This window comes from Thalia democratica, chromosome 3 (genome assembly GCF_965202585.1).
Source record: "Thalia democratica chromosome 3, ktThaDemo2.hap1.1, whole genome shotgun sequence".
NCBI lineage: Eukaryota > Metazoa > Chordata > Thaliacea > Salpida > Salpidae > Thalia > Thalia democratica.
In genome coordinates, this window is record NC_139167.1 from 58,439,994 (window position 1) to 58,512,082 (window position 72,089).

A 72,089-nucleotide genomic window follows, 5' to 3' on the forward strand; every position below is an offset into this window, starting at 1 on the left:
CAATACCTGCTTGAGCGATTTTGTTTTTGGCAAGTTATAAAGGCAAGAGCCTTATTCAGAAGTTCAGTAACTTATACAACCGTGGTTTGTGGAAAATTATGTTGGTACACTGAGCAGATGTCTTGCTGTCTCATCTGATAATATTTAGAGTCTGTTTTCTGATAAGAGATCTCCAGCATACTTACTGCGCTCTTTATCGTCACGGATATACTTGAAATTCTGCTCTGATCAGAGGTTGAGAGCTTGCAAATATTTCGTAAACATGGCAGTAATCTAGCTAGAGAAAGTTTCGAGTGTTAATTTTTGATGTAAGAAAGCGTTTCAAGCAGCTCAAAGTGTATCTATGGATATTTTGCAGATTGAAACATTCTGCCAACTAATTGAAACGTGCAAAAATTTAGTTTGAACTATTTTAATTCCACACTTTTACTGATTACTAGATTTGATTTTTTTTTAACAACTAAAAGACAAAGAAACTTTTAGATTAAATAGCTGACGTAAAAAGTCAAAACGTTATTTTTCTAAGTTATACAGTAACTTTACTTAACGTTACATAAGAAAAATTTTAAATCCTAAATTTTTAATTTTCAGAATCTAAAGTAATTTAATTAAAAGATTAAGCTTGATAAAACATTTGACCATTTCTAACTTGTGATTAAGAACAGTTTTATATATAGTAAAATTAAACTGAACGATTTTTAGTAAGCTTTAAGTTGCGCACTAAATAATTTTTTTCTTGCTAAAAAATTTGTACAAGCACCTGTTTTTATAAAACATTACAAATGAAATTTATAACTTAGTAAATGTTTTTCAACTGAAATATTCCGTGTAGAAAAATAATTGCGAAAATAATGTTTTTGAAAACGTGTAGTTGAATTTAATTTTTAACTTTGTTTTTTGCAGGTATGTCATTACAGTCTATTAGTAAATAAGTTGTATTGATATGAACTTTATCAGACAGTATTATTTTCCTACTCAACACGATTTGGTTTTTATACAAATGTAAATGATTTGTTTTAAATAATTAGATATAGCTAACGCTAAAAAAGAATATTTATTGCATAATTAGTTAGAACTAAACTACGGAACTATATGTACCATTGAATTTAGAACGTTCAAACAGCGCAACTTTAAAAATCATTGTACAGGTCATTAGATTTCTATGTTATCGGTAACTAAAGCTTAAGTTTCGTAGTTTTTTTTGTAATTTTATCACAACTTTTGCAAACAAAAACAAATTCTAGACATAAATTCAGAAATAGGAAAGTATCGATCATTTCTTACCCGTTTATTCACATGGCTCTAAAAAAGTTTAGTACAAATAGTTAAACATTTTTTAATTAAATTGTTTTGTTAAAGTATTTAAATAAAAACTTGTTTTAAGTTTTACAGCTATTATAAAAAAAAACGATGTCATTATTAATACATGATAGCTGTATTGTTTAATAAATTTATCAATACGGTTTCTAAATCCATATATATAAGTTTAATCGGTTGCTACTTAATAACAATTTGTAAAAAAAAATCTGTTTATAGTTGTTTGTTGTTGTGATGATTAAAACTTTGAAGTAAAAATAATGCAAATTATTGTAACTATTTGAAAAGATGAAGCTACAAAGGTAAATAAACTAATCAAAATATATCAATCAACTGTAAATAAAAAAATCACCAACATTTTTTTAAACTCTTTAATTTGTGAAAACTCAAGATCGTTAATAAAAGAGCAAGTAAAAAAATTCTGTATAATCGAAGAATATTTTTTTTTGAGTGAAGAGATTTAAATTTAAATATAAAATGTTTAGTAATCAAATGTTCCAATACGACTTCTAAGAGGATATCCTCTTTGTTTTGAGCTTTTTTGGGGTTCGGTCAGACACTCGTAAAACGACTTGTTTTCGTTGGAAACGTAGAAACTTTTTTCTAAATTAGTGATTACGTCCGAAAAGCTCTTCATTGGATCAACCGGGTCCAAAAAATTCTCAAGATTACTATAAAAATAAAAAATAAAATCTTCCACTTCATTTTCTATTTCAAATTCATAAAAGTCTTCCATTGCTTTTTCTTTTTTTCTGTAAACATCGATACGAAAATTAGCATTAGAAACGCATTTAAAAACCGTAAAAAATGTTATTTCAAATGCTATTTAGCTTATTTACCTATTGTTAAAGAGAAGCTTTTTAGTAAAGTTGCTTTCCACAGAGGACATGTTCATGATTGGTCCATACTCTTCCTCAAATTCCCTTCTTGAATGATTTGCAACCAGATAGTTTGTATCAGTCAAAATCTGTTTAGTAACAATTTTACGTTTTAAGTACTTTTGTTAACACGAGTTGTTGTCGTTGTTCAAAAAATTTTTGAAGAAATACTTTATCAAACACTAAGAAAAACTAGCACAATGATACTAACTTAGCTTTATTGAGCATGACACAAATATTAAACTTAATATTGTAAGTTCGTAGGTAGTAAATGTAATAAAAAGGTAAAAATGATTAGAGAAAAAATAAAATAAAAAACCCAATGTATATAAAAAAAAACCTTAAATTAAAAAAAAAATTTAATATCCAAAATTATGCATGACGAAGAAATCCCTAGGGCACTTCATACAAAGCTTAATTAATATTGTTTATGGTTTTATTAAACTATTAATTTAATAAACAACTAAAATTTTTGTGAGTACTGTAGTAGTCTCAATCGTTTCAAACTAACTTCATAAGAAAAAAATTTATTAATTTTTCCAAATACTTATTGCAAATTGTTAAATAAACATCAAGAATAAAAAGTTATCTACCTGTAAAAAGTCCTTTTTAAACCGATGGGTTTTGGAAAGTTTAGACAATGCAGCGAAAGTGTATGAAGGGATTAAATCACCATCTACGTTGTCAACAAAATGGCCAAAATCTGTTTTATTTTGATTTAATTATATGTCTATAAATAAATGTACAATTTAATTAGCCATAAGTTCTTGTAAAAAAGTTAGTTTGACTTTAGAACTAAAAGAAAAGAAGTAAAACTAAAGTTTAACCTTCAACAGTAACATTAAAATATACAAAGTCCTCGTTCAAGGATAGCTTTTTGCCAGCTTGTTTTAAATCAAAATCGTTTCTTGAGTTTTCATCGAGACTTTTATCAGTTTTTCTTTTTTTGTTCTTCGGTTGACTGACGTCTAATTTTTTGTAATCATTTCTCAATGCTTTGTTTCGGTTTTTTTTGCTTTCACAAGAAATTTCGTCTCCGTACATCCATACTGGTCCCATGCAACTCTAATAATTGAAAACAAAGTTGTAAGCTTTTATTTGAAAACAAACACTCTTAATTTTTTCTAACAAAAGAAATAACTTAAAAGATCGACTTATTACTTAAAAAACTCAAAAAATTGATAAATTTCAATCAATTAAACTGTTATCAACCACTTTTAAAGAGGTTCAAGTAACAATAAACATTTCAATTAGTATGCAAATTTTGAATATTTTTCGTATCATTTTATTGTATTTATTTTGTGTAAAATTTTTCCTCAACCATTTATTTATTTAGTAATACTCAAAAAATTATAAAAATGTCTTTTTTGCTCTCAACACTAAATGTAAGTTGCTTATAAAATCCTTTATCAAAATAAAATCATTAAGTCGACTTACATATCTTAATATGATCTTGGGTTTTCCACGCAAAACGGAACAATTAGAAACGCTCAAATATTCACAGAACGTCTCAATATATATAACGTCATCTTTAGTAGCTATCATTCCGCCTTCATTACCGTGGCTGATAATTGCGCACACTATGCAGTCTTGATCGTGACCATGTCTTTGCATTTCATCTGTAACTGTGAAAAGTTTTATTACATTTTTGACATTCAAAGCCATTCCAAAAATGTTTCAAGAGAGATATGAGTTAAAACTTTTTATAATTTTTTCAATTTTTTTGTGTATTATTAATTAAAAACAGTTCTGTTATTTTAAAGCTGAAACTTTGATTAGCTTAGAAACAAAGCTGCTAAAATACACTTACCATACACCAGAGCTTGTCGCGTTTCTCGTTCAGTCAGATTTTCAAACATGATGATTTCTTCGTTTTTGAAGCCCATTAGAAGTGCAAGTTTTTCGAGATTCTCAGCTTCCTTATTCATGTCATCGTCTTTTAGTGGAAAGTGTCTGGCGTCTGTTTGCTAAAAATTAAAGGAAAAAGTATTTTAAGTAGCTCATCAGCTAAATAGCTATTATACTAAATAAATTTTGTTTTTAGAACGTTTTTTTAAATAATGCTGTCGTATTTTTTATTATCTAAAACTATCAAAAATCAGATTTTCTGGAATTTAAATACAAATAAGATTCGTTAAAAAGCATTTTTAGGTTAAGAAGAATATTTAAAATTTGAAGAACATAAATACGTCATAATTCGTTAAGTTTTCATTAAGTTACAACGTTTAATACAATTTTTTTAATGAACAAAATTTATCATATACAGTATACTATCGCTTAAGTACGCACTTTTTTTGGTACGCATCACGCCTTAAGTACGCACTTACCCAGAAAGACAAAGTAAAGGATGTTATACTAGAACTTCAAGAAATTCCAGTTTTTTTGCCTAAATTTTCAATCATCAAGTTTTTCCAGATTATTTTATATTTCCAGGTAGAATGGCCAACCTGCTGAGTTAGCCTGATACTTTCACAACTTAAACTAGGGTGAGTAATCCTGAGTAGGCCAAGTGGCCTGAGATTGTGACAGTCCTGTTATTAAATGTTAACAAACTAAATACTTATGTAGTGGTTGCAGAAAAGTAAAAAGAATAATGATATTTGAGCTGTAATGCTATAAAATAAATAAATCTAGATGACAAAGTTAAAAAAACCTACATATACAAAATAGTTAAGTCATAATTTAATTTAAATGTACATACATTGATGTTTTGAAAATGTTTGGTAAACACTAAGTAGTTTGGTACTTTCCCTCTAACAAAACAAAAAGTAGCTTAATATTGTTTTTTAATCATTGACTGACATTGACTTTCTATATTAAATGTATGTATTAATTATGTAGAAGCTTTTTATAGAAAAAAAAATCATTTTAAAATCTATTAAAAAATTTGCAAATTAGAATTATGTTTTAAATGTTATTTAAAATAAATGACTTGTTTATTTGGCTTAATTATTTGGTGGCTAGTTGTAAAAAAAGAAAACAAACAACTAAATTTCATATTATACTATATCGTCAAAAAGTACGCACTACCGTGCTAAGTACGCACTTTTTAGTCGGGTTCAATTTGCGTACTTAAGCGGTAGTGTACTGTATTTAATAGCATGACTAAATGCGCTAATATAGGTCAGTAAGTTATAAAAATCGTATGAGTTTAAAATTTTGTTTAAAAACTAATTCATTTCCGTCAGCATTCCTTTAAAAGTTACTACTTTTATATAAGTTTTTAGTTTAGTATAATACCTAAAAATACAAGAGTTTTGAAAAGTAGTCATCTTATTTTTGTAAAGAAAATTTAGAACTTTCATAGTAATAGACACCAATGTTAAAAAAACCTTTATAAATAAAACACTTTAGATAAAAAAGTTATAAAACAGTTTGGTTATAAATTGAAGTTCAATTTTTTAAGTATTTAAGGTGTCTTAGTACATTTTACACTAATCCTAAAACAATTCTCTACCAAAAATTATCAACCATATATTTTATTGAAGTACATTTTGAGATTGTTATATCTTGTTAACTATACTTTTCTCCACCAACAGTTTATCACTTTCTAAAGAATACATTAAGAGTACTGAAAACTAAAAAGTCAAAACAATGACGAAACTTAATGTTCACACTTACATTATAAATGAAAATGACAAACATTCCTCTTTTTCCATGATCCATATTATAGTAAAGTTCTTTGAACATTTCCTTGTTTGCTTTTTTATTCTAACAACAGTTTGTATTTGTAATATTAAATAACATTTTACTTATTTTTTACTAATTGATAAAGAGCATACTTATTATATTAATATACATACTTTAACTTGAACAGTGACTTACAATAAATAAATTAAACTGAAATATTTGTCTGGTATTTTTGGTATAACATTTATCTAGTTAATTACTTTTGTTTAACTTGAGCTTGTCTCACGGCATACGACAATCCAGGCTTCTACCTTTTAGACTTTTGCCTATGTATTTGTTAATTATTTTTTTTATTAAGTTTTTTATTTACTTTGGATTTTTATAATTAAAAAAATATATTTCTGATAAAAAAATTACTACTCGCGCTTCGTTTTTTACAACTAAACAGCAAATAATTTTATTACTCAATACAAACATTTTTTATTTTGTTTTAAAACTTAAAAAAAAAGTTATTATGAATAAAATAGTATAGCGTTTAAAAGCTGAACTCTAGGAGAAAGTTGTTATCAAGCCTCTCTTTAATCAGCTAACCTGCTATTGATAATTTAAACTGCTCAAAAAATATAGATTAAAAAATTTTTTTACATATTTGATCAAAACATTTAAGGTAAATAAAAAATTAGTGATAAAATAGTGATAAAAATACAATCAAAAGACTAATAGTTTTTTAAAACTAGCTAGATAAAACTCATTATAAAAACAAGTTAACAAACTTTTCTTGTGCTTCAATAAAATATATACATTTTAAGTACAAGTAAAACCAAAGTGAAAATAAAATGTATTTTATTTTTCTTAGAAAACTTTATCTCGTTTTTTAGTTCATTCAACTATTTTTTATGCTAAAAAAACTTTGAACTATCAACCAAACTATATATTTCAAAATCCTGAACTTTCTACAGTTTATATTATGTTGTATTAATACACTTGTTTTCTTTTTAACTTTTCAATAACTTTTATCTTAAACCAAAAAAGTGCTAATTTTGATTATTTTTAGACTTGAAGTTTAATTTTATTTTTTGTAATCTCTGCTAGAAAATTGCAATAAATACACAAAAAGAAATAAAAAATTGATTTTAAAATAAAACAATTTAACTTAATCACTCGCTTAACAAAATTAACTTTTTGGAATTATTAATTTCATTACTGTTATATTTGACAATGAAAAATAAATCTAAGTATCGGTTGTTGTAGTAAGTAATTAAATGTACTTATATCCAGTTGAGATTAGGATTAAAAGTTTGTTGTATGTGTAGAATGACACTAATAACAATTAGCAACAAACTTAAAACACTAATTTGTTTATAACAGATTCTGTTAATTTTACATTAAAATATTAAATTACTTAGTATAATCACTATTTTATAATTAAAGAATAAATTAGATAATTTAAATGATTTTTTACATTTCTTAAGCAAGTATAGTGTCTTAGTCTTTGTTTTACAGTAAAAAAAATTAATTTACTTTCAAAAACTTAAAAAAACTTTAAGTAAAAAAATTAAACAAAATAAGTTATCGCTTTTAAAATCCAAAGTCTACCTTTACATTGTCAGTTTTCTGAATAAAACAAAATAACCTTATAAAGCTATAGCTTTTAACAAAATAATATAAAACAAATATTTAGACATTAGTTATCCTATCTAAACAATTTTTTTTGAACTAATTTTTTTAACTGTTCTATAATAAAAAGCTATCATGGACGGAAAAGTAAAAAACAAGAAGAAACGTGTATATGCTTACTAACAATAAGATATAAGATAACTTAAAAGTATTTAAAAATTATTTTATTATATTCAGGTTTTGCCGTGACGTTTACCATAATTGAACCAAATATTCAAGCTTTGTTGATTAAAATAAATAAAACTATACATAAATATCTAAATACAGAATTTATCAAAATAAAACATCAAAAAATTTAACAATTGTATTTAAAAGTAAAAATAGTTTTAATAAAGCGAAGAAACACTATATGCTTAAGTGATAAGACAAAGTTTATAGTATGTTTGAAATATCAGCAAACTTTTGGCTCGATGCATCGTTACGATAATTTTTCATGGCAATAAAAACTACTTTAAGCATTTATTACAAACGAAAAAAATATGAAAAAAAAGACTAAATTTGCAACTACTACTAGATTAATAGGCAAACACGTATTTACAAATGCAATATAGAGAGAAACGTCATCGTTTAGTTTATTAGTTCAACATTTAAATACATACTGGTATACAAGAAATACGTTATATTGTGTTATTGTTAAACATGAATGTTTAAACTATTGTATCAAAAATTATTTTTAAACAATTAAAAATGAATAAAGTTAAAACAAATTTCAGATTCTAACAATTAGTATTAACAACAAAAATTATAGCTTAAAATATGGTTTAAACTTTTTGTAACATAAAAAAGCTTTTATTTACAATACCTCTAAATGTGTTCAAAGTTTTGAAAGTCTAATTTCGAAAAGTTTTAAGTTTAATAAAACGAAGTTAGATATTAGACAATATAACTTTCTTAAAGATTTTCTTTACTTTTGAAATCAATTTGATTTTTTAAAATTAACTAAAAAGTTAGGCTTAGATTGAACAACAATAAAGTAGTTGAGCACGAAAATATTGAACGTTGCTTATAAACTGCATATCTATTCCGGTAGACAACTATATTTTAAAAAACAGAACTTTTGGTTATAAAGCTTGTCACTTAGTTACAAGAAATACTTACATAAGCTAATAAGTCTTACGTCAATAATCTAGTTTACTAATTATAACATTTACACTTTATTAAGATTATAAATGCTACAATGTTACAAATGCTACAATGTTTTTATTTTTCTTAAATAAGTAAAAACAAAAAAAAAATATACAACTTAATTAGTTTATAAAAACTCGCACTAACGTAAGTTGAAGGGTAAAAAATATTTTTTAAACTTCTTAAAATTGCAAATGACCGAAAAGTGGTTTTCATAAGAGTTGTCACTAAAAGTATATTTTTAAATATAGTAATGCTATGTATTAATTTAAAGACAAAACAAATATATACAATCTTCAAAACAATTGTTAAAAATTTTCAATCTTTAAAAAATAATTTCAGTGTATAAATATACTTACTGTACTACTATGACATTAAAAATGTTGTTTATGTTTTAAAACTTTATTCTGAAATGCATTAAGATAGTTTAATATACTATTTTTTTACTTTCAACTAATAAAACTATAATTTTAATAATTTCTAGCGTTAGTAATTTGTATTAAAAACAGAAAAAGTGTATTAAATTTAGTTGTGTTCAGAAGAGTAAGCAGAAACTAGTTGTCAAAAGTACAGTTATATACTATATAATATGAAAAGTGTATTGATAATGCAGTGAAAGTTTCGAAATGGCTCTATTTTTTATGCAAATTATAATAAAATATATTGTTTTTAAGCCGTTTTCAGATAATTTTCCTTATAGCTTTATTTTTTTGACAGCTTTAGTTTTAACATAGTACAGTAACCTCTCGCTTATTTACGCACATTGTGTCCACAGAAAAAATGCGTAAAGATACGAGAGATCGTAAAGATACGAGAGGTATCAAATATACTTACTATAATGACTGTTTTTTAAACTTCTAGTTAAAAGCAGACTGGGGACTTTCCTACTTTTAACAATTTGTTCACTTTATTTATGATTATGAAAACAAAAAAATAAAACTATACATCTATAAAAAAGAGATTTAAATTTAAATAAATAGTTTTACTAATTTTAGTAACATATATATTTTATCTATATCTTTATTTATATTTGACTTGTTTAATATTTAACATTTATATTATATTGTACTTAGAAATTCAACTTATAATTAAGCATTTGTTTACAATTAAGAAATGGTGTGATTTCTATATTAAAATTTGTTTCTATAGTCTTTTACAAAAGTCAACAAAAAACATCGGCGAAAGTCTGCAAAGCAGAAGCCTGGACTTTCGTTTGCCGTGAGAGTCCTAACAAGGACGAAACCGGTCTCAGTCTACCGAAACTTGTGGTCTGATGATCAAATTGGCATGATCAACCCTTTTATTAAACTTTTACAAAAGTATGCATTTGGTGCTGTAATGGTTTTTTTCTTTTGAATACAAAATATTTAATAAAAATTGTTTATGTAACTAAAACTTTTTTTAATTTGACCTTTGCCCACATAAGGAAAACTTAAATTTAATCTCTTATTGTTAACAAAATTTTCTGATATACTGAGGTATAACTTAATGTTCATCAATTAGTCAGTGAACATAAATTTAAAAAGTCTAAAGATATAGAGAGGTGAGTTAGCATATAAAAACATATTTCAAATAAAAAATATACTATAAACCTAATTTGTACAATAAAAAAAAAATATTTTTTTAATTTTTAAGAATTCTAAAATGCGTAACTAAACGATAGTGCGTAACGTCACGAGTGCGTAAAGATGCGAGAGGTTACTGTAATAAGACTATAGGTTATTAGAACGTATTTAACTTACTTTAATGAGACGATCACTACTAGTGAGTATAACAAAACAGTCATTTATTTTCTATTAAATTGTTTTAAAGCAGTTAAAGTCTTTTACTACTTTTAAAATATTTTTTAAGTGCTAAAAAATATGCATTACTAAAAACACAAAAATAATTGATGAAAAGACTAAATATTGTTAATCAACTCTTTAACTTTATGTAATCACTTGTTATATTATTTTGATATTTCCTGCGTAATAATAAAAGTTGCAAATTAAAGAGTTTAGTTAAGTTTTACTGTTTTATGCTTAGCTACTTTAAATAATGTGCTGTAAAAGCATATTTAACATAGTAACCAGTTCACTGTTCTTACTTAAAATTTTAAAAAATTGGTTTTAAACACAATTTACTGTTAAACTAGGTTATAAGCCTTTGTTTGATGTTAGTAAGTTATTAAAGAATATATATATAACATTGATACTTTATTAATTATTTATATCAGACAAAAGTATTTGGCCATCTTCGTTTTGTATAAAGACGCAAACATTCTAACAGTTATAGTGTAGAGTGAGAGTGGAAAACTGATATAATTATGGAATGAAACTTATAAAAAGTTCTTTACAGGTTCTACTTTGTTAAACAACTGGCAGCCTAATTAAAAAACAGTAGATTAAACATTTTCTAAGCAAAGCTTTAATAAAAGTTATGGGTAAGTAAGCAAACAGAAGGCACAATTCATAACATCTATAATGTTTATTAACAACTAAAAAAAGCGAAGCTAGTTTAGTCTCAAGCTCAATTTAATAGAACTATAATGAAGCTTCTGGGATCAATATCACTTCTATTGTGAGAGGATTCTTAACAACTGTATGATCTTCGATAATGGTTCAACTACATGAATCAATCCTAATTTCTGAAAGAACCATTCCAACCCATGCCCGAAATAAAAAAGGGCGAAAATGATGAAGAATGTTGCAACACTGCGCATGTTAAACAATCTGTTGGAATTATTTGGGAGTACCATGACGAGTTCGTATGCTTTAATTATCTGAAATAAGTTTTAATCATAAGTTTAGTTGCAATAAACGTAATTAAACAAAATTAATTCAAGTAAGTACTGTACTCAAAAACATTTGTGTCAGATAAGGAGGTTACTGCCACATTTTCAATGATATAAAGGATGGTATTTTTCTTTTAGTACACTTTTTAAATTTACAGTGGTCTGCCACAATTTTTTTTCCTGTTTTTCTTGTCGTAGTAAAAACTCGAATGCTGATTATACTTCTAAACTAAAAACAAATAAAAAAATTTTGGAGAATTTAACAAGAAATAATGTAAAAACTTATTACAATAAACTTCAATACCTGTAATAGTATAAAACTTTATGTATAATTATAACGTAAATTAAAAAAAAAATGTTATGAAAAGTTAAAAAAAAAAACAGCATGAGATTTTGAATGTCCCTAAGTTAACTCCTGGAATCTAAAAACTTCAAAAAAAACTTAAGTATTTTTTTTACTTATGTTTTTAAAACCTTGTGTACAAAGCTAAAACTTATGTTCTAAACATGCATTTCAAATATCATACTTCATTAGTTTTTCAAACAACCAAAGGATTACTTAAATTTGTAAATATATAAGGCATAAAATTGATATCTATGATTTAAAATATATAAAAAATTCTAATATTCTTAAAGTCTTTAAATATAAAATTTACGGAAGTTCTAAAAAGTTATTTAAAGTAAAACAACCAGCTAAGATTTTGAAAAGTCCCTAAGTTAACTTAGTATAATCAAAAAACTGCAAAAAAAAGTTAAATATATATTTTTTTTATTTTAAAATCTTTGAGTACAGAAATCAAACTTATATCCCACATATGCATTTCAACTATCATACTTCTTTAGTTTTTCAATAAACTAAAGGATCACTTAAATTGGTAATTTAGTAGTTTATTATTTATCTCAAACATTAGTTTTTGCAGAGTATTTAAAAAATAAGAAATATTTCATAAAAAACTAATTCTTAGCAGAAACACATATACAAATTAAATATATAATTGTAAAAACGTTTGTAACAATCTATGAATAAAAAAAATAATATTTAAACAGTTTTATTATTTAAAGTTATCAAATTATACACTAATACAAATAAGACGTAAATAAGTAACCATAAACCAGGTATAAAATAAGTACACCTGAGTTAATTTAAAGTTTTAGCCTTTGTTGTGTTTATTAAAAGTTAAGGTATTTGTAAAGCTTATGAATTAATGCCTATACTAAATATCATTGAAACTACAATGTATAAAATGGCTTGTATATTAAAATTAGAGCAAGTCTGTTAATTAGCAGGGTATTTATTAAGTTAGCGAGGTTCTAGTTGTTTTAAGATTATTAAAAAAAATTGTTATAATCTAACGAAAAAGATTTTTTACAAACTTCACTTTTAATAAATCTACAAATTTCTTTTAAATTAAACCTAAAATTGAGAAGTAGTAGAAAAAAATGAAAACAAACTTTTACTGTATAGTATGAAATGATATTACATTGTTTTTACTCATGTTTTTATTATATTTTACCAGAAATTTACAAAATTGTAGTTGTTTTCAAAATTTTATATGTAGCAAAAGTTTAAAATCAAGAGCAACGTAGTAATTTTGCGTAGTTTACTATAAATTTGCTGATTGAAAGTTCTAAACAGAGACTTTACTGAATTTGTTGCTAGATTAGCTGTGAGCAAACTGAAATAACTGCTCGTGCATGACATCTGCAATGTCAAAAAAAAAGTTCATTCATCATTCAGAACTATTTATTTCTTAAATTATAGATCATCTTCTTCTTAGCAATCAAGTGTCTATATTCGAAAGCATAACGTTTAAAATTGTTTTAGCAAGTTATCTTTAAAACTAAGCTATTAAGTGCATACTGATTTTTAAGAATATATATAAACATTATTTCTATACAGACATATTTATACTTTAACATAAAACTTTTTATCTATTAACGCGGCACAAATAGTTTATCATATATCGTTCAGTGGATTTTATATCTTGAAAATTTACTTGTTGAACTTGCCACGTTGTAAGTGAAGCAATACATTTGAACGACTGTTATCAAAATATATTAAAATTACAAATGTTGTGAGAAAAGTTTTCATTTAATATGTTTAAAGTTTAATAACTGATAAAATAAGCTAAGCCTCTCCGTATAAAACAAACAATGATGAAACCTTATTTTGTGTAAGCAATACATAATACATTGATTTTAACACAGATCAAAAATATTAATTATTATGTGAGGTTTATGTTTTAAAAATATTTTCACAGATATCTTATTTATTTTTCGTTTGTACAAACTGATTAAAAGCTACAAGTGAATCAAAAAGCCAATTAGATTAACTTCTACTACCAAACAAACTATATTTATACTTATAAACAAAATTCACATACTTCTCATATCAATTTCTATACAAGTACAGTACACTACCGCTTAAGTACGCAAATTGAACCCGACCAAAAATTGCGTACTTAGCACGATACTGCGTACTTTTTGATGACACAGTGTAATATGAAATTTAGTTGTTTGTTTTCCTTTTTACAACTATCCACCAAATAATTAAGCCAAATAAACAAGTCTTTTTATTTTAAATAACATTAATACATAATTCTAATTTGCAAAATGATTTATTTTAACTATAAAAAGCTTCTACATAATTAATACATACATTTAATATAAAAAGTCAATGTCAGTCTTGTATAACATCCTTTACTTTGTCTTTCTGGATAAGTGCGTACTTAAGGCGTGATGCGTACCAAAAAAAGTGCGTACTTAAGCGGTAGTATACTGTACTTCTTTTAAGCAACCTATAGTATAGGTCCTACACAAAAGCACTTTTATAGACTTACATTAAAATCTTGCGGAAAAACAAAAACAAAATTAGTGTGTAATTAAACAAAGTTATATCTAAGCATATATAATTACTATAATCATTGTGTGCACCAAAACTTTTACTTAGATTTCCTAAAGTATGAGACAAAAAGTTAAAACGGACTTATGTACTACATAATTGAGCTGTCATTCAAAATATTCCAGCATCAAATTACGCCATAACAGTCAGTGACGAACCTTTAAGTGCGGCTTTTCAAAGTAACATTAAACTTTTTATACATCTGCAGTGTCAATATACTACGCAAACTTGTTTTAAATTTCCATAATTACTTTATTCAAAATCTTATAATTTATACTACTTTAGTATTTGTACTTTGAGGATTTTTCTCTAGTAAGAAATTTTTCATAGTAACCTTAATTTATAATCAATACAGCTTTAAATTTTTTATCTTATTTGTATAGATACATTGTTAAAATCTATAAAAAATAAAAATTCAGAAAATTTCTGCAGCAAAACATGTAATTTACTAATTATATAACTTTGTATTCATTAAATACTTGTTTACCAAGTTGAACTTTTTTAATAAACCACCTAATTTTAACTTAACTACAAAACAGTTATTCAAATTTTTAATGTCAGTTAAATTTTAATGTTTAAACTCATTTTGAATCTTTTGTATTTTTTTTATTGAGATGAGAAGTAAACTACCGACCACTAACTTAGATTATTTTTTGGTAATAAAACATTAAGCTTGCATTTGTTTTGTAACGACAAAATAATGATCAATTTTCAATGATGTAAACTACTATTTTCACAACAGTTTCAAAATAGAAACCTAGGTAACAATTTTATTATAAGTTCAACTTAATAGAAAAGAAAATACAGTTTTTATGTCATTATAACTATATAATAAATTATCGTAGCTACAACAATATTGCATACATATTTTTAAAAAGTAATATTTTTGTAATATTGGTTTTCATAAACGCTTTTAAATAAACATGCCAATTTCACACATAAAATTGCTTTGAAGTTAGTTATTATTGTTATTCTTGTAAAATAAAAAACAACTGTTTACATAAAATTCAAAGGGTTTGTGAAAATTGTTGCTGTGTTTGAAATTTTTGTCATTAATACAAATTAGAAGTACTTAAAATAAACAGTCTTACTAAGTTAGTTATGTTTGAATTTTACACGAACAACCTGAAAAGATTAAGAGTATACAAAAAATGTGTAAAGAATTGTGGTTTATGATATACATTATTTGAAAATACATTTTTTCAATTATGTTTTTATGTAAAATATAGTAGAGATCATAAGTAAAAAATACTTGAAGTTTATATTAAGATGAAACCTTCAAGTAAATTTTAAACTATTTAAGTAAGGGTAGTTTTACTAGTCATACGATTAAAACATATGTAATCAGGAAAATTATACAACGAAAACACATTAACAACAAACAACTTAAGGATGTAAATAAACTATAGTTTTCATCTTATTTATTTTAATTTAAATAGATATAAATTATAAAATTTATAAAATTACGTAAATAAAGCTTATTAGCTAGAAAAAGTTTTTCTACAAAACTACATAAAACTATTCGGTTAACATTATAGTTTGTATTGAGACTTTTAATTTATTCTTATTTAAAATATGTTATAAATGTAATAAAAAAGTTTTTAATATGTACCTTATTACAGTACTAAGTTATGTGTTATATATGATGAAGAAAATATAACTAAAAAAATATAAATTAAAAAAATAATAATAATCAAATTTGTCATTATGTTTGAAAAAATTTAACGATAATTTTTTTGTTGCAAATCGAACTATATAAATATCATAAATACTTTTTTTAAAAAGTTCTTCTTAGACTTTAAAGAATATAGAACTTAGTTAGACAAAATTAAATCAAAAGACTAATAGTAACTTTTATTAAAGAATAAGCTAGTTTTTAAAAGTTTTATTTAATCATCATTTAACATTGACAACAAATTAGACCTTCATTTAACCAAGAGACAGTGACATTTTTAATTAAGATCTTGGCAATCGCTAAATTTTTATAAAGTGTTTGACCTGATATTTGTTACGTAATAAATAAAACCTATAAATAAAAAGAACAAAGAAAAGCTTGTTCTACTAAAACTAAATCTCATTCAGATGTCACTTTAGTTTAAGAACTATTTTTAAAGAGAACTAAAAATAACAAAAAACATTTACAGTGCGTACAAGTAAATAGAGGTAATTTCTAATTTCTAGAAAATTACCCTAATACCTAAATACCCATTAGAAAATTTGTTTACTGTTATCTATACTTTTTACACAGTATCAAGATTATAAAAAACGTATTAGTCTTTCAAAGTTTATTAACACCTGTTGTAAGCTAACAGTTTTTATAATGGTTTATGATATCGTAACCATGAATATCTTCTAATTCGATAGATAAGTTCATTTTCAATATAATGTATAACGTGTTATGATGAAATTAATTTTAAAAGTAGTTGGTATAATACTTAAAATCTAGTGCTGTGTCTGGAACATTATTTGAAAATTATAAGTTTTTGAAGCAAATTATTGCTATGAAATCGATATTAGTATAAGTGCAAAAAAATAAACTAGAATATTCAGATCGCTTCGAATGGAAAAACAAAACTTATAAGCATTTGAAATTTAATGTTAAACTAGTTTTTTAATTGTTGAACTGATTTTGTATAAACTTCAATATTTTTGCTTTTTTATTCCTTAAATATACATACATTAGTAATAGAATTAGTTATTATATATAACAATAATTTTAAGTTCTATTTAGGTTCTTTTTTTGCACATGTTTAAGCAAAAAAAAACTAGTTAGAAACATTAAACTACATAACAATTCATTATTTAAATAAAGGAGTGTATAAACTGACATTTAGGATTTTTAATTAAGTATCAACAAGTTTAAGATAAGTAATTTTTTTTATCAAGTTGAAAAATTACTTTTTGTTGAACTCAATAGTACGCAGTTGAACAAACTAACTTTTTTAAAAGATTTGATTTGATTTATTTTGCTGTTTGTAAATCAAACAAAATTGGATAGGTTCCAACTTCTTACTTTGAGAAACAAATAACTTGCTGTTTTTTTCGAAAACTTCCAACATGTTATTTTGAGAAACAAGTAATTTGCAGTTAAGCAAAACATCAAATAAATTATCAGAAAATGAAACATTTTAAAACCTCAGTGGCGCCTTTTTCTTTTCCAATGTCAAAAATTTCTTGATTTTTTATTGAATTAAAGAAAGATCGGGAATGTTTAGTATACTTTTATTTTTCAGATAAAACTTAAAGGCAACATTAATATATTTTTAGTTTTTACTTTGTTGTTTTACATGTAACTGTAACATACTTTTGAGTTGCTACTGTTTAGTTTTGTTTTAAACTTGTTTTCCTGTTTAAAACGTTTGTGTATAATCTGTATTTTTTTTTTCTTATATTAAAATTACTAACTGGCAGTTGTGCGGATTGAAGTAAACTGTTATTTTTTTGTCTTGTGTGTCTTCACAAATTGAGCGTTCAATTTCAAGTAGAAAATAGACAGTAAAATACTCAAGAAAGTAATAACTTAAAGCTATTCACAATTTCACAAAAAAAACGTAATCTAAGTGGGTGTCTTCAAAAACAAAATTATTACCTCATAAACACTCAAACTTTACACTGAGATTTAAGCCCTTAACACTTTTCAGCTGTTTCTAAGACATGCGTATTTGGGCTTTAATACAGTTTTAGCTACTGTTTTGCAATTCGCTTAAGCCTTTTTATCCACTTGTAATCTTTTTATTTATAAACAGGCTGTAATACCCCTGCTATTTGTATTCAACAGCTGTTTTAGCTTATACTTAAAAGTTTAGTTTTAGTTATGAACTTGATTTAGTAAGATAATCTGGCTTCTTGATACTAAAATTAGTCTAGGTGTTTAAACATGATCTTTCTAATCTCTGATTACAAAAAGTAATTTTAAATGCCGCATTTCAACCAGAAACTCACTTTGATTATGTATATCTAATGTGTTTATTTTAATGGTACTAAAAATACTACTTATAAACAAAACCAATTAATCTTACCCTATGTAAGCTTTTTGACAAAGTTTCATACCATTAAAATGTTTACTTAATTTACATTGCTGTTTACCGGAAAAAAAAATAAATTAGCTGTTTTTAAAAAACTGTTTTTGTACGCAGCTACTTTAATGACTTACGGTGTTTCACTTCTTTTTGTTTTAATAAAAAACAACACTTATGTAAAACAACTAAAGCTAAACTTATACTTAATATATTGTTTGATAAATATATGTATCATGCATTTTTAAAATAATATAATATCTTAATTTTGGTAACCTATCACATATTTGTTTAAAGTTTGTAGTAGCTTTATGCAACTTATTCACGGCACAAAGTGTTTTTTTGAAAGCTTAATAGTTATGGATTAAATAATAAATGTAAGAGAATTAACTTTGGTTTTACCAGGTAAAGCATAACTTTTATATATACAATATATTTTTATTAATAATAATACGAAAACTATACCTAACGCTCCTAAAAATTCTTAAAGTTAATATGATAGCTTTATGGTACTACTTAAGTGAAAATGATTAAACTGACTTTTAAAAATGCAAAACGAAAGCAACAAGATGTAAACAGTTTTTTTAGTGCATAAGCTTTAAAGGTACCGTTTGTGAATTATTAATAAAGAAGTGTAAAAGTAACAATATTATATCTATTACTTTAGACAAAAAAAAAAAACTTTGAACAATTACCTAGTTATACTTATCTAGCTTTCACAGTCTAGTATAAAAATATTTTTGTGATGTTTTTAGCTCGTATTTTTTTTTATGCTTTGTAGTTGTCACAGCTATAAAACAAAAAAAAAAACTTAAGGGTTTTTTGTCAAGCGATCTTAACTTATATGGTTGTCACGCGGCTGAAAACGTGGTCGTTAGAGTACTAAAAATAATTTAAAACTAAGATAAAAAGTAGATTAAAGTTATTAATTACCAAAGTATTTTAATATAAGAAGTTAAAAAGTAATAACATTTTAGAAGATATTATTAGATATATCTCAAAGTACTTTATAAACGCATAGTTATTTAAAGACTTTAGTATTTTCAAATCAATGAAGTATTCACGCAACAAAAATGTCCTTTAAACTATGCTAAAGATTTTTTTTTGTATTGATTTGATTTGATTAGTTTGTATTGAATAAACTTAAATGATTCAGTCTAAATGTTTTAAAAAAAAAAAAATTGTATAAATTTTATAAATATATAACTAAGTCAGTCTTAGTATCAATAAATCGATTTTGTTAAAACTTAAAAAGATCTTAACAATAAAGGTCTAGGACTAGTGGTTAATATTAATGATAGTTCATACAAAACAGTATGTAAAATTAAACTAATATGTGTTAAATAATGAATGAATTGTCTTTTTTTTTTGTTACATATTGTGTTGTAAAGGAAAATAAAAAAGTTTTTATAAAGGTCTCATCACTTTACATAAGATTTTTGATACGAAAACGAGTCATAAATTTTAAACACTTCTTTTTTATGATTTTTTTTGTTTTTAAGTTATAGCTTCTTTTACCAATACAGAAGGGAAAGATATGGCCTACTAAGCAAAAATATCGTTCTCTACTTTAAAAATGAACAATTTTATATGAAACAATTTTAAATGAAAAAGAAACAAGTTTTTCAATTAAAGGATAGAAATATCGAAGCAGAATGTAATGAATTTTTATACTATTTCTTCATGGGTAAAAGAGTTAAGATTAATAAAAGTTAAAATCGTAATTTGTTTTTAGAAATTTAATAAATGTTATAAAAAACAAAATGAGACAGAAATATTAATGTGAATACGCAATTCAACTAAAAAAAAATTAGTATATTTGTTGTAAAAAAAAGTTGATACAAAGGCATACATTAACTGTTTATAAACTGAACTTTTAGTCAAAAAAGCGTTTTAAAACAACTATTGTTTTCATTCACTTAAGTTTTTAAATAAAAGACTCATAATATTTTTTCAGTTAATCATAGGTTCACGAAAATCGTAATGATATCTAAACAATCTTAAAAGAAACCTAGAAAAATGTTTATAAGAACATAGTATGAAGGACAAACAAAACTAAACAGTAGTTTCATAAAAATACAAAGTTTTTAGCGTTTAACTTCAATCAACGTTAGAAAACATTGCAGATGTCAAATTTTAGACAACTAACAGTAATGTGGGTAAACAAAATATCAGAAAAATTACTTTTGTTAATATAACTTCAGGTATATGACTTTGAACAGAAAAAAGAAACTGCTAATTCTTAGGATTTTGAAGTAGAATTCAGAACTTGTTTTGGTTTTTACTTTTTTCTAATCCTGTTTATGTTTGAGTGAGTATTTTTTTAAAGTTTAAATTAAAGATGTGTTTATGAAAATAAAAATAGTTTAGTTATTAGTATACCAAATCTTTAGGTAATTAATGGTTAAAATTTTGTTTAACGTTTTAGTTTTATATTTTTTTGTTTTAGTTTCAGTTTCATTCAATATAGGCGGTTGTTTCAATTATTAATATAATTTACGTTAAACATCTCAAGCTTTGTTTATAAATAAAACTTAAGTTAACTACATTTTAAATATTATAAGCGTTTTTTTTTTAGTTTTAAAGTTTTAGTTTTTTAGTTTGATGAAATTTTTTGAATGATTCCATTCAGATTTAACTGCATTCTTTTTTTTTTAATTTATAGCACTTGATTAACAGACAAGGCCTTAGCTAGAAGCAAAAACTTAATTTTTTATAAGTATAATATTGATTAGGAATAGAAAATCTAAATTAAAGAGGTTCAAATTCTAAAAGTAAGTTAATGCAATTATTTTTGGTATTATTTGCAATTATACGCTTAAAACTCAGTCGTTAAAAAAATCGTCAAAATAATTTATGTAATTTTAAATTTAAACGCTAATAATTAAAAATAAAGTATAAATCGAATATCAAACCGTGACAGGAAACGTTTATTTCCTTTATAGATATAAAACTAACCTAAAAAATTTGTCGTAACAAATTTGTGCAGATGTCTTTTTTGACCACAGTTTTTGGGATGTTGCCATAACAACAAAGCTACTAGTCAATCTTTAAAAACTGTCAACTGAGTAACATCTATGATAGGAACTGACGTAATTACAGGTGTAAAAATTGATATGTTTTGATGTTGCCATTAAAATATGCAACAATTGTGTTTGGTGACAAAATAAACAAAAAAAAAGTTGCAGCTGTAAGTTTGCTTGTAACGGTTTATCAGAAAACTACGAAAAAACACTTAATTATTTTAACAAACTTTGAATGATAATATCGCGGTGTTGACTTCTAAACTTTTATCAACATTTTCATTAAAGGAAATATACTTTTTTAATTTAAAGTACTATTTTCCCGATATTTTCTATAAAAAACATTAAATAGTTTGCTTAAAGTTTTGATATTAAACTATTTTTGTACATAGTCGTCTAATGTTATCTTTTCAGTCACGTTTAAAAATTGAGATCAGAAAAATTGTTACATTTTTGCATCTGTATCAAGCTTATATATTTTTTGTATCATTTATGGCATTTTTTTTTAATAATGCTATTAAATTATTGTTCAGTTAGGGAGTTAAAAATTTAAACAAGCTACTTATATTTATGTCTATTAGATAATTGTGAAAAAAAGAATTTACTCGAGGTTTAGAAAACAAACTACTTATGTAGCTCAGCAAAATAAAAAAAACAAGTAAGTATTTACCTTTAGAGTTTTGGTTTATTATAATGCTTTTTTGCACAAAACTATATAAAAATAAAAAGAAAATCAAATTCTCAAAAAAAACATTGTTAAATATTTTATCAATTTTTTTATTGTCCTTTCATTACGGTGTAAATTTTTAGTAGTTAACGTTTAATTTGTTTAAAACATTTTAATAAAAAATAGTACTGATGCGGTTTTTAAAACTTTTTTAAGAAGCTTAGGATAAAGTCAAATATTTCTTTTAACTTAACTTAACATAAATTTAAATTTTTCTTTATCTTTTAAGTATTTACAATTGGAAGCATGCAAAATTGTACAAAAGTTGATGATAAATCTAAAACTTTACCTTAATATGATGTTATGAATGCAATTTTATTAGAAACATCTTGATTTTTCGACCTTTTACATTCGTCATTAGTCTTTATACATTCAACAAAACAAAAATATCATGTTTGAGCGGTTTTTTAGAGTTTAGGAATTTAATTAAAAAGACAAGATTTTGTTTTTTCAATTTTTTTGATTACCGCATTAAAGTAGTATATTTTAATTTAACTATTGGTTTCGTTTTTTCAAAAATAACTTTTATTTAGTTATTTATTATTATTAAGTTTTATTTTTTAGGTAAGAACTTAAGCACGAGTAACAACAGATAAAATAATTTCATTTAGTAATAATCCAACGGTAACACGTCAGTAATTTGGAGCAATTTGTATTAATCTGCATGACAACTTGAAACAATCGGTTGCCACGACAACTCACTTTTTTGTCGTTAAGTAACATCGATTGAGCGTAGAAAAATATTTTCTGCTAAATTTTGGACCGATTACAAAAGTTTTGCACTATTTAGTGGTGATTTGGTATTTTTCTTTGTTCATAAAGACTTTGATGTATCTTTATCAAAAGTTACTTTGTTTTACTCTTTTTTTCACGGAAAATTTAGCCAGACTTAAAAATTTTTGCGTGTTAGAGACTGAAAATTTAACTATATTATCAATAACTGGACAAAAATAAGTTTAACATAGAAAAACAAACAAATTTAAGTTTTTTTTTTATTCATACTATATAACACTTTTAGTTTTATAATTCTTTCAGATTTCTGTACTTTTTTCAAAACAACAAAAAACTAGAAAAAAAAAAAAGTTTCTTAAGTTTGCCATATTAAAAAAATCACAATTTCATTTAAAAAAATAAGTTAAACTATATAGTTTTGTTTTATTATTCATGAATACAATTATTAACTAAAAATAACTCAAGTCAAGTAAAGCTAAAGTAAAAAAAACATAAAAAATTTTACGATAAACGCACTAATTTTACAATAAAACTTTCATAACTTATAAAGCAACTGAAAGGCCACAAAAACAAAGCTAGTAAAATTATAAAAATCTATAAAAAATATAATCTTAAACATTCGATCTACAATTAAAAACGAACATTACACCACTAAACAAACTCTGCAAAATAAAATGCTTTTCAAACTATTATAATTGCACTTTTTTTATGTATAGCCTTAAAAACTTTTAAACATAAAGTTAGAATGTAAATATTCTTTTAAACTAAAATGAAGATTTTGGAGTTAAATTTAAAATTGACCTTAACTTAAACAATTATTTTTTGGGTAGGTGTCACTTTTGCACGAGGTGACACTTTTGCACGAAGTGAAACTTTTGCACGAGGGGAAACTTTTACACGAATGGTCACTTTTGGACGAGGAGACATTTTTGCACGGCGACTTTTTTGCACGATCGTCACTTTAGCACGAGGGGAAACTTTTGCACGCAGGGTCGCTTTTGGACGGAGACACTTTTGCACAGGTTGAAAAAAAGTGTAAGTTTTTTTATTAATTCTTTTTTTTTCTTTTCTTTTACTATTACCCATGACCCTTACTTTCGGTCAATAAGTTTTTTATAGTTTTTTTTGATAATTTATTTTCTATATTTTTTTACTTTCTTGTTTTTTTGTAAGAAAATTTTTATTAGGTATACATGTTTTATTATCAATGTTACTCCTAACCATTACCTTCGGTCGATAACTTTTTTATTTTTTTTTCAATTTTTTTTTTTACTTTCACTATTACTACAAACCCTTACCCACAGTCAATAATTTTATTGATTATTTTATTATTTATTTTTTATTAACTAATCTTTTTATATATTTTCCTTGTTTTTAATCTCATATATTTTTTTACTCTTGTTCAAAAAGGACCCTGCATGCAAAAGTGACGCCGTGCTTAAGTGTCCCCTCGTGCAAAAGTGACGCTTATGCAATAGTGACCTGTTCTCTCATTTTTAAGTTAAAAAAAACTTTAATACATTATATAAATTACATAATTTTTTCATTAAATAAAACCTTTCAGTATAAAATAAAAATTCATTGATAAAAGTAAATACTAGTACTAAAATATCCAGAAAAAACTAGTCCTGTTTCATTAAAAGATTTTAAAAAAGTTATGGATATATGAAATATTATTATATATAATAAGAAAATTGTTATTTTGTGGAAAAAATAAATAAAAGTTCTTCAAATAGAAGTTTGCTGCTTATTAATAATTAACTATTTGATTCTTGTATCCATTAAAATGCTTAAAATTAGTTTTAAAATTGTTTTGTTATTTAAAATATTTATTTCATTTTCCATTTAAAACTAGACATTTTAAAAAGTACACCATAACTTTTCTATTAATCTATTTTTTAGGTGTATAAAATTCTTTATGTACAAAATATCGAGATTAAGAAAAGTTATTTTAATAAGTTTTAATTAAAAAGGAAAAAGTATATAACATGAAAAGTAAACAAACGCTTTTGGGACACAGTTATTAAAAGCTTTTATAACTGTATATTAATGAAAGATAGCTGTTTAAAAAAAAAAAATTCAACATATTTATGGGTTTATTATCCTTTAAAAGCTGGTTATAATTGACAGACAAATTGTGATAAATTGTGTGAGAAAATACTCAGTTTGAATCCTAAAAAATGTATTCTTTATTTATCTTGTATTTAGATGAAATTATTAAAACTAGTGCATCACAGTTGCAAGCTTTCAACGGTATTCAGGAATTTGAGACTAAAATATTTATTAAACGGCTGTCTTAAAAAGGTTCTAAAAACTTTTATTGCATATATTAAAGTTTAATACAGTTAATAAACTACTATTCAATATTTTTTAACATTTTCTAATTACCATAGCTATTAAAAAACTATGATTTTTAGATAAATTTTTTAAGTTATTTATAACATTTAATAAACAATAATTTTTATGTGAATGAAATTTGTTTGTTGTTTACTTAATATTTGTTTAAATCTAATATTAAGTTTCAAAACAAATAGTTATTGCATTATCTAATAATTTTTTTTTTCTTCGAATCGATTCTAACATATATAGCTAATCTACATATCATTACAAAATTATAAAGTTTAAATAATTTATAATTTTTGTCTACCAGTTTTTCACAAAATACTTAGTCGGTGTCTATATAATATTTTTCGAAACCAAATCAAACAAATTTGTCATGCAGTTTCAAATACTTTAACACCTCACAGCTGTTGATAGGCATAATTTTGTAAAAGCTTTTTACTAAAATTACTGCTACTACTTTTTTTGTTTTAAATTAACATACATAAGCTTTAAATTTGTCTTGATATTTACAGCTATTATCGTTTTTCGTCAAAAAATAGCGTTAGTACTCATATTATTTTTACAAAAAATATAGATACTTATCTAGTTAAAACATACCCGAAAGGTCTGTATATTTCTGGCTGTTATCTTTTATGTTGTTTATACTTTTAAACAATATTATTAAAGCTTACATCGAAAGCATTTTTTGTTCAGTGAAAGTTATGTGTTTGGTTTTCAAGCTCTGTAAATGGCAAATAACACTGGTAATAACACTTTAGATAATAAAAATAGAATAAAAACTTTATCAAAAACATAAAAACAGTGAAAATTAATAAACTAAAACATAAGCACCAAAGTTTTACAGTGAAATGTTAAAATTCAAATTATCATAAAACCGTTGACTGACATAAAGCTATATCATGATTCAATACCATTTTGAAAAAAAATTTTACACAACTGATAAAATTATTACTTATTACTTTATAAAGTAGGTTTTAATTAGTATTATTAAAAAGCTACTTACACAAAGTATAACATAAAGTTGATCAAAATTAGTTTTTACGGTTTTTATTAAAATAATATATATTTATATACAACTGATATTTACAAACAATGCATACATATGTTTTAAAACATAATTAAAAATATACAATAAGCTGTTTTAAATTAAATATAAGAATTAACATAATAAATTATTTTTCAAAAAACAACTTAAAAACGAATATGAAATTTTTCGAAAAAAGCTATTAAAACTTTTAAGTAATAAAGTAGTTTTATGGGTTTTAATTCAAACTAAAAGCATAAATAATCAAAAAAAATCAACATCTACTTATAAGTTTTGAAACTTTATAGGATTATCCCATTAAATATTAACTAAACTTATATCAAAAATTCAAGTCAAAATTATGTTAGAAAAATAATAATGTTCGTAAAATTTACGGATTTGTTTCTGTATCAAAGTTTTCTTTTATAGAAAGTTTGTACCTTTACAAGTTTTCTCTTTTTAAAAAGAAAATTTACTCTTTAAACCTTATTCTAGTACTTAATATAAATTACTTGTAAAAAACATGAAAGTATTACATGAACTTTGAATTAATTTACTGCTGCTGTCTACTTATTTTTTTAATTCCATTAAATCAACATATAATCTGTTTTATAAATTATAGCATTAAGATCTTTTTTTCGTAATTTACAGCTGTTTTCAAGTAAATTAAAAAAATAGTGTTTATTTTAAAATCATTTTACAAATACAATTCTATTTTATGGTTTTTAACAGATCCAAAGAGTATGTTACAAAATGTTTGTAGTTTTCATTTTAATAATCCATATTGTTTTCATACTATAAACATTTTTTTTTATCAAAATTTATAATGTATTTTTCTCAAGTAGAAAATGAAACAGTCATTAAGACTAAGGATTTTTACTAAACAATGCATAAAACATTTGTAAAAACTATTTAGCAAAGTAGACGTTATAACTTCAAGTAACTAAAAATTTAAACTATGATTTATTATACTACAAAAATTTTTATTTTTATCTTTAATAGTTAAATTCTTTAAAGTTATAAAGGTGTTTTTTAGGTTTTAAATAAAACTAAATGTTTTAACTAAAAATTAACTTTATTAAAGGCACAATTTCTACTTTTAAGTTTGATGACTTTATTGGTTTATCCCGTGAAGTTTAAACTGAGCTTTTTGCAAAAATTCTAAACAAAATTATCGCTTATAAAAAATGTTTTATCAATTCTGAATTAATTTAAGTTGTATCTGGATCACAAAGTATTCGTTTTTAAAAACAAAATTAACTACTCCTTAGATTTCTATTTTTAGTTCATATAGATTGTTTTTTTCATTCGTGTTTAATATGTGTCTATTTAAAATTGTTGTTTTACTAAGCATACAGTTTTTAGTTAAATAGTTAATAAAATTTATCTTTTCTAAGACTAGTGGTTTTACTAGTGGTATGATATTTAAAGATAAACATTACATCGTTAATTCTTCTATATGTAATACTAAGTATAAACTAACGACTTTAAAATTTAGGTTGTAACAAGACAAATGAGCCATATTGTAGCTCGAGCTAAAAGCATCTAATAAGTTAGTTAATTTTAGATATCTTATCAAAACTTATAAAACACAAAAACTTAGTTTAGCTGGAACTTAATAAGTTCCTAAAGGAAAAAATTAATATAATTATTAAAAATGAAAAAGTTTAAACTTACTAGTTGTTAATTTGAAGTTTTTATCCCTGATAAGATACTTTTTAATTATTAGTTTTATTACGGGCTTAAAAAAATGATTAGATTGCAAAAGGACCCAAAACAAATTATACCTAATGGCCTAACACAATTTTATTTATAACAAAATACTTAGCTATACAAATCTGCCAATTATAAATATTTTTTATTTCATATCTAAGTACATAAACAAATTTTATAACAACAAACTTAATATTATACATCTTAATCCTGTAAAAACGAATTATGACTTATGAATAGTTGCTAAGCAACAAAATGTATCAAATTAAAGCAGCTGCATTTAATTTGTCAATAAACACGTTTGTAATTCATCTTGCCGAATTTTGTGTTTTGAATATAAGCAATATTACGTTATTTTTCAAAATATATAATTTTAAATGCAGTGTTATAAATTCGATATTTATATTGCAGGTGTGTAAGTTAAGTAGTTTTCAAATTAATGGTGTTAAATTAATGGTGTCTAGTTAAATTACTGTAAATACTATGGTATTTAAAAATAGAACGAACTTATATTTTCCTTTATTGAGCTGTCATTTAAAATTTTCCAATACCAAATTACGTCATAATAGTCAGTGACGATATTTTAAGTGCGGTTTTTCAATGCAACATTAAAATTTTCATACAGCTGCAATTTTAATGTATTACGCAACTTTAAGCAAATTTGCATAAACAGTTCACCAAAAACCGTATTTTTTATATTAATTGATTTTTTATTCTTTAAAATACTTCTATGTTGAACTCTATTTTTAATCAATTTTGTGTAATTAGTTTGCGCAAAAACAACTTATGTCATTTATATGTTTATATAAATTTTATTTAAGTTATATCAACTGCACAATTTTGTTATAAAAGTAAAAGTACTTAAGTAGTTTCACGCATAAATATTGTTCGACCAATGATGTATTTAAAAACTACATTTTATTTTTCTGTTTTGATTCTAGTATTTCACGGTTCTTAAAGTTATTTGTTGTAATAAAAAAGAAGTATTAATTATGCATTCTACAATAAACAGTAGAACAAAGTTTTGGTTTAAGTACTTTTGACAATTTATTTTAAAATAATCAATTATTGGATTATGACGTTTAATTAAAATAGCTTCGCTGATCAAATTCTAAGTTTGTTTCTACATTCTTTTAAAGTATCAAAGTTAAGGACAAAACACCTGACGAATTGAAATCCAATGTAGTCTATGAAAATAAATACTCTAAGGATAAGAGCATCCAATAAATTGGAATTACATCAAAACAACTCATAGAAGGAGTCAATGAACATCTAAAAGGTAAAACAGCTGTATCTGACCACATTAGTAATTGAAATATTTGTAAAGATATAAGAATAACTGTTAACAACTTTGATATTTTAAAAGAATGTAGAAACAAACTTGAGACCATGATTAGCGAAGCTATTTTGATTAAAAGTTATAATCCAATTTCAAACAAATTATTAACTAAACCGGGTATTACCCACACACTAAGAATTTTTGACTAGTTATGTATATTTTCCTTTTAACAATAGATAAAAACATGTGTAAACGGTAAATGAACTGTAGTTTATAATTTTGTTATATAACTAATAGATATATACCTTATTATTTAAGTTATCTTGTATATTTAGTTGTTTTAACACTAACTTTTAGTTAACTTGCACAGCATTTTATTTGAAAATGACTAATGAAATAACGAAACAGTGTCAAAATTATTTAATAAACTATAAACCTTAAATGTGTATCTTTCTAAATTGGTTTTTATAAACCTTTCACTTTTGTTTTTATTTTTAATAATTGTCCAAAAAAATGTTTCAAGTATTTATAAATAGTTTAATAAATGTTTTAATACAGTTACACTAACTTGAAATTATTTTTAATAACATGCGAATTGATTAACGTAACTTTCTTAAGTTTAATTCTTTAGCAATAAAATATTGTACTAATATTAAGATTGTAAATAACTTTTAATGATGTAAACTACTATAATTAAAATCATTTATTTATAGAAAATACAGGTAATAATTTTGTATTAAGTACAACTTAATAGACATTAAAGTGCAATTTATATATCTTTATAAGATATATTAATACATCGTAGCTATAACAATATTAAATAAATGTTTTGAAGAAACAAAATTATGTAGTATTACATTTCGTAAATGCATTTGAAATGAAATCATTTTCACACAAAAAAAATACTTTGAAGTTCGTTATTATTGTCATTTATATAAATTAAAAGACAATTATTAAATAAAATTGAACTAATATGTGAAAATTGTTGTTTTTTCGATATCTACAAATTTAAAGGACAACTTGTGAAAAAAAAAATATTAAACATAAATAATATGTTTAGTTACTAACGATTTATTAACTTATTTTACACATTAGTTGCATATTATTTTTTCTTAATAATGTGCGACATTTATAAAACAGATAAAGAGTATTAAAGCATGTACAGAACTGGATTATATATTATATAAAGTTTAAAAACTTGTTTTTATGATCTATTATTTTTAATTATAATATATTTTTATTTATGAAAAACAAAACCAAAGTCGGAGTTTTCATTAAAACCATTGATATTTTGCTTTTGGTGGAAAGCTTTATGTAAAGTTTTAAATTAATAAAATAAAGGTAGTTTTACTGATCATACGATTAATACATGTGTAATTGGGTAAACTATATACTAAACTACACTAACAAAAAACAATTTTACATAAAATAGTTTTGACGTTATTCATTACAACGTTTTAAAATATTTATTAGGAGTTTTATAAAGGTAATAACTTATATAATGTAAACGAGAAATAGTTTTTATCGAAAACTATCTAAAAAGTCATTCGGTAACTAATTAACTTGCGTACAAACTCTCAATTTGTTTTTTCTAACCCTTTAATAGAATAAATAAAAACTTAGATAAATACTTACAATATTGTAGTATTTTTTTTTTGTGTATGTAGAGAAAAAAGTGAAATTAAGCTGGAGGCAAATAGATAAACTCACTTTTTCAATTTTTTGTTTAATTTTAAAACTTTTAATTATAATTATTTTGTTTCAAGTTCACTTTTAGTACTATTGAAAAGACTAAATTTGAATAAATTATCATTTTAGACTCTAAGCGTGTAGAATGTAGTCAGGCAATATTACTATATGGCTAAAAGTAATTTTAGTTCTAGAAGTAGCTATGTTTTATTTTAATTTTTTAAATTTTAACTAACAGTCATTTAACATTGCGATAATTTTAACCTTCATTTAACCAAGAGACTATACAACACTAAGAAACGTAGGTAGTTAATAACTATTTACAATATTATTATTATTATTATCATTATTATTGTATTGTTTATTGTGCAACGTTGGACTCAGACATCAAAACGTGAGCCCCTCAAACAGGAAACAGAAAGAAAAAATAAAAATACAATAAAATACATTTATATTCAACCAAAAATTAATATAAACCAATAATTAAACAAAGTTAGAACTATGAAAAAATAATTAATAAGTTTAAAATTTATTTGCTTGATATAAAAGGTGATAACTTAGTTCATACAAACACATTTATTCAAAATTAATAAAAGTAAATTTATAGTCTCTTAGGGGGGAGGTGTAAAGAATAAAACTAGTTAGTACTACAAATGAAAAAAATATGAAAGCACTAGTTAGTTTAGATTGATTAAAAAACTTTAGAAAAAAATTGTTTGTTTTTTAGGAAAGTTAATGAACTTTACTAATATTTATACTATTTAAATTATATATTTTTAGTTTTAACCAAAAATGTTCCATCCTTTCACACGATACAACATCCTGTGGGAACTTGTTCCACATAGACTCTGCTCTGTGAAAAAATGAACCTTGTCACTGACTGTTGTTAAAATTGTGTTTGTATTTTATTTTTCTATCATTTCCTTTTAAGTAATATTTATTATGGAAAAAAATAAAATTTTTGACTGTAAAAACCTTATAATTGCCATTAATAATTTTATGAAGCATAAATAAAACAAATTCTCATCTTCTATAATCCAGAGATTTCGATCCAAGTTTAAACAATCTATCATTATACGAAATATTAGATATGTTGCAACGACTACATATAAAACGGGTAAAATTTCTTTGCACAGACTCAACTTTCTTAGTTTTTTTTTTAATTTAAACAGGGTGATCAAATGTGTGTAATGTATTCAAGCTTAGGACGAACGTATATTTTAAATAGCTTTGTCAGAATAGTCGCTGAATTAATTTTAAAACTTTTTGATATTTGATAGATGAAACTTGTTCAACATTACATAAACAATTTATGTGTTTAATGCATTTAAAATTTTAAGAAAAATATATTCCTAAATCCTTAGAATGTTCAAATGTTAGTGTCTTAGTTATATTGATTAATAGATTGATCGGGTCAAACAGTCTGATTTACTTAATTGTCAGAATTTTACATTATCTAGAGTAGATTGTAAAGAGATATTTGACTCACTAAAAGTTTTTTCATCATCTGCAAATAAACTCATATCACTTTTAATATCAATGTTTGAACTAACATCGTTAATGTAAATTAAAAAAAAAAGGACAAATTACACCAACTTGTGGTACTCCACCGTATAACGATAAAGGGTTTGACAGCCCATCATTAACTACCACTCTTTGTAATCTCCCAATTAAAAAATATAACTTAAAACACTTGGAAACTATTACTTTATAGATTTAAACAGTATCACTTAGAAAGTAATCTAAGTGGGTGTCTTATTTAAGTTCTTACTTCATAAACATGCAAATATTACAACAAGATTTAATCCTTAACACTTTTCAGGTGTTTCTAAGACATACGTATCTGAGCTTTAATAAATATTTAGCTTCTGTTTTGTCAATTTGCAGAAGCCTTTTGATCCACTTGTAATCTTTTGATTTTTAAACAGGCTATAATACCTAATTTTTTGTATTCCACAGCTGTTTCTGCTTATATTTTAAAATTTAGTGCTAGTTTTGAACTTGATCTAGCGGGTAAACCCGACTTTCGTAAAACTAAAATGTGTAAAATGATACACATAGTTTGAGGTTACTAAAAAAACTTGTATTAAGTTGTTAATATAACAACTTTCACAAGAAAACTATTCAAATTTAACATAACGATTTTTTTTTTCAAGTTTAAAAAAAAGCAAGAGATAAGTTCTGTCTACAATACAACAAATTATCAACTTCTAATTTTTATATCTAATTATTTATTAGAAACCAATATATTGGTATTTTTATTCCTTTTTGTTAGTAACAACATAAGTATTTTAATTTTTTAACAATAATATAAAAAAAAATTATAAAACCAATGTATTAGAACATAAAATAAGTTAATAATTCATAACTTAAAGTGTCTAGTAATGACGAAAATTTTTGAGATTTTATAGACAGGCTAAATAGCAAAACAAAGAAGGTTTGTTGCTAGGCAATTTCATCTTACATGGTTGTCACGCGGCTTAAAAAGTGGTTATTAGAGAGCTAAAAATAACTAAAAAATTAGAAAAAAATGTAGCTTAAAGTTAATTAATTATCAGATAAGCTTGAGATAAATTTACAAATCACAAAACTTCAGAATTTTTACAACAAATATTTCAAGATATATAAAAAAATAAAAACATATCAACAGTTACTTAAAGACTCTCGTGTTTAAGAAGTATTTACATCAAAAAATTATATATGGAAAGTAAAATAGACCATATTTTTTTTTATTTTATCAATGAAAATAAATATACTAGTTTCTTTTAATAAAACTAAGCTAATGTGATCCAAAACTTTGCTGAAGCATATTAGCTTCTCAGTTTTCCAAAGCAAAAACTAAAAGCCTTATAGCTTTAAAAATTAGATATACAATTTGGTTTTGGTTCGATTGATTCATACCAAAACCAAATTGTATATCTAATTTTTAAAGCTATAAGGCTTTTATAAATGTACTAATTTAGGTTTTGGATCAATAATAAAAATACTGATAAATTTTACAGAACAGTAAATAAGTATTGAAAGATTAGTTTTAAAATTTAAATGTTTATAATGTTAGTTAAAATAAAAATGATATAGTTAACAAAAGAAATAGTTTATATATATGCACATATCAAGTATTTTCATTGGCTATATTAGTAGTTGTAGTGTCAGTTAAAGTAATAAATTTTTACTGAGGTAAAGTTTTCCGAGAAAAGTTTTTCAAAGTTTCTCAATAAGTTATTAATTAAATCTAGGTTTACGAAATACATAAATAATATATATATATTTATATATATATAAAATAAGGTTAATGTTTAAACTTAAACTTCTTTAAATGTTTTAAAATGGTTATGAAAAAAGAATAGAAACTAAACAATAGTTTTTTGAAATTTCAAACTCTTATAGTTTGACTTCAAATCAACCGTAAGCAAATTGGCAGTTGTCAAAATGTAGACAACTTAAGTTAGTTTGTTCGATCATCAGACCACAAGTTTCGGTAGACTGAGACCGGTTTCGTCCTTATTAGGACTCATCAGTCAGTCAAAACCGAAAAACTTGTAGTCATCAATCTACAAACGGTTTATCATGCTTTCGCATGAAGCAACCATTTGCTGGCAATGATTAGTGACGTCAGCATTGTCTTTGCCGTGCAACGTTTAAAACATTGTCCACTAGGCAAGACATCTGGTACGCTCGTTTTAGTACAATCAACAAAATCGGCGAAAGTCTGCAGAACAAGTCCGGACTTTCGTTTGCCGTGAGACAAGCTCAAATTTAACAAAAGGGTTGATCATGCCAATTCGATCATCAGACCACAAGTTTCGGTAGACTGAGACCGGTTTCGTCCTTATTAGGACTCATCAGTCAGTCAAAACCGAAAAACTTGTAGTCATCAATCTACAAACGGTTTATCATGCTTTCGGCAAACGAAAGTCCGGACTTGTTCTGCAGACTTTCGCCGATTTTGTTGATTGTACTAAAACGAGCGTACCAGATGTCTTGCCTAGTGGACAATGTTTTAAACGTTGCACGGCAAAGACAATGCTGACGTCACTAATCATTGCCAGCAAATGGTTGCTTCATGCGAAAGCATGATAAACCGTTTGTAGATTGATGACTACAAGTTTTTCGGTTTTGACTGACTGATGAGTCCTAATAAGGACGAAACCGGTCTCAGTCTACCGAAACTTGTGGTCTGATGATCGAATTGGCATGATCAACCCTTTTGTTAAATTTGAGCTTGTCTCACGGCAAACGAAAGTCCGGACTTGTTCTGCAGACTTTCGCCGATTTTGTTAAGTTAGTTTGTGTAAACAAAATGTATGAAAAAGTTTTTTGTTACTAAGTTGTTTTGTTTTTGATTTTGAACAAAAATTTTACCCGCTTGTTTTCAGTCATTCGAAGTAAATATCAGTATTTATTTTGATTCTTTTGTTTTTCTTTTATTAACATTTTTCGTTTTTGTGTATTTTATCAATTTGTAAGAAATATAGTTTTGCCGTTAAAATAACTATGAAACTAGTAAGTAACTTAGATTTGTAAGACAGCTACTGACAAAACTTTTGTTTAAACTTACTTTTACAAAGTTTAATGTATGCAGTTGTTTAATTTAGTGAAATAGTGTTCTAAAATGTCTTAAATATTGTTAAAAAAAGAATTACTAGTACAGTACTTTTTTAATTATTTTAATCTAAAAAGACGTTATGCTTTTAAAGAATTTAAATTACTTTGTAACAGACAATGTCTTAGATCAAAGTAGAAGCGTGGTTTTTAGTAGGTATAAGATTGATTAAGAAAAAAAAAAACTAAACTATAGGAAACAAGTTTTAGGGATAAGTAATTGCATTTTTCTTGTCAATAGTTACAACTATAGGATTAAAATAAAACATTAAGTAATCATTAGCGTGATTCATGTAATTTTTAAAAACTTAAATAATAATAATTATAAATAAATTATAAATCGAATATCAAACCATGACAGGAAACGATCATTTCCTGAATTAATATTTTCAACAAAATAATTTGTCATAACAAATTTGTGCAGATGTTCTTTTTGACCACAGTTTAAGGGTTGTTGCTATAACAACAAATCTATTTGTCCCTATTTTTAAAAACTGTCAACTGAGTAACATGACTGACATAATTACAGGTGTAAAATAATGTTACAACTAAACATAACTGACAGACAGGAACTGACGTAATCACAGGTGCAAAAAATAATATTTTTAAATGTTATTATTAAAAGATACATGTGTTTGGTGTAAAAAAATTTAAAAGTTTAAAAAGCTTGGCTTTGAGTTTTCTTTTACTATTTTACCAAAATTAAAATAAAAAAATTAAAAAAAAAAAAACTAATGTGAACTTAAAAATTTTGTGTTATAGTATTGCGACAAAAACTTGAAAAAAATATTTTTATAAAAAAAATTATTAAACTAGATTACCTTTTGAAAACTTTTTAAAGTATAAATTATTTATAATTTTTGTTTTTCAATAACAAAACTTAAAACAGTGTATCCCATTTTTTTCATTCAAGCTGTTTATACGATATACACTTATGTTTATACTGGTCGAAACTAAGTCACGTTAAAAAACTTTATTTTAAAAATATGAATAAAATACTTTGCAAATTTATTATCTGCATCAATCTTTAATAAATTATAAATAAGTAAACAGTTTTGCTTCAATTAAGAAGTTTATATTTAGAAAGTTTTATTCTAATTATATTTTTTTGATTTTTAAAAATAGCTATAAATATGATCAAGACATGAAAAAAACTAATGTTATTCGCTAAAACAATGAAAATTAACTTGCAGGAAACATCAATAAAATAAAATGTTAATTATATTCATGATATTTTTGAAATTTAAGGTTTTATTTTTTGAAGTAACATGAAAAAAATTTAATGTTTAAAAGCTAATAATTTTCACTGGATAAAATTTATGATTATATAAACGCATATATATATACATATGTATATTTTAAATTATTTTATGGCAAAGATTAAAGCATGAATGATGAAAGTTAGCCACTAATACGAAGTAAAAGTTGTTTCAAAAACGTCGAGTTTAAAGTTTAAAGAAAAAAAAACCACCAAAGAGGAAAAAAAAAAGAAATGATAGAAATCAAACAAAAAATTTCAGGAAAAGAAGAAGAGTAGCAAAACACCCGACACAAGCAAACTTGTACCAGCTATCAATTGAGTGTCTTAAGATATCAAGAAGTTTTAATGTTTTATTGGTATTAGCTAGTGACCTTATTATACATAATTAATTAAAAAAAAAAAAAGTTTTTTAACTTAAGATAAATTATAAATCGAGAAAAGATGTTTTCAAACAACAAGTTAAGTTATCCTTGTAGTTCAATCAAAAATAACATTCAACAACCGAAACTGGAAGAAAAAAGTTTATTTGGTTTGTCTGCTCGAGAAAATAGCTCACCGTACACCTTAAATAATTCAATTGAAAGTTCAGTAAAAGTTAAAAGCAAAAATTAAAGTTTACTTCGAAACAAAGATGATAATTCGTCAGTCAAAGATAAATATTTTGAGACTTACGCAGTTAAGAAGAAACTGTGTTGTAAGGTAAGTGGCACTGCAAGCACCGATCAATTGGACAATGAGAAAAAGAGTTCGACATCAAGGAAGCTGTCAGCAACGTTTTGAAGGGTTACGATTGGACATTGGTTGCCATGCCAACCAAGTTGAACGGAGGTCAAAAGGTCAAACCTCATGTCAAACGACCAATGAATGCCTTCATGGTTTGGGCTCAGGTAAGAGGAAATAAAACACCTTTTTTTTTAACTTTTGAACAAAAATTTAACAAAAGTTAAAATAATCTCAAAACTGTTCCTTTTAACTTCGAGTTACTTTGTATTTTACAAAAGTAACCTATGAGAATTATATAGTAAATATCGTAAATTTTTGGAAGAGAAATATTTATCTATTTATATAGTTTGAGTAGAAGTGAAAGCTAAACAGATATATCAAATGCAATATACTATATTTAATTATCAGATATTTTTAATTCTAAAGTTGTAAAATAGGAGTTGAATTTTTAATCTTTTTAATAACATCGAAAATGATTACGATTTTACAAATTAAACGAAACATGATATCATTTATATATATTATTTTAATTTTAGCTTACTTTAGAAAAATAATAGTTAATAATAAGAATAATAAAACAAACATAAAACAAAACACTAAACAAATAAATTTATATAACTTTCAATAAACTAAAAAAGGTTGTTTCGAATATTATTATTTTTTACTCATTAGCTAAGTAATTAACTAGAATTTTACATCTTATTTGAAAACGATTGAAAACTGATAGCTATAATTTTATTTGTTTGATAAAACTTCTAAGATAACTTTTTTTTATAATTTTAAAACGTCTTCATGCTTTTTTAAATAAAGTATTTTTTTTATCTTTAACCTACGTCTTCTTGGGTAAACTTTCAACAATAATTTTAATATAAACTTTAAACATCCGGTAAAAAAATATAAATTTAAAATTAATGTTATTCTATGCTGCCCGTAAAGCGTTAGCAGATGAGTATCCTCATTTACACAATGCTGAACTTAGCAAAACACTTGGAAAACTGTGGAGGTAAAAATATAACATTTTTATAAAGTTTAAGTATTAAATATAACTACTAATGACTTGAAAATTTGAAACACTTGTAGATATTTCAAGTTCGACAGTACTTTAATCTTTTTTAATAGGTTAACACTTTAAAATTACATAAAATATGTCATACGATGTATAAAATGTAGAAATTTTACTTTTATATTTTTCTAACTTCATTTACACAACAGAATCAAACGAAGTTTTCCATTTTAAAAGTTAAAAATTTTACGCCTAAAGTGAAAAACGATATTTAGTTTGCTTAAGAAAAAATATGTATTTCTTATACAAAATCTTCACCATACACACACTTTTATATTTTTGGTTGCTTAATTAGTTCTTTAATTTTTATTAACTTATTATTTTTTCTTTGGCTATAAAACCTACATTTTGTTTTTTTAATAAATAAAATTGACAAAGGTATAATTAAAGAATACTTGTAAAAAGTTTTCAAACGAATTTTTTGAAATTTTCTGCTATTAGAATAATCTTTTAATAGCTAAACCATCTGTTACTATCTAAAAAAACGACTAAATATTATTAGAATTAAAAAATTAATTTTAGTTAAGGTTTATCAATTAAATATTTTGTTAAAAAGCTAGTCATTAATAAATTTGACTAAAAAGACTAAGTTTTTTTTAACCAAGAAAAGTATACTAAACTTTTCAAAATTGTTACACTAACTAAAGTAGTATGTATTTTTCTAAATAATTTATTTATCAATTTTAAGTATATAAATAATATCTAATTATTACGTACATTATATGTAATTTACTAAATAGAAAATATAACAGTTTTAGAGAATTGGTAATGTAATTTGTTTTAAAATAGATAACTTATGTGTGATTGCCTACTAAAAGATTATTTTTGTTACTGTAATTATATTTCTTTATATTTTAGAATTAATAAACGATTTAGCAAGTATTTGAAGTATTAAAATAAAACTTATAAAAAATATTAAAAAGGGTTTTACATCAAAATTCTTCAACACACAGGTCTAAAGACATGAATTTAAATCAAACAAGTCACTAAAAACTCAAATAAAGAACGCAAAGCATACACTTTTTGAGAAAGATTTTGGGCAATATGGACCAACAGGATACAGTTTAGCTGTACAGAATCACGAACAATACGTTTTAGTGTTAAATGAGTGAAAATAAACTAATGTAATATTCTGAATCGTTATCTTACTAATCGTAACTTGGAAAAACGCTATTTAGTTTTGTAAAATTATCCACTTAAATATGCTAAAAATGTATTAAGTATAGTTGAACTTTTAAAAAGCGTTTCATAGCTGTGTTTTTTTTTTGCATACGTTTTATACTTAACAATATTTAAAAAATTTAAACATGCAATAAAGTGTTATTTAATCTTTATTACCTCAAAAAATTTTGTGCATTAACAATGTTTTGTTTTACAACTTACTTTGATTTGAAATTTCACATGCCTATTAAAAAAAATTATTTTCTTCTCGACAAAAACTTTAATATTACCACAATAGATGTAATAAAACTACTCATACAATCTACTAAAGCAACTTAGGTGTTCTTTTTTTTTATGTATACTAAAGAATTAAACATTTTTAATTTGATTTTTTTTCAAGACTATTTTGTATTTAAAAAGTTCTAAATTTTTTTTTTTAACTCATTTTGAGTACTTCTATTTTTTTAAATATAAAATAAGTTTTATGCATCAAATACTTTTTAATTTTTACATAGTTTAAAATAATTTATGTAGAACATTTAACTTTATAATTGTAATCTTAAATCATTAAAAAAGACACTTTTGTTTATTAACTACTCAAAAAATTTAAAAAAATTATTTGCATAAAATTAAAAAGAAATAGATTAAAGATTTCAATAAACGTAATAAAAAATTTATTTTAATATTTTGTCAACTTAACTTACACCAAAAGATATAGTAATTTTTGTTGCATAATATTAAAAAGTTACGTAGTTTACTTGCTGCAATGCTGCATTTAAACTAGCAGCCATACATTTATTATGATTTATAAGTGGTTTTGGTTTATTTTATACTTTTTTGATAGTATTTTATTTCGTCGAGTTGTATTCTAAAGTGTTCGAATTAAAGCTATAAATCTAATTTACCTCGAGTTTTTAACTATTGAAAAATTTTAAAATAACATTTATTAATTTATTGAAAGCTTTTTAACTTTTAGCTATAACTATGTTATTTTTAATCACACCTATAACTAAAAACAAATTAACCGAATACAATTAACAGTTTATGCTAAAGATGTACGAACGTTTTATAAAACAACTTGCAGTATATACTTAAAATAAAAATGTTGTGTTTTCATTATTGATACAAATTAATTCGTTTGTAAAACCATTGAATTATTCTAAAATAAAATAGAGCATTTTTTCTAATTTAAAATTTTTAGAAATGTTTTAATTAATCTTATTTAAAGTATAAAAGTAAGACATTTTAAAATAAAAGTAAACTTATTTTTACAACATTAAACATTTTATTTCTAAAAACTGAATTTATTCAAAAATATATTTCATGTAAGTAATTTAACCAATAAGTAGTTCAGTTTATTTATGTATTTAAAAAACTGATTAAAAGCAACATTTAGATTATTCACATGCAAAAACAATGTTTTAAGCAAATAGTTATAAGTAAATAATTTCATTATTTAAAAGATTTTTGTTTTAACGTTTATTGTTTAATGATATGTTGTTTCATAACTTCTCGAGAAAATTATTTAACTAGATTGACTTATCATTATTTTAACGAAGTAAAAAAGCCAGGTGTTAGCATTAAGCTTTATTAAAATGCATTCACGCAGCATTAACACTAAACGTTTTAGAAATAAATTTATTTATAAACTTATTATAAGTTTAATTTTTTTAGTAACGTAGTTCAATTCTTGAAATGTTAATTTTTTAAATTTATTATAACCAAAATCCAAAAAATCGATGTTAACTAAGAGTTTTATATGATTGTCAGTTTTGATGTTATGAATTGTTTTTTTAATAACTTTACGCCTATAATGTAACGACTTATTTTACAATAGTTTTGAAAACGTCAAACTAATGGTTTTTAATAAAAAAGATAAGTTAGTAGCTTAAACGTGATAGATGTTTTAAACTAATATCAATACTACAAGTTTTCTACAAAATAATAGAAAACTAGTTGATAAAACTTAAAGTATTTCAGTATTTTTTATCATAAAACGATAAGCTTTCACAGTGTGAAATGACAGACATCAGATGAAATTGAACATAATCCAATACTATTAACTTCTAAGTCCAGATTTGACAAACTTCAAAGTTGCTAAATGGCGCCTAAATATTATGACGTAGGAACATTAAATGTTTAATGCGAACTTGAAGCTTATAAATGTTTAAGTAATGCACAACTATAGCTAAGACTTGCAAGTCTACTACTTAATAACTTATTACATTTGTGCTAAAGTGTATTCAATATTTTACCAAGTAAAAGCTAATGTACAAATATGTTTGTACTATTGAGTTTTTATCTGTTTTTCACTTATTTATTTTTTACAGCTTAATATGAATCAAGTAACAATCCATCATTTTTAAACTTTACGAAGAACTTTACCAGTAATCGGCAAGAAAAAGATCTTTTTTTTTCCAAATTCAAGTTTTTGCTGTTAAAGTAAGAATTTTACATTAATATTTTGCTAAATTTGGCCTTTTTTTTGGAAATATTTTGATTCAATCATTAAGTTTAAAAAAAAAAGAAACTACTACTATCAATAAAAAAACTTATCTGGGTATGTTTTTTCTTCATTTTTAATTTTAAATACACTTAAGTTATTTTAGTTAATTGTAACTATTTTTGTAAACTGTAAACTAATTTTTGTAAAATAATTTTAGAGGAAAATGCTATCTTAAATATTTTGTAAATAAAACAAGATTTGTTCTTAAGTTTTAATTTTTTATTTAAATATTGTATGTATTTTTAAAAGTGTGAAAACATTTAAAAAAGCATTTACTTAATATCTTTTTAGTATGTACTTCCAAAAAAAAGCATGAAATCGTTTGATTTTAAGTTAAGTCGTATTTTAGTCCATTTATCGAAACAAAGCTAGCTATTCTTATTTACCATGTTTAGCTTTGGAACTTCTATTTTAAATACAAAATTAATTTTTAATAAAGCATTTAAAATTTCCGTGTGAAAACCATTTTATTACTATTTTTTTGCTTATTTCTGTAAAGTTTTTCATAAGAACTTAATTTTAGTCAAAACTTAGAATTATATGGTATTTAGACTGAAAAGCTTTTTAATTAATATAAATTCTGAACTGAATTTCGTGCAACGTGGTGAAATTATTATTTATTTTTATTTCAATTGTTTAAAATCAAAGTTTGTCTACTAAACAACTATTAAATTTATAACGATCGATTTATGCTTTGTTGGGAAAATTATATTGATAAACGAAATGTTTTTAACAACTAAATTTTTAATTAAGCATTTTAATTGTTTTTGTAAAACCTTGAAATGAATTATACAAATTTGATTGAAATTGATCATTTAGTTTTTACTAAAGTTTCAATACAACGTAATTAAACTAATTATAAATGAAGTCGTATGGATAAAGTACTTTATTTACAAAACTTTTACATGTCATTAACAAATCAATTAGCAAATACCTTATTACAACATAAAACGTTTCTATATGATTTCGTAAATTATACTTTCAGTATAAAATAAACTGATATTTACATATGTTTAGAAATTATTGAATCGTGCATCAAATTTCTAACAGAATAAGCTAATACTATGTGAAGCTTTATGCATCAATTCCGAGTTATATGTAAATATTTTTTGTATTACTTTAACTATTATTTGCTTTGTTTATAAAGTATTAAGCAATCTTAACTAAATTTGAACTAAGCTCATTGTTATTTTAACACAAGTATATTTACATTGTCTTTATTTAGTAATTAGCTAGTTTATAAAATAAAATAAATTTCTAAAAGCCCCTTTTTATTATCATAAACAAGTTAGCTTTGTAATATTGTTTGTTTTTTTTTGTAACTAACTTCTGTTTAATTATTTTGCTAGCTAAACAAAATAAAACATAATAGTTTCTATTTTAAATCTAAAAAATTAATATTAGAAAAATCTATTTGAGTTCTAAAACAAGTAACACCTAGCAGCTTTAAAAAATTAAGAAAAGTCTGCAGTTCCAATTTGTAGTTTCTTTATGAAAATATGTACTTATAAAACAGTTTCTCATTGTTTAAACTATCATTTAGTTTATTTTTATCATAAAATAACTGTTTTTTATTTTTGTAAAGTTACATAATTTAACTCCTAATATCAAACAATAAATGGTATTAGTATAGGTAATATTTTTATAGCTTTTTATCTTTCCTTAAAACAAACTTTGAAAAATTTTATGACAGCAAGAAACTAACAAAATCTAACAAATGACATTATTTTAATTCGTTGTGGAAAATTTATCAGATTTTGTAGATATATTAAACATCATACCAAAATAAATATGTCAACATCCTTTATTAAGTTAGTCTTTAAAAGTGAAACAAAGTAGTCATAAAAAATCTTTTCTTGATGGTATAAACAGTAAAGTATTGTTTTTTTGTTGTTTAAACATTTTTACTAATTTTCATTAAATTTTTTCTTAAAAGGGTTAAATCTTTAGAAAAAAACAAGTAACATCCGATTTTTTTTTACAATACTAAAAGTCTAGTAGATAGGGAACATTAATAAAAGAAGGTACATTGACTTCTAGTTTTTTATGAAAAATATTTTCATTTAAAACAGTTTATAAATATTTAAATTAAAAGCTAACTCTAATCGATGATTTATTAATTTTATAAACAGTATGTTTTTTATTTCTATAAAACGTAAACCAAATTAACTCTGAAAATTAATATACAAAATTACGTTTTTATAGTAGTAATTTTAAAAAGTTCTATGTTGAAATTTTTTGACATTAAGTAACTACGGTATCAATCTAAAAGATGACTTTTTTTCAATTCGTTGTGGAAAATTTATCAGATATCTTTCAGTTAATAAGTTAAGTGTTGCTTTTGCCACGAGGTGAGTGAAACCTCAAATGCGATTTAAACGATAAACACTTCTCAATTCTCTATTATCTTGCAGTTTGAATTTTGATAAAAATCTTTAGTTTGTTATGCTTTGAATTTAAAAGCGATAAACTTAAAACCATGAAGTAATTTCAAAAGCTAAATTAATAAATAATTTTCAATTCAAAGTTAAGTTAAAAAAATGTAAAATTGATAACTTAAATTTAGTAAAACTTGTTTAAAAAAATCTAAAACTGAATATGTATTATAGTTTTGCTTTACAAAAAGTATTATTAGTTTTAATCGTTCCTAATTCCAATGAAATACTATATTGACCTTAAGAACTTAGGTAAGTGGTAAAGTAGGTCTACATATACTTTTAAAATAATAAAACTTAACATATTCAAAAGTTAAATCTTTAGTATTTTTTTCCAAAAACAAGAGCTAATATTGCAATAATTTATTTTCTTAAAGCTATAATAGTTAAAATTAACGTCCTAAAAATTAGAAGTACTATAAACTGTTATTAGTATTTAATTTTTTTGAGAAGTTTTAGGACGAAGTAAACAACTTTAGCAATATTTGTTTAACGACGACATAAAAATAATTATCAGTAGTTTTAATTTTTACAAACCTAAAATATACAATTTAGGACAAAAATAAATTCAAATGTGAAACTTAAGTTAGTTATCATGTTTTGAATACAATGTTATCAGAAACATCAAATTTGTTGACTGAACAAAAAAAAATTACTTATTAGTTTTTGATCTATCAGTCAGAAAAATTTGTTTGGATGGTTAGAATTTTAAATTGAACAGTATAGCTTTTAAAAACAAAGAAACTTTCCTTTTTTGTTTTGACTAAAAAAGTAGTGAAAAACTTTGCTCTTTGAAACTGGTAAACTTCGAAGAACTATCAGCAAATAAATTTACATTGAATATTTTTAAACATTGTAGTATAAACTTATATTTAATCGAACTGGTTAAGTGATGTACAGCCAAGATGAGTTTTAAGACAGGTTATAAAACACTAAATAAAAGACTAATTAATTTATTTATAGTTGTTTAAAATTACTGAGACAATAAAGTGTAAACATAAAATAAACTTTAAACTAGAATTGGATTCATTCTTTAGAAGATAAAAATTTTTACCTGTATTAGATATTTTTAGACAAAATACAACTTTATCACTTAGAAATAAAGCTTTTAACTAACTATTATAAGCTTTAAATTGTTTAATAGTTAGAAAGCCTTGAATACAATATTAATTCAACACTTAACTTGGTAATTTACATAAGTTAATAACTTTTAAGTTAGTTTTATAAGCTAACAACTCGAAATTACATAAATAGCTGATCAGAAGAAAACTAAAATGAATAAAAAATGGTTAAGATATAATTTTTTTAAGAAGCTGTTTAAATTAAAATATTCTATATGAGTTTGATTTTTCTTTTTAAACAAAACTTTTTTAGCATGAAAATTTTCGTTAGTAATTTGAACATTTTTTAGTAATTTGCATCACGACGTGAAACAAACGGTTGCCATGACTACTTACTTTTTTGTCGATAAGAAACAACGATAGTGCGTAAAAACAAATATCTGATGACTTTGGACCGATTACAAAAGTTTTTCACTATTTAGTGGTGTCTTAGTTTAGTTCTATAAAGACTTTGATGTGACTATAACAAAAGTTTCTTTGTTTAACTTTTATTATAACTAGCCTTACAAAAAATTTTGCTTGCCTTTAGAATATTGTTTTTCAGCCACTGAAATTAGTGATAATTTTGCTAACCTATAAAAGTTTTGATAGATATCATTTAATTTTTTCATTAAAAACTTTCTAGTTGATGCTAAATAATAGTTTAAAGCGAAAAAACTGTAAACTTATTTAAAATAATTAGTTTTGCATTTAAAGTAGTATACGTAAAACCAACTTTATCTTTTTGTAATTAAACAAGTTTTTTTTTTACTTAAAGAATACAAAATTTTAGATTATAAAAACTAATTTTAAATAATTCTAACTTAATAAAAACGTTTTACAACCTGAAAAACAAACAGAAGCTATTTTGGAAACAGTTTTGAAAAGCTTTTATTATTATATATTAATGAAGAGGTGCTATTCAAAATCAGTAAAGGTTTAAGATAACTACCAGTTTATATTTTTTGACAAACAAGTATAAGAATTTGTGTGATTTTTTTTTTCAAATCCTAACAAATCTAATTCTTACTCATCTTGCATTTTGATTAATAGCTCTAAGTCTATTACGTTACAATTGAAAGCTGTCAATCAAAGCTTTGGTATTGGTTACTTAAAAAAATATAATTTGAACAATTGTTAAGTTGAGTCTAAATAGTTTTTTAAATATATATTTTTTATATAAATTAGAGTTTAGCTCAAGTGTTTATTTTAAATATAAATTTTTAAAGTATTATAAATAATATAGTAAATATATACTACGCATGATTTTCTTTGTAGCAATTTTTAGTTACATCTTAAATACCGTTTGATACGTACAAGAATCTAACTTATTGGACATAAATATTTTTCTTTTGTAAGTTATAACTAATTTAACGCTTAGTTAAAAGACACAAACTATAACAACGTTTTTAGAGAAATCGTTTTAGCTTCTTAACTATTATCTAAAATGAAAAGTTAAGCTTTACAAAGATGTACAGTTATAAAGCTTTGAAAAAATCATTATACTGCAGTAAGCACAACAAACGGTTAACAATTTAATTTTTGTCCTTATAAAGTTTTATGAATTTGTATGAAAAAAGCTTAAGTTTGATGAAAATAAATTAGTTAAAATAAAGATTAAAACATTACTAATTTATAAAATTTATAGTTTTATGTGCATTTAAAAAGTTGCTGTATTTAGAAAATACTATCTTAGTTATTTCAGCTAAAACTTATATTTTCTGTAACTAACTTACAAAAAAAAATATTACTAATTAAGATAAAAACACTTACAAAACTTAGTAAAGAATTATTTTTTAGTATTCAACGCTTCTTGCTAATTCAAATGAAGTATCGATAACCAATTTATAAACTTGACAATTTTTCATCTAGTTTGCACTGTTATTTCTATAAACTAAAGTAATTTAAGAAACACAAAAAATACTGTTTTAAACAAGATATTTTTACGTTTTAAAGTGTACAAAATATACAGTAGAATGAGTAAAACTTGATTGGTTAGTAATTTTTTATTTATCAATTTAATAAGACTGCGACCATTTCGTCAATTCTCTAAACACGTTTGTAATTCATGTTGCCGATTTATTGTGTTTTGAATATAAGCAATATTACACTATTTTACAAAATATAGATTTTCAAGCAAAGTATTACAAATTTGATATTTTTATTGCAGGTGTGTAAGTTAAATAATTTAAATTTTAAAAAGTTAAAAACATAATACTGTAGTAGTAGTTAACTGCTTAAGTCAATTAATGAATTTGTTTAAAAAAAACCTAAATTAAATGCGTACATACAAAATTAACACTTTTAATGAGTTAAACTTTTTTAAGCTTTAGAAATACAACTAGTAACCTAATACTTACGTCTTTTTGTTGTAATTTTTAATATAATTTTTCACTAGAAATAATAAAAAACTCTCATTAAAAATTCATATTTAGTTTTAAAAAAGCTAGTATAAGTAAACAAAAAATTTTTAAAGGGTTAAGTCGAGAATTTGTTATATAAAAAGTTTACTTTTTTACAACAGTTTTAAAAATTCGATTTTAACTACTCTAAATTTATAGAAGATTTTAAACCATAATAATATGAAAAACAAGGTGACTAGCTTAATCTGTTTGATTACATTTAGTAGCAACTCTGAGCAACAATTTTTTTGTGCACGATGACACAGAGTTCTAATTAGTTTTCACTTTTCATATTAAACTACAGTTAGGTTGAAAATTAGTTTTGTTCGAAATAGTTAAAAACAGTATATAGTTTATGACAATTAAAATGTTTTTATTATGTTATTACTTACTGGTGGAATTTTATTTCTAGGTCAAAGTTAAAATAACGAAAGTTTACATTTTAACTTGAAGTTTTTTGGCAGAAAAGTGCGTACTTAGAGGGAAATGCATATCTAAAAAGTGCAATCTCAATCAAAAGTCTCAAAACTAATTATTATATAATCGTTTGTTAATTATTATTTCAAGCAAAATTAGTTTCCAATCCAAATGTTGTTTATAGATAAAAACGAATACTAATTAGAACTCTGTGTCATTGTGCACATAAAATCTATTGCTCAGAGTTGCTATTAACAATCAGACAAACAATCGAGTTGAAATCAAACAGACCAAGTTACTATTAAACAAAAACGGGTACACGCAAGAGCTAGTTAACAAAACAATTCATCTACATTTAAAAAGTTTGGGTATAATAAAGACAATAGGACCGGAAAATGTGTAGTTACTTTAAAAGTTTTATTCATTAATAAAAGCTTAGAGTTGTTAGAAATGAAAGTTAGACAGTTGATAAAAACAATTATTATGCAGCAAACCCTAGAATCGTCTTCACCACAAAATCACTATTAACACCAAGTGGTAAAGATCCAATATCAAACTCAAGTAAAAGTTTGGTAATTTACCAATACAGCTTCTCTTGTAAGGTAAGCTGTATTGGATTGACAAAAAGACACTAAAAGGATAAAAGAGCATGTCAAAAAGAGTGTAGATAATTTTTGCTTTTCAGTAACGAAGAATGCTATTCCGGTCAAGGTTTTATATGCAACTAAACGTTCATCAATTGCAGAACATTAGGTTAATAATTAAACATGTGCATACATTTGTTTTGCCATTTGTATTTTATTAATTAAACCTGTTTTATGTAAGCAAAAAGATTTTGATTATACTGTTTCTTAATTTTCGTAATACTTTAAAGTATTATTGTCATTATATTGATGTATAGTTTTAATGTAGATTAATTGTAATGTATTTAAACCTACTTTAATTGTTACTAATTTCTTTTGTCTTTTATTGATATTTTGATCACTATACGATTACTTACTTACTATATAAGTTTGTAAAATCTTATCTCGTGTTATTTTTGTACTCTACTAATGAGAATTTCTTGAAATATGTTAAGTTATAATGATTTTATGTGTCTTGTATATCTTATTGTATAAAGTTGTAAGAGATAAATTAAGTTTAACTTTATGCGAATTCATCTTCAAAAATTTTTTACTTCTTTAGACCCAAAACCTCAAAAAATTTTGAGCATGACCTTTTTACTTTATTTTTAAATATTAGGTTTTTTTTCTACTTTTGAATAAAAAACCAAAAGTTTCAAAAAATGGCAGGATATGGTTATTTGCAATTCAAAATTAGACTTTATCATAAAAAAGTCGCTTATTAAAGTATTTTGGTCTTTTTTATTCCATTTTTGCACCACAATTCACAATTTGATGACACGGCAACAAAGCTACTAGTGACAGTTTTAAAGTATTGGTTAAAAAAAAAATTGTTTTATAACAAACAGGAACTGACTACGTAAAACAGGTGCTTCAACCACTTTAAATAATTAATTTTAAAAATGGCCTTATACACGGGACAAAATTAGTCTTTGATGCCAAAATAAACACTGAGTTTGTATAATTACGTTGCACTTTAAAATCTGTTGTATGAAAACATTGTAATGAAGTTTTTGGGATTAAAGTATCTAAGCGTGTTTAAACAATTACCAACTTTTAAATTTACTACCTCGATAGTTAACCTCTCTGAAAAAATAATGTTCTATTCATGTAATTCTTAGCAGTAGAGTAAGTTTTTAGCTTCCTGTAAACATTAATAAAACTTTTATAATCTAAAGTCTCATGTTTTAATTTAAAAGGTGTTGTTAAAAAAGATTAAATAAAACATAACAACTTAATTTTTGTTTTTCGTCTTTAAAAAATCTACAAAAATGTAAACATTTATAGTTTAAGTCCTGTTTTAACTTGCGATAAGTAATTATTCTGCCACATTTATATTTTTAGTATTTAAGTTTTAAGAAATTTTATGTTATTATTAGAAATATGGAGCTAAGTATTTTCAACTATAATTTCTAAACTATTACACGTTGCTTCAAATATAGTATTTCATAAACTAATATATGTTTTTTCTATTACTTTCTATTTGTATTTTAAATTTAAGTTAAATAGTCCTCTGATTTTTACAATTTCTATTTATTAAAAATATTTACAAACAAGTAAAACATAGATTTAAAAAAATACTTGGAATTAATTTCCTAATATAGTTATTTAAAGTTTCAAAAAAAAGAGGCTATTGTTTTGTAAACTTTTGTACACACTTTAATAACTAGACTCTTTTTATAAAGCAAATTACAAGTTAAAAACATGTAAAAAGAAGAAATTCTTCTTGGTTTTTTTAGTTAACCATTCAAATAAAGTTGAAGATAATTCAAATTAATTAAATCAGTAGGGATGAAACAAGTCCAGTTTTTATACTATTTTTTTATCTTTCTCAAGCAAAAGGTTATCATTGTTTGTAAAAACAGTTGTAAAATAAAATAATAATAACAAAACCAAAACAATTATTAAGCATTCTGAAAGCAGTTTTATGGCTATATTTGTTACGTCAACCGTTTTTTTTTTATGTAAAATCAAAAATGTAACAAATTACGTAATAGCTCAAAGAAAATTAAATAAAACTTATATTAAGTTCTTGAAAACTTAAAGAGAAAAACGTAGGTAATTTGCATGACCACTTAAAGCAACTGGTTGATATGACAACCAACTTTTTTCGTCTTTAAGTTATATTACAGTATTGTGAAAAGGATTGTGAAGTTATCTTATTTGGTTGATTCTAGACCGAATACACAATTCGTGCACTATTTAGTTGCCTATTTTCAAAATGTTTACTTAAAATGAACTTTCGACAGATTTTAAAATATTTTAATTTTTTGAACTTAAAATATATAAACTTGAAAAAAGAATGTATGTAAACAATTTTAGTAAATTCATTTAAATTCGAACCTTAAAACTCAATTTTTATGGGAGGTTTTCAGAAAAAACATTGAATAAACTGACACTAAAATTAAACAAATATTTTTTTTTGATGTTTTCACTTAGATTTTAAGACAAGCAGATAGAATGGGTTTATATTTTCCATTCAAATTTCATTCAAAATGTCATTCAAAATTTTCCAGTATCAAATTGCGCCATAATAGTCAGTGTCGATATTTTAAGTGCGGCTTTTCAATGCAACATTAAACTTTTTATACAGCTGCAGTGTTAATGTATTACGCAATTGTTTGCTAAATTTATACAAATAGGCTGCTCAAAACCTTGATTTATATTACATTAGCTTTTTGTAATTGCGGATATTATGCTAATAAAAAACTTGTTTATGGTTAATTCTATTTTATTATCAATACTGCGTAAAAAGTTATTAATTTAATACTTGATTAATGTTTATTGTTTATAAGACTAATAAAACAAAAAAAAAGGCTTTAACTGCGCCATTTGAATTAATTAAAAACAAAACTATTAAGCAACTATACGCTTAAATTTTCATCGACAAATGCACGATATGTAATAAACAGTACAATATAGTTAAGGTTGTAAAGTTAGAAATATATATGATATTTCATTTTTAAACAAACAACTATTTATTTAACAAAACCGAAGTCTTACATAAACCTTTCAACTTTTAATTAGATCTCGAAATTGTTTAAATGAAAAAAATTTAAATTTTTAGAAATAGTTTAATCTAAATGTTTAAAATCATTTAGACTAATTTTACTTTATTTATATTATAATTAAAAGTAATTTACCGTTATTATGTAAATTTATTTTTCAGCAATAAATTGTTGTACTTTGTAATGACAAAATTATGATAAATTTTTAATGATGTAAACTACTTTCTTCGAATCAGTTATTAATAGAAAATCTAAGTAATAATTCTATAATAACATTTACTTAACAGAAATGAAAATGCAGCTTATATATCATTGTAAGATCAAAACATCGAAGTTATAACATGTTACACTAATGTTTTGAAAAAACTAATGTTTTGTTATATCACGTTTCGTAAATACTTTTTAAATTAAATAAAATTCATGCATAAAATATCTTTGAAGTTAGTCACTATTATTTTGTTATTGTTTTTTGTAAATTAAACATTGCAAAAATGTTTTGAAGAAATAAATTTTTCGTGTAAGTACGTTTAATATAAGCTGTTAAAGTAAATAAAATTTTACGCAAAAATGCTTTGAAATTTAGTTATGGTTGTTACTTTTGTAACAAAATAAGAATTATTACAATAAATGAAACCAAATTAAAAAATTGTTGTTTTATTAGATTTTTTATTATTGTAGTAGATTTAAATGAGCACTTCTTTTTAATGAAGGTTTTTTGTATAAAGCACTGAATTTTCTTACATTAATAAAATATTAAACGCATGTAACTTTTTAAGTAAATTTTAATTAGACTACACAAATACTTAAAGTATAATGTTAATAAAAGCGCAACTATTGTTTATAGACATTAAAACTTAATTATAAAATGTAATTTTTAATTTTTGTAAATTATTATCGACAGTTTTTTTGTGTTTGTTAGATGTAAGGGGCCATTAATTTAAAGCAGAATCATGGAAGTAATTAAATGCTGTTGAAAAAATAGTTTTAAAGCGCTCTGCTACTTTTTCTAAATATAAGGTATACATTATCTAAATTTGTAGTATAAATTGTACTAGTCCTAATGTTCATATATATTGTGACGTAATTATTAGATACATTTTTTCAAATGATTAATAACTTGAAAACATTTTAGAATTAGTATTTCCTTTATTTTCATGAAAGTAGTTTATATTATGATTTGTTGTCTTATTCTGTATTTTACTTTAATTAATTTAATTTAGACTTAATAATTACAAATATTATATATTTTTATAACAGTCGGATTCAACATTAAGTATTTTATCTGTTATTAACTTATAAAAACCTATAGCAATTATTTTATTTTTAATGTACGCATGTATATACCTACTTTAGCTTCTTAACTTTCCTTACAGTATTTATATTTTACAGAGCTAAGTTGAAGTATGTTGACTCGTTTACACACAGAAACATATGTCAGTGTAATAAAAGAATGATACTGTATAATTTGTTATTATTATATATTTCAGTAAACTTGTTTCGCTAGGATCTTTTGTTAACAAACGTTTAAATTTATATTTTGAATAGTTATAATTAGAAGTCTAAATGAAATATTATTTTATGTTATTTGTGAAGAAACTTTGAATAAACTTTATTTTAATTGTTTTAAAGATATTTTTTGTAAAATTTAAAATTTTGAACACCACATATCGTGTTGTAAGTCTAAGTCTATGATTAATAAAAATAATTAATATAAATTAAATTATAGAAACATTAATATTGTATAACACTTTACACAGCTAGTAACAGTTTAGTCGAAAAATTGCTAATCATTGCCTATACAAAAAATAGCTTAGGCTTTAGTTATTTATTTAGTTTTAATTTGCTATTCGTAACAGATTTAACCGACATTTAAGCAAAGGACAACAAAACACTAAAAGTAATAGTACTGAACAGATATTCACGGTATAACCTAAGTGTGTTTTTTCCAAAACAAAGATTTTATCTCATAAATATTCGAATTTTACTTTGAGATTTAACCCTTTAATACTTTTTTAGCTTTTTATAAGACGTACGTATGTTAGCTTTAATAAAGTTTCAGCTACTGTTTTGACAATTTGCTTAAGCCCTTTCATCCACCTTAATGTTTTGAATTATAAATAGGCTGTAATTTTCTACTTTTGTTATCTACAGCTGTTTAACCTATAAGTTAAACCTCAGTATTTGGTTTGAACTTGATTTAGAGCGAAAACCCGACTTTCTTGATTTTGAAATTAGTCTAGATGTGTAAAATGATCTACTTGAACTTTGGTTAGACAGAAAAAGCTGATTTATAATTTTAATGCTATATTTTTCATAAATAACCATCTTAGTTATCTATATCACTTTGTAGTCTTGTTGAGTTAGAAGTAAAAATAACAAAACTGAGACTTAATTAAAAGTTTGTTCAAAAAAAATCTGATAAAACAGAATAAAGATATATTTTCTACGATACCAAAAATTATTAAATATTTTCTAAATTTAATTATATATGAGGTGAGCAATATTATTGTACAAAACTGCACAAAATATAATTAAATGTGAAGAACAGTACTTTTTTACTGTTAAGTTTTTGTTTTAAATCCTAACAACAGAACATTTTTTTTTTTCCTAATCTATCCTAAATAAATCTTATAAAATCAAAATATTTTTCAAAAAAAAAGCGTTGCGTAAAATATTTCTTAAATTTTTTTCTTAACCTAAACTGTCTATTATCAAAAATTTTTTGTAAATCTTTGGACAGTCTAAGAAGCAAACCAAAGTTATAAATAAAACAAAACAAAGAAGGTTTGTTGCTAAAATATTTCATCTTACATGGTTGTCACGCGGCTTGAAAAGTGGTTATTAGAGACCTAAAAATAACTGAAAAACTAAGGAAAAATAGAATAAAACAAATTAATTATCAGATTACCTAAAGATAATAATTTAAAAATGAAAAAAAAAAAGTTATTCTAAGAAATTCGTTTTTAGAACAAACTTTCTTTAATTTTCAAAGAGTTTAGCATTTAAAAAGTATTTTTTATTTAAATCGAATACTCGTTTGTTTTCACAAAACTCCGTTGATGAAACCTAAAACTTTATTGAAGCAAAAAAACTTTTAAATTAAATAAAATTATTAAGCTGGTTTTTTTATCAAAGTAAATTGATTTCTGTTTTGTAAATAATAATTAATATATAAATCGGCTAAGTTTGTACGTTCAATATAAAAACATCATCCAAATTTTATATCGAGTTTAAATTAGCCTATTGATTTTTATTTAAATAAACTATATTACATTTTTTAAATAATAAATATAAAAACAGATAAGCGCATATGTTTTCATATGTGTTACTAAAAGTATTATTCAGTTGTCTTTAATTCATAACTACTTAGATTATTGAAAATTTAATGCTCATAATAAAAAAATGTAGCAGAGTTCAATTTTTTTATAAATTTTAATCATTAAAATATGAATTAAGTTAATTAAGTGTTAAAATAATGCTTATAGTTACATATAAACTAATTATTGTAAAATATATTGTTTACTACAAATACTAATCTTGTTTTTTATGTAAAATAAAATTACAATGAATGTAAATAGCCAATAAAAGTAACTGATATAAGTGCACAGATAAAGTTATTTTATGAACTTATTTCGTAAATTTTGATGCGGTTCAAAGTATTTTTTTTTTACTTACTAATGGTTTTAAAAAAAAATTGTTCATAAGCCATTAGTAGAATTAAGGTTTACGAAGTACGTAATATTATATAGATAGTCTTAAAAGCTACTTTAAGTTTTTCATAAGATAACTACATGAAACACAATATAAGTTAAACATTAGTTTTTTGAAGTTTATAACACTAACGTTTAATTTCAATCCATCTTAAACAAATATTGCAGATTTCAAAGTGTAGACAACTGGAGATAATGTGGATAAACAAAATTTCTGAGAAAAAATATTGTTTCTTTAACTTAAGGTGTATGACTTTAAATAGGAAAAATTAACCGCTAATTCCTAGGGTTTTATAGTTTAATTTGAAGAACTTATTGTAACACCCTTCAATCTTAAAGGTGTTTATGTGTGTATATTTTATTTGTACGTAAGAAACCTATTTTGAAATTTTAAAATTTTAAAAGCTCTGTTTAAAAATTAAATTTTTTGGACAGCTCTTGACAAACCTTTTGTTTAAAGTTTTACTTGTCAAACAGTGGTAGTATAAAGTTGTTCAAGCTAGTAATAACAAGTTATCTTTAGTTTTTTGAGTTTTAGTTTTAAACAAAACTTAGGTTGGCTAACTTTTTAAAATAGTTTAAGGCGTTTAATCCTGAATCAACGTTTTATTTTTCTTTAAATTTTATACAACAACAAATTAGCTTTAAGCAGAAATTGGTTGTATTTAAGTATAAAATTGACTAGGGATATAAACTCTAATTCGATGGTCAAATTTAAAATATATATTAATGAAATTTTATCAGAATTAATTAAAATTATACGCTTAAAATTCAGTAAATTAAGTAATCATTAACGTAACTTATTTAAATAATTTTTAGTTCAAACGCTAATGATTATAAATAAAGTATAAATCGAATATCAAACCGTGACAGGAAACGGTCATTTCCTGAATTATTATTTTCATCAAAACAATTTGTCATAAAAAATTTGTGCAGATGTTCTTTTTGACCACAGTTTAAGGGTTGTTACTATAACAACATAGCTTTTAGTATGTTTTTCAAAAACCAGTCAACTTATTAACATAAGTGACGTAATTACAGGTGTAAAATTAACACGTTGACATTGAAAGATGTAATACTTGTGTTTATAAAATAAATTAATAAATAAACAAAAACTGCAACTGTGAGCTTGCTTTTGTTGTCAAACTACAAAAGTTTTAGTTTTATAAGAACTTATGTTTTTGAAATATTTTAAACTATTGTATCGGGAGAAGAATTTCAAAATTTTATTTTAACAAAAACTATGTTAAAATAAGCTTTTTTTTTCTAAGAAATATAAATTGTGTAAAGTTTGTTTCTATTTGTTAAAAACAAATTCGAACGTTTCTGTCCAAAATTTCTATTTTACTCTGTTTTCCAATATACTTGTTGAAATAAAGTTTTACCAGCCACGTTTAAGAAAATATTATTTGAATAAAAGGATGAGAAGAATTCTGACTTTTTTATAACTGTATCAAGCTCATGCATACAAAACTACAATGGATATCGTTAGTGATGGTTCAAAACTATACCACAGGTCTGAAATTATTGATGAAGAAAAATAATACTACTCGTCTTTGTTAGTTTACTATAACTAAAATTTTTACTTAAGTTACTAAAGTTGTTAAACAGAAAAAAAAACTTGCAAGAAAACATAAAATAGTCAAACAAATAACTTTTAAGTAGAAATAGACAAATAGTTTATTAGCTAATGACTATGAATTTATAGGCTTATTTGTGATAATACTGCAAATACATGTTTCTATAAACTTTGTAGTAAAAGAAGGTAGTATATAAATCAGTAAAGATCTGTTTAGAAATGGTTAAGGTTAGAGAAAAAAAGTTATACAGGGAAAAAAAAAGTTAAAAACGATAGAGAAAAAAAAGAAAAAGTCAAGTAAAAGAAAAAAAGAGTGGAGTGTTAAAACATCATTCACTTGTTCCTGAGTATCAGTCAAATTTTATTGAGTATAAAAATTTATTTTATTTTTTTAGCCGTCATTTATTAAGTAGTAGTGGCAAAAATAGTAAAGAAAAATCTCGAACTTGTTAACGTATTATGAATCGAGAAATGTTACTTTCAGACAGCAATATGAGTTATTCTCGTAGCTTAGCAAATAAATCACCATTAACAACGACTATTAAACAATCAGTAATAGAACAAAACATATTGTTTGCACCATCTCTTACAGAAAACAGCTTAAAAAGTTTTGCTTGTAGTTTATCAGAAACTGAAAGCGAAAATAGAGACTTTTCAAAAGAGTGTGACAGAAAAACAGTCGAAGATAAAAAAGTCGAGCTTCACTCTACTAAGAAAATACGAAATAAAACCGATGAACTATACAGTGAATGTTCGTCTGACTTCAAGGAAGCTGTCAGCAACGTTTTGAAGGGTTACGATTGGACATTGGTTGCCATGCCAACCAAGTTGAACGGAGGTCAAAAGGTCAAACCTCATGTCAAACGACCAATGAATGCCTTCATGGTTTGGGCTCAGGTAAGTTAAAGACGAATAATTGTTTCAATTGTTTTGATTAAGTAGAAGTGAAAAAATAAATAAGTACTTAAATTTTTGTAAGTTGCTTTTATTCTTTATAATTTATAAACTAAACATACAAAAACGGTGGAAATAAATTGTTAAACCTTTTATTAAAAATTATTTTTCTACCTCTAAAAAACTAATACAAATGATTCCGTTTAATGTAATTTATTTTTTTTATTCTAAAATAAAATATTAAAAAAATTGATTTTTTTGCTGTTGTTAACTTTAACTTTTTGTTTTTTAAACTACTTGAATGACAATATAAGTTATGTCTAAAATAGTTATAAAACGTTATTGCATTATGCATTTGGTTGCTTAAATTTTAATTTATTTTAAGAGTTTGAATCATTAGAGCGGACTATTGAACAAAGTCAAAATAGTACTAACTTTAAAAAAAATTAAAGTTAAAATTTTTTTATAGAGGATTTAATACGATATTCTTTTAATAGTTAGTTGGGTAACGGATAAGTTAAAAAAAATTTTAATTTGAAATTTTAGAAAAACCACATTTAAAAACTGATGTCCGTTTATATCTTTGAAATTATATTAAAAACTACTCGTATGAAATTATTTATTAGCTAAAAAACATTCATAAAACTATGTTGTTGATTATTGTGATGTACATTAACCTTAAATAAATATTCATAGCTTAAAACTTTTTAAAGGGATTTTAGTACATACTACATAGAAAAAACCCTCTTTTGATTTGATTTAATATATATATAATATTTTACAATGTTTTTCATACTTTTAGGCAGCTCGTAGAAAATTAGCAGATCAACATCCTCATTTACATAATGCTGAACTAAGCAAAACACTCGGAAAACTGTGGAGGTGAATAAATAAGACTATTATACCCTTAAAATATTTAGAACCTTTATTATTGACTTCAATAAACTAAATTACTTACTCCTGTTTTAAGTTCTAAAGTACTTTAACTTTTAATTAGTCACTATGTTTAGATTCAAAGAGAAAAAAAATGTCATACAATTAAATTGAATTTAGGTTTTACCTGTAAAACCTAATAGTTTTCTAAATTTCATTACGCAAAAGATAAAACGAAGATTACCATTTTATTTTTTCCTAAGCCTAAAAGTAACAAATAAGTTTTTTGTTTTCTTAGGCAAAAAAGATGTCTTACTGTATAAAACATTTTAACCAAACGCACACTTTTAAGTTCTTATAGATAAAAAGGATTAAAAATAAATTTATTATTTTACTTTATTTAGCTGAATAACCTTTATTTGTAATGGAATTGTATTAAAAAACCTACTCTAAGCTATTTGAAACGTAGTCTTTAAAAGTTTTAAAACGTTCTATAATTATAAAAATGTTTTTTTTTTACTGATAGAGAAAAACTAGCTTTAATTAATACTTTTTTTTTAATTTATCGTTAATGAAAATTTCGTTGAAAATCTTGTCATTAGTAAATAATATTGATTAAAACTTAAAATACTATCAAACAAATATAAAAATTTTAAAGTGTCACATTAATTACAACAATTCATAGTACGTTTGATAATTTGCTAACTTATATTTAGTTTAAAAGAATAAATATCACTATGATGTATAAAATAATATAATTGAAAACAATATTTAAAGTTTTTAGCGAAATCAAGTGAATTCAAAAACATGAAAAAGAGTTTAAACCATAAAATATAAAGATAATAGTAGTAAAATTAAATCAATTCAATAAAAAACTTTATTCATTTCAAAAATTCAGATTAGTAAAGCATACGGAAAATTTAAACATTTTATTTAAAAGATTATCACTTTTAAATCTATAATAAAACTTTATGTTTTTTGTTACTTTAATAATTGAGTATTGATCGTAAAAAGCACTTGAATATCACTTAAAGTTTTTTAACTCGTACAACTCACATTTCTTTTATAATAACACATTAAAAAAGTTGCTTACAATTAGTTGGTAATACTAACATTTATATTTGCATAAAGTAAAATTTTAGTAATCTTGTGCGTATTAAGTAAAATAAACGAAGCATGTACGTTTATATATCTATATAAATGAAACTATATACAAAAACTTTAGTCTAAAGCTGTACAAAAACTGCAGTCTCTCTCTACTAAAATAATTTTCACGACTAAAAAAAATTCAGACTGCTGAGTGATGCTGACAAGAAGCCTTTCGTCGACGAAGCGGAACGACTGAGAATAAAACACAAAAAAGACTATCCCGACTACAAATACCAGCCGAGGAGGAGAAAAACATCAAAAAATTTCAGCGAAGAAGGCCAAGACGAGCACAAAACAAAGAAAAACGTAAAACTAAACGCCAAGTTGAAGACCAAAGCTGCAGAAAAGTTACCGGAATCAGAAAATGGTATAATAAAGTATGATGAACGTACTTGCAGTCATAAAGCGCCGACTTATTATGCTGACGGTGCGCGAAGCTTTCACTACGGTAAGGTCGAACCAAATTTTTCTGAGGCTCATATTGAAGTTGAAAACGGTTGGCTTTACAATGATTACAGCGTGAGTTTAGGTTACTATGATTCTATTCATAGAGACGTAGTGTGCAATAACCCACATGGAAGCAGCAACTTACATTCTGAATGCTTACACAGAAATTCGAGTATTTCAGCTAATCAACCTGCGAGTCACATGTTTTCATGGCTCCAGCATTGCAACCCTCAAACACAATCTACTAGTTCACCATTTCCGCATCAAGCATTCCAAAACGAAAAGAGAAAACCTACAAGTGGCGCTCACCATCAGCAGACTACTATGACATCACTTGACGCTTCTAGAACAAACTATTCCTTGAATACTAGTAGTACAAAAGACAATAACAACGAATTGTCTTTTAGTTTTCCAGTTAGGCATGCGAATCGCAGCCATGACTCGCTTGACATAACTACGAGTAACACTTCAACGGTTAAAAGTCACTTTGAAAGTCGGGTAAAGTGTTTTAGCGACAATTCAACACATATAACCGGGTGCCAATATTTCAGTAACATCTACCAAGAAAATCATGAAAACAAAATAAGGGGAAGTCCTTCGGGGAGCTCAAAAACCTCTGAGCTTTCTCGACCCTGTTCAAACTTTTCTTCGGGAATGTATGACAACACCTACGACTCGCCTCAAACAAGCCGCCAGCATTCCCCGTTGTCATACCAGCAAAACAGGTACCAACCGTACATTCATTCACCTCATAAAGCACCTCTAGCGACTAATTTTAACGAAACGTTCATTTTCAATGACAATCCTCAAGATCTACTGTCTTCCCAGAAAACTTACATTCAACAAAATAAAATGCTAAAAGTCCAGGATACAGTTAACAAGGACTTTAACAACAATACTTAAACTATGCGGCAGTGAAACATAACCAGTGTTCTGTAGTGTATTGAAAATGTTATTTCAAAATAGGTGTGTGTTTTACATTGTTTTGATTTAAAATATATAATTTTGAAGTATGCAAAATGGCAATGTTTTCTTTTTCATAAAGATTACTTAAAAATGATTAAAATTATCTTTGATTTTATTTTTAATACTATAATATTTTACTGTATCGAAAAATTTCAATAAAAGTATTTCAGTTTGTATTTAATGATGTTAAGCTTTTTTTAATTATAAAGATTTAGAACAGTTTGTTTTATCAACGTTTTTTCATACAGTTCTGATGACCTGGATGCATTTCAACTAAGTTTCTTAAAAACTCAATTTAAAAACGCAGATAACAAATTTTCGTAAGCATTTAGGCAGTATGGTCGTAATTCAGCTGAAATTACGAAATATGTGTCTAAGTTTTGTAACATTGAAAAAAAGCTTTAAATACTCTGTCTGCAAAAAAATTATCGTTGGTAATTGCTGAAAATCTTAATGAGACTCATGGAATAATATAAAATGTTAAGAACTAAATGTGTAGAGAATAGTTTAATTTCAAAAAGTGTTTCATCATTTTAGTTTTATTATTATTTGCTTGTTTTATAGTTCAAAGTATTTGCAATTTCTAAACGTGCCTTGAAGTTTCGTTACCTCAACATAACTTGTGCATTATTATTTTTTGATTTTACAACTTTCTTTGATCTGTAATTTCAAATATCTTTAAAATCCTTCATTTTGTTTTTTTACAAACTTTATTAGTATCTCACTTTATTATAACTAATTATACGAGTTACGTAAGCAACTAGTTCGTTATTTTGTTTTCTTTAGGTTTATTGAAAGTTCATAACATTTTAATTTATTCTTCTTTGAAAATAGTTTAATAAGTTTATACAAACATCAAACAAGTTTTGAAAATTTAGTTTTATTGTGTAAATTTTAAGCTGTACTGTTGTTTGAAGCTAAAACAAAATTTACTAATCAAAAACTTTAAGATAACTTCCAAATACCGAGGTAAATCTTTTATACGTATATACGTAATTTTTTAGTATAGAAATTATACAACGAAGAAATACTTAAAGAAATTCATAAATAAAATGTTAAAGTAAATGACGTGAATTTTTGACACGTGTGCACAAAAAAAAAGTACTTTTTTTCAAAAGATATAGTAATTTCTCTTGCATGATAATAAGTATTTACGTAATTAATTGCTGCAATTCTGCATTCAAATTTGCAGCCAGATATTTCTTTTGATTTATACTTTTTAGAATATAGTACAGTTCATATTTCGTTAACATTTTATTTGGTTTATTTGATTTGTTTTTGTTAGTTCCTTAAAAAAAACTTGCAAACTTACTTATGTCGTATATTTAAGCATCTGCAGACATTTTAGAATAAAACTTTCAAAACTACTACGAGTGGTTTAACATACTTTAATATTAGATTATTCACAATCGAATTTTAAACAAAAACTGTTAATTAAAAACGAGTTATATTTGACCTGAATATATTGAACATTTGATAAAGATGTACCAAAGTTTTGAAAAGTACTTATTATAATACCCTTAGAATTAAATTAATAACAAACTAACACTATAAATAAAACTTCAATTACGTAGAAACTAAGAATATAATACATAATAGATTATTACAAACAAATATTTGTAAATACTAATAATAAATTATGAGTTTTTTATATATATTCTTTGTTTTATAGAACTTATGTAAAAATAACTAGTTTATTTCAAAATTAGTGCTTTAAATATCTTGTTAGTTTTTTTTTCTAATTACTCGATAAGTTTTATCAAAACAATTTTATTTTTATTAAATTAAATATTTTTAATGTTTAAAATAAGTTTTACAATATTAGAGGTGAACAAAAAGTTTTATATTATCTTTAAAAAGTATAAATTTTATGTAAATAAATAACAGATTAAAAACCTAAAGTACACGTTTTTTAGCACATTTTAGATTTTGTAACTAAAAACCAAGTACATGAAAAGATAGTTTGTATATAATAAATTACTCAATAAATATTTAGTTATTTTATATGTATGTGATAAAACAGATTAAATCGGTGTTCGGAATACTCAGAAGTAAAAAAAAATGTTTTGAAGTAACTATATTAGAATTTAACGATCAAAAAATTACTGTTAACTGAATTACTATTATTTAAAAAATTTTCTGATAAAAAGTTTAACGTTTGATATATAATAATTTATTTTTCAATGTTTTTGACAACGTTGATCAAGTGGTTTTCATTAAAAAACAAGTAAGTTACTATTAAACCTGTTGGTTTGGTTTAACATAAATAAATAAAAAAAAGGAAGCATACAAAACAAAACCAAATATATATTCTATTTTGTTTTTCAAATTTCTAAATGATGTTAACTCATGTTTTGACTGAAAATGAACTAAAGCTAATAGGCAACTGAAGTTAGTCTAACTATCATTACACTTACTATCCATGTTAAACAAAAAACTAAAATAGTTAAAACTTAAGTTAATAAAGTTTTGTACTTTACTGTTCAAGTTTTGTTTAAGTTTTTCGGCAGTAGAGACAGCATAAATCAATTTATTATAAAAATTGTACGATATGTTTAAACTTACATTAATGTTGTACTAATATAAACTAGTAAGTCTACTTTAATACTCAAAATAAAAACATAGATTTTGATAAATATAATCCGGATTATATGACAAACATCAATTCAATTTAAACAAAACCAAGTAATGCTTACTTATAATCCAATAATAACTTTTAAGTGCCGATTTGATAAACTTCAAGAAGGCTAAATGGCAGTAGGACTTTCTGTGGGTACTATTTTATGGCTAGAACTGCTGCAATCAAATCTGCCCATTATTTGATGTGATGTGATTAAAACTTAGTAGTTTTAGATGTTGCTGCAATTAAATGTAAAATAAAATAGCGTCTAGGCCAGGGTTTCCCAAAGTGGGCGATATCGCCCCCCTGGGGGCGATTTTAGTAATTTGGGGGGCGATAATTAGTAAGGGGGCGAAAGGGTGGGCGATAACTAGTAAGGGGGCGAAAAGGGGGCGATTTAAAAATTTTTGGCTGTCATGAGATTTTTACAGTTTTTCTTGCTATTTTACTAATTTTAGCTTGCTATAAATTATTTGACCCTGAGGTTAAACTTAAACAAAAAAGTTTACTTTATTAATGTAAAAAATAGAAAAATATCAATTGTTAATGACTCCTACTTTCAAGTAAATACTATATTTTCATTCATATATTTCCTTGTTTAACAATTACATATATAATAGATGATTTAAATCCCTCTCACTATTTTATAACCTGACATATATGTTATTTGGGATCATAAATGGTATGTAAAAATCTATGTTATATTTTTTTAACTATCACCTCATGATATTTCCAGTTGTTTTTTGAAAAGTCACGAAGTTAGACTAAGAAATAAAACTATACAGGGTTGCCGGATTTACCTAGAAACCTGGAAAAACCTGGAACTTGACAAGTTCGGCAAAAAAAACTGGAAAAAATCTGGAATTTTTAACGATTTTAACAAATTAAGTAGTAAAATTTAGATTTGACGCAAAAAAGCTATCATATAGATAAAAATATGGATCCCTTCGATACAGATACTTTTGAAATAAACGACATACAGAAAACCTTCTTAGACTTACAAACTGACCTTAAACTTAAAGTAAATTCTTCCAAAAAATGATATGAAAGCTTTTGGACTCAACAAAAACTAAGGCAAAAGTATCCAATCATCTAAGAGGAATTTAGATTGTTGTTTATAGCTTTTCCTTCTAGCTATGTTGTTGAGAAAGCTTTCAGTTCAGTTATCAACATCTTGAGCAAAAGATCTAAACTAGATATTTATAAAGGAGATGACTTAAGGCTCTATTTTACTGATTAAGAATCAGATTAGAAAAACTTGAAAGCAGTCATGAACCTCATCCTTCACATTATATTAGACTTCAGTAGCAGACATTATTTTATGAAAGTTTTTTAATTTGATTTGATCTTTTGAAAACTTCTTATTTAACCTGGTTTGTATTGTATTTAAGTAGTCTTTTTACAATAACAACTTTATTAAGCTATTTATTCTACAACAGGTTTGCATAATGCCTAATAATTATTAATTACGGTGGACTTCCTCTTGAGTTCGCACTTTTAACCCAAATAAAAAAGGCAAATTTATATTTTCTTGTATATAACTAAAGTAAAGTCTGTTACTAACCAAATAATAATAAAACAAAATATATTTAGTATTTGTTAGCTTATATAGATCTGTTTTATTTTAATGAAAGTTTGTTTATGTTTTAGTGGACTTCATGTTTATTCATAATATTATTGCTTATAACATATTGAAATTTGTCATTTTGGTAAAAAAAATATGGTAATTTTTTTTTAGTTTGCACTTTTTAATTTTTTTAAAAGTGCGAACTTAAGCGGAAGTCTACTATGTTTGTTAAATGGTTTATGTTTTAAAGTTGTTAATAGTTTTATTTTGACCTGGTTAATTTTGTAGGTCATATTCGTTGTTTTACATTACACTAAAAGTTTTTATAGCATAGTGATAAAATTAATATATTTGTTTAAAAGACCTTTATTTGACAAGTTTTTGTTATTACTTTTTAAATATGTATATAACTTATATAACTATATAACTACTATCTGATTGTAAAATTTTGATAACCATAAAGTTTTTAATTCTAAAATGAATTTTTTGGTTTCAAAAGAGTATAAATTTGAGGTCTATATTTCAAATGACTTTTACTCTTTCATTTAAAAGTTTCTTAAACTCAATTTTATTTTCTAACTTGGTTTATTATTGTTAAAAAAATTATTATTATATAAGGAGTTTTAGACTATTAATAGAACTGTTTTTTGTTTTTTCTTAATTCAATTATATTAGCAATTAGAATATACTTAGTTTATTTTAATACATTAACACTAGCTTTTAGTTTTTCACTTTTTTCCTCTGTTAAATTATTATGGGCTAATAGCTAGAAAAAAAAAACTTATTAAACAGAATTAAATAAGCCATCAAAAAGACTGCTACAGTTACAAAAAAAAAATTTCCTAGTTAAAAATATTTTTCTAATTGATCACTTTCTGTTCACAGAATTAAGTGTAAAACATTAGATTTTTTTATTGAATTTAAATAAAGAAAAAAAAAATGTTAGAATTAAGGTTTAGTTCCCTAAAGATTATTCAAAGTCAAGTACTATTTCATGGTATTCTACTACGAAACAAATAGTTTAAAATTAAATTTTCAATTTTACAACTAACTTGCTTACAATATATCTTAGTATTGAAATTAATAATTTTACTGCATTAACTCAAGCTGTTGATGAAACCACTTTTCATGTGAGAAAATCAACCAGTCGGTTAAACTTCCTCAAATTATATCAGAAATTAATTTTTGATTATTATTTTATTATGTCTAAAATAAACTGTTCATTTTTTTAGTTTTTTTATTCTCTAATATACTTATTTTAGAATATGCCTATTTATAAAATAATTTAAGTATTTTGTGCGGCTAAAATAAGTTACTTAGTATTAACTTCTAAATGTCCGAAATTTGTTATATGAGATATCATTAGAATGTCAGGTTTCAGTTAAGATTTCAGATGGGTAACGTAAGGCTCAGATCTAGTCGCAGACCCAGTCGAATTTCGACCCGCTAAGTAAATTGAAAACTACTTGTGCATAACAAATAAAATTTAGTTTTTTGATACATAATATTTTGAAATACGCCTTCATTTCGTTTTCAGTTCACAATATCATTTCCTAGATCACAATAATAGTACATGAGTTTATTAAAATTTTGCTCGAGTTTTTTAATCTTCTTATTTGTTATTTTTTTAAAATCATGCAGCCCGCAATTACATTTTTTTTTAACGAGTTGAAACTAGAAAACCTTTTTAGTAAATATGAATTGCTGACTACAAAAATTGTCCACCACTGACCTAAAACTTTCATTAGTTTCAAAACAGTTCATATTTAAACAGGATTGATTACAGATAAGACAAGGCTTTTTAATAATTAAGTATTTTAGTACACTTTACTGGGCTTCTAAGAAAATAACTGTAAATAATTTTCTCAAGCCCTGTAAATTACTTTGAACACAAAAGTGCGTGCATAAGAAGTACCAGACTAAATTACATTTCGAACACAACTTTTTTTAGCTTAAAAGTTTGTACTTAAAAGAAAAACTACTTTGTGAAATCAGGGGGGGCGATTTTTTTTCAAATTACTGAAAAGGGGGCGATTTAGTAAATGAGTTTGGGAAACCCTGGTCTAGGCCGTATGTAAGTGTTATGGATAGTTTTTGTAGTTAAGATTTTTAAATAAAAAATAAAATAAAAACTGAATACACATAAACCAATTGTTTGATTAATAAGTACATTTATGTAATTTATATTTTGTAAACTAAAAAATGTAGTGGATTAGCATATTATAAATATTTTGGATAGTTTTTGTATATAAAGTTTTGTAAAAAAAAATAAAACTTAAACACACATAAACAAATTGTTTGATTTTTAAATACATTTGTGTAATTTTTATATTGTAAACTTACAGAAGTAGTTGCTTGGCATATTAAAAATAGTTCGGAAAGTTTTTGTATTTAAGATTTATTAAACAAAAATAAAAAATAAAACTTGAACACACATAAACCAATTGTTTGATTTATATGTGTATCTATGTAATTTAGATTTAGTAAACTTATAGAAGTAGTAACTTGGCCTAAAATAAATATTTTAGATTGTTTTTGTAATTTTAAGTTATAATAAACAAAAAAAACGTGAATTCACATCAACCAATTGTTTGATTTATAATTACGTTTATGTAACTTATTTTTGTTGTAAACAAAAAAAAATCTAAATATTTTTCAATAAAATTAAATTAATTAAATAAACTTTATTTTTTTTGTTACAAACAAATTTTTAATTTAGCTAGAAATTTGATGATTAACTAGGATGATGTTGCACCAATATCGAACTGAATTTAAAATCATGTTCATTTGATTCGGGCTCCAATACAGTCTAAACAAAACCATACTTTTAAAATTTGCTTTTAACAAAGTAAGTACATTAATAATGGACGCACTATAAGAAGTATTTATCCGCGTAGGGTACGCACTTAATCTTCAATATACATTAACCTGTTAAATTTAAAAGTTTTCTATAATAAGTACGCACCCGCGTAAGGTACGCAAAAAATGTTATTTACTTAAAGGCTAAATAATGTTTCCATTTACGAATTAATGAAAAAACTTCTTTTGTCATAGCTTTTTAAAAAGTAACCTAAAACAAAAAGTAGTTAAAAAAAAGTTGGTAAATAATCATAATTTGTAGAGTTTGAACTAAGGTATAAGTTGCTATTTACTGTTTAAAAAATTCAAACTAGATTTTGATATATTACAGGTAAAATTTAGTAACCAAAAAGATTAATAAAATTAAAAAAACGCAAATCACCGAGCAACTAAGTTCAACATGCAAAAACAAAAAACCACATAATCAAACTGTGTAATACCTATTACCAAAATAAAATTAATATTTCATAAAATTAATTTAGTGAGCATTAAAACTAATATTTTACCCTAAAAAGACTAACTTAACAACTGTTTTACTTGATATATTTTGATTATTTTTATTTTACAACAATTAAGTTATGACAAATTCTGTTATCTAGTCTCATATTTTGCAGCTGATATTTTTACTTCTTTTCAATATTTTATCTTGTAAAAAAAGTACAAAATATTACATACAAAACAGTTATATAAATTGTGAAAGTTATATTTTCTTCTACAAAAAAAGTATAAAATAAATCATTATCTTTATTTTAATACTCAGAGATAAAAACTGGCAATATTAGAAAAAAAGCAGAAAAATATTAATTCATTTTTATGAAAAAATTTAACTTATAAAACAGTGACACACAAAGTTTTCAAGTGATCTGGCTATTAAAAAAAAGCATTCATAAACTTACCTTTAAGCAAAATTTTAACACTTAAACTTAACTAATGTAATACTTTAATGTTTTTTTTTCATGCAAGTATTGTTTAAATTGCATAAACATAAACTTAAGTTAAACATTTTAGAGTCGTAGACACTTTTTGTTGTTTGTTTACAAAGTAAAAGTACAGCAATTTCATTTTATTGCAGCAACTTAATTGCAGCAACACCTAAATGACGTCACATCAAGTTATTTGATTGCAGCAATTCTACCCATAAAGTAGTATCCACAAAAAGACCGACCCGCTAAATGGCGCCTAGATCTAATGACGAAAAAAATCATATATTTAAAGTAAACCTGAAACTCACTTGTTAGAAGTTAAATTTAAGTGTAATTCTTTTAATGATTTTTATAATTGCAGTTTTTATAAGGTAAAATAAAACAAACTTTTAGTCAAAACTAACAGTTAAATGGCGTTTTGACTGAAAACCGTTTAAATTATAAATTTTCTAATTTACGTCACGTACAACGTAGTGACAATTATTATGCATTTTATTTAATTTAGTGTTAAACGAAACATATTTCAAGTTTGTCTATTAAACAACTATCAAATTTACAACGAACAGGTTTTACTTTGATCAGAAATTTATATAACAGATTTTTCTAACAACTAAGTTTTTAAATTAAGCGATTTTAAATATTTATATTAAAACTTGACACAAGTTAGTTTAAGTTGGTAAACTTTGTTTGATTATGAAATTTAACAAATTGAATTTGAAAAAAGTATTAATTTAGAATTTACTACAGCTTTTAATTTAATTTAGTTACTCTGTTTAGAAATTAAATCATTTCATTTACAATAATGTTTATATGTCAATAAACTGTCAACTCGCAAACATTTTCATTGACCTTAATTCATTTTTATAGATAAGTAAAAACATTATTTTCATTAAAAAAAATCATTTAAATTTTTAAAAATTTACTTTTTTTTTTAACACCCTCTGTAATAGATTTAAAAACACGTAAAGTTTACCTTTATCAACACATCGAATTGTATCAATGTAGGTAAAACTTTAAAAATGGTTTTACTTCTTTTTAAAAATTTACTTTTTTAAATTTATGACATAAGAAATTACCAAATCAATCTAACAAATGACCTATTTCTTAATTCGGTGTGGAAAATTTATCAGATATTTTTCACTTAATAAGTCAAGTGTTGTTTTTGCCACGAGGTAAGTGAAACCTCAAATGTGATTGAAACGATAAACACATCTCAATTCTTGCTTATCTTTCGAATTGAATTTTTGATAAAACGCATTTGCTGGTGTTGTCTTAAATTTTTTTAGATAAGTTTAAAAGTAAACAGTAATTGTAAAACTTGGAAAAAGTACAAATATTTTAGATGCTATGAAGTTTTTAAATTTTTTAAATTTCAATACATGTAGATATAATTTTGTGAAATTTATTTGAAACTAATTAGAGTTAAAGTAGTAAAAGTTTGCCTTACTAAATAATTATGGTTGTTGTACTTGTTATATATAATATTAGTTAAATTAACTTATTAATGTAAGATTTTATGCAAATCAAATTTGAAATGTATAAAAATAAACTTTTAGTTTGCTTTAAGATTTATCGATTAACTAAAATTTTTAAAAAAATAAGGTTGTTAAATATTTTGTTTACTTGTTTATAATCTCCAATAATTAACGTTTAACGTATTTTAAAAGTTTAAGATTATTAACAGGATTAAGACTGTTATAAATATTACGTTTTTTAACGATTTTTTAGGATGAAGTAAATTCTTTCTTTTCTGTTGAATAATTTTTTTTTTAATATTAACTTTTAAACTTTTAATACCTAAAGCACAAAGTTTTGTACAAAATTCATGTTAAACCTTAAACATTAGCATCATACTATAAACACAATGTTATCGAAACTTCTTAATTTGTTAATCAAACAAAAAATAACTTTTTAACGACTTTAAGCTTATTTGTTAGTTTTTGAACATTTAGGCAAAACAAATGTTCATATTTTGTTTGAATGGGTCTTTAAAAATAAAGAAAATAGAAAATTTAGCGTCTTAGATAAAGAAATTTGTTTTTATTTAATACATAAAGTATTGAAAAAAATTATTTTTAAAAACTGTCAAACTTTTAATTAATTCCTGTTTATTATTTGTATTCAATATGTTTTAAAACTATAATATAAACTATCCATGTACCTCGGTTAAAATAATTAAATAATTTAAAGCCAACAACAGTTTTAACGAAATGTAAAAAGTTACTAAATAAAATTAAAATCAAAACATTAGTTTTACTTTTTTAGGCTACTGAGACAATAAAAAATAGTTTATATCAAAACTTAAAATTTAAAAAAAATGTATGTATTGAAATTTATTTAATCGTATAAGTAT

At 24.0% G+C, this 72,089-nt stretch overlaps 1 protein-coding gene across 1 annotated transcript; it reads left to right on the forward strand.

Annotated features, from left to right (window-relative positions):
- The first annotated feature begins 11,045 nt into the window (after positions 1–11,045).
- Positions 11,046–38,441, forward strand: LOC145832453 (transcription factor Sox-10-like). The gene is made up of 5 exons (XM_082939769.1): positions 11,046–11,049; positions 11,261–11,369; positions 36,971–37,050; positions 37,450–37,598; positions 38,358–38,441. The coding sequence occupies exons 1-5, from the start codon at positions 11,046–11,048 to the stop codon at positions 38,439–38,441; spliced, it is 426 nt and encodes a 141-aa protein (XP_082795895.1).
- The last annotated feature ends 33,648 nt before the right edge of the window (positions 38,442–72,089 follow it).

Bases quoted from the DNA above. Each gene is read 5' to 3' on its own strand.
- LOC145832453 (XM_082939769.1), top strand. The intron at 11,370-36,970 runs GTTCGTATGCTT...AAAAAATTTCAG, and splicing joins ATTTGGGAGTACCATGACGA to GAAAAGAAGAAGAGTAGCAA. The intron at 37,599-38,357 runs GTAAGAGGAAAT...ATGTTATTCTAT, and splicing joins CCTTCATGGTTTGGGCTCAG to GCTGCCCGTAAAGCGTTAGC.